Here is a 71,263-nt window from a genome sequence, read left to right on the forward strand (position 1 = left end):
TTCTCCAAACAAGTTCAGATTTAAAAGTCAAATGTGGCCCTGGTCGGTTTGGCTCAGAGGTTAAAGCTTTGGCCCACAGATCAAAGAGTCCCAGGTTCGATTCGGGCCAAGGGCACGCACCTTGTTTGTAGTTCATCCCTGGTCCTGGTTGTGCAGGAGGCAACCAATCAATATATCTCTCTCACACTGATGTTTCTTTCTCTCTCTCTGTGTCTCCCTCCCACTCTATCTGCAGATAAATGGAAAAATATCCTTGGGTGAGGATTAAATAAATAAAAGGTCAAATGTGAATTCCCTATACTATAATAGTTAAAATATGTAATATCTTACCATATTTTAACAAGAGGTTGATATGTATTAAAGTTGAAAAGTCTGTCCTGGCTGGGTGACTCGGTTGGAGCGTTGTCCCTACACCAAAAAAAGGTTGTAGGTTTGATTCCTGGTCAGGGCATATACCTAGGTTGTGGGTTTGATTCCTGGTCAGGGCATATACCTAGGTTGTGGGTTTGATTCCTGGTCAGGGCATATACCTAGGTTGTGGGTTTGATTCCTGGTCAGGGCATGTACCTAGGTTGTGGGTTTGATTCCTGGTCAGGGCATGTACCTAGGTTGTGGGTTTGATCCCTGGTCTAGGCATGCACAGGAGGCAATCAACTGATGTTTCTCTCTCATTTTGATATTTCTCTCTCTCCTCACCTTCCTCTCTAAAATCAATAAAAAATTCTTTTTTTTTAAATACAAGGCTTTTGTTGCATTTTTAAAATATCACAAACAAGTGTGACAAATCATTCGGCATCCTGCTGTTTGTACAGCTGGGCAACTTAGATCTTATTCATCAGCCTGTGGGACTGTTCCTTTTTCAGAAACATAGATACCATCCAAACATTTGTCTGATATCCTTGGTTTTAACTGTTGTGGCCTACTGAATCAAAATAGCTGAATTTGATACAAGTTCACTGTCTTTTCCTTGAAGAATCAACTCATCTTTCTGGGCTTGAGTTACTGAACAAGCGACACCTGACCTCATCCAAACTCTGCGGATGTTTTTCACCCAAGGAATCTGATTTCAGCAAGAGAACCATCTCCCGAGTGAAGGTGTGGATGGGGAAGTGAGCGTACGACCTCGTCTTGTAACGGAGCCCAGTGGAACACCCTCGATCCTGTTCTGCACGGGGCCGCAGACAGAACCGTGGCCAGCTCCTTTCTATTCCGCACCATTGTCAGCCCGGAGCCTCTTCCTTTCCTTTCCAAGGAGACAGAGTTCTACATCGATGTGGAACATCGCAGTCCCTCCTCAGGGTGCCTCTGGGCCTCTTCACAATAACTGGGCGTCCCTTCAGAGTGAGGTCCACATTTTCCGGGTGGACAGTCTGATTGCTCAGCACGGTCTTCATCCTCGCAGCAGACGAGACAAAGAGCAATAAAAAATTCTCGTGGTAACTAGTGCACCTTGGCATACCCGCCGAAAACCACTGCTATAGAGAAGGAAAGCTTAATGGTTGACATCACTGATATCTAACATTATTGGATATTTACTAAAAAATAAACAAAAAACCTACAAATTAGAAAGATTAAAGAAAAATATATTTGTTAGTTATATATAGCAATAATGGGAAGCTTGCAATTAAGCATAATTTTTGTTTTTAATCTTCACCGGAGGATATTTTCCCATTGATTTTTAGAGAGAGTGGAAGGAAGGGAGGGAGGGAAGAAGATAGAGAAACATCAATGTCAGAGAGACACATCAATTGACTGCCTCCTGCACAACCCCAGCTGGAGCCAGGGATCAAACCTGCACCCCAGATACGTGCCCTTGACCAGAAACTGAACAGGGACCCTTCTGTCTATGGGCTGATGCTCTAACCGCTGAGCAAAACCAACCAGAGCTAAGCATAATTCTCATAAGTTATAACTTCTAGATATTCTACTATTAAATAAATGAAGTATTTATGGTTCACTTATTATTAGTTTTATTATTTCAACATATTCGATTTGCCCAGTCCATTAGACAAAAAGACATGTTGATTATATTCGACATAATTTGCGTGGCCGGAGGGGCCTCCCATGTCATTACCTGATTGCGTGCACTGCTGAGGGGCTGTGAGGGTTTCACCGGTCCCAGGCTCCCTGCTGTGACTGTCCTTCCCTCCCTAAGGATCTCTTCAGTTCTATGGGTTCTTCTTCTTCTTCTTCTTCCATTAGCTTCCTTTCTTGGGATGATACACTTTCTGTGTATCTTCCATTGTATGGGGATCTTTTCGGGGAGTCTGTGTTCAGAAGTGACCTCTGTGAATGCGATGTGTTTTGTTCCTGGAATTCATAGCCCATCGGTGGGTCTCTCATCCCTCCAGAAGCACGTCCGTCCTCGGGTGGTCTGTCCTCCTTATGTTCATACATCGTCAGTCTCCTCTCAACCACCTCACGAATCAACACTGGAAAATTGTATGTACAGAAGTCACTGTGATGTCTTTGTATTTTAGCAGTTATAATTATAATACAGATTTACAGATGCGTATGAAACATTCACCAGACCTCGCCCCTTCCCCACATCACAACCTTCTACATAAAGTCAGGTGTGCTTACCTTCTGAGTCACTTAATGAATCAAATATGAGCTACTGTATATTCAATGCCCATTTTAACAACTTATACTTTATATAGTACAGAAGAACCGAAAACAATATTGAGGTTAAAAATCTGCACCTTGGTTAGTTAATATAATTGATATACTGAAAAATTAAGAACTAAAACTGTAAAATTAACATCCTTCCTCTATTTAGTCTTTCTACTGAAAAATCTTAGAGATGACGTTAAGACGAACTTACTGTCAAGCACTGTCCTCCCCACCGTGCTGTGTTCCATGGATTTTTCAACTTCATTCATCAGCCATGGAAGGAAGCCTAGCTCAATATCTATGATAAAAAAATGAATTCTAATTATTAAGTAAGTTTTATGAATCATTATAGATAGGAAGAATCTGTTTTCCCCCAATGTTACAATGTCAATATTATGAACATCATTTTCTTAATTCAAAATGTTAAACAGACTGACACAGCATTAGTTTGGCCATACTCTCTCTCTATTCTGGTCCGTTTCCTTTCTCTTGCAGTAGAAATAGTATTTCCCAAACTAGGAGCCTTCCTTGGAGCCACAGCCTTTAGAGCTGACTTTGCAGGTGCACCTGAGATGGATCAAGGAGGTGAGGGGGGTGGGGACGTGCACCTGGGCGCGGAAGTGCAATCTACATGCAGTGCCAACATGGCATTACATGGAGCAATGCCTGTGAAAACATGCCCCACCTGCCTGGGGCTAACAGCACCTGAAGACTCCGGATGCAGGTCAGAGGGCATCTGAGAAGAAGGCCCTCTAGAAACTAGGGGTCTCCATAGTGATAAAGCTGTTCATGCTGAAATGCCAATTTACTACTGTGTAAGCCTTTTAAAAACATGGTCCATTACAATGTACATTTTAATGTTCAAAAATAACATTTTTGAGGGTAGGCATCTAATTTTTATTTTTCAGTGGGGTGACAACAGTGTGATAGAATATTACATTCACCGCCATCAATAATTTAAAGCTAGGCATGAATCTATGTGCAAGCTTTTAAATGATTTATAACTGAGTTTTTCAGAAATTCCTGAGAGGAAGGAAGGCTGCTGGCCTGTGTGACTAGAACAGCGAGATGGTGGCAGCCTGGCGCCTGGCGCCCTGCACCCGGACTCAGGGCTGGGGTCAGCCTGAGCACGCATGCTTCCTGGGCGGGGGGCTGGGAGCAGGGAGCAGGGCAGTGGGCGTGAACGGGAACTGACCTGCCCTACCCACCCCACGGGGTTATTGGGAGCATCGCAACTATCTAAATTAGAAAGCATAATATAAATGTGAACTAGTAATATTGGTGTGTAATCTGACCTCTGGGTATTGAATTGAATATGTAATCAGTGAAAATGAACATTACCAACATCTGCCCCCAAACACTATTAGCCATTTGGAATAGGACCCGTGCACCCAGCACTGTGGATCTAGGTACCCTGCACCGAGGAAGCAGGTGACAGTGAGACCAGGCGCGCTGAGGGGAGGTGGCCCTGAGGGCACACTGACAAGTCTGGATTTTTTTTATCCTCACCTGAGGATATTTTTTTTATTTATCTTCAGATAGAGTGGGAGGGAGAGAGAGGAAAAGAGAGAGAGAGAGAAAAACATCAATGTGAGAGGGACACATCGACTGGCTGCTTCCTGCACAATCCTGACCAGGGCCAGGGAAGAACCCCAACTGGGGTACGTACCCTTGGCTGGAATCGAACCCGCGACTCATTGGTCCTCGGGCTGACACTCTAACTGCTGAGACAAACTGGCCAAGGCAGGTTTGGCTTTTTTATCTCCACACCTAACACAATGCCTGCGAGGTGCCAACACCTAACTCATAAACAAGTGACCTTAACTGCTGCCCCCAAAGGGTTTTTATTAAATAGGGAATCAGCTGAGAAGTTAATAACCACTTACACACACAGTGCTTCACAGCTTACAGAAGTTTCTTATATATTATGACCTTTAATTACTAAATAATCCTCATTTCACAGGAAAACTGAAGGTCATAAAGCTATTTAATGATGAGGCTGGGTCCCAACCTCAAACTTTTTCACATCAAGTCCATATATTTTTCCACTATCCAACGTTGTTTCTGAATAAAGACAAACTAGCCCAGCTGTTGTGGCTCAGTGGTTGAGGGTTGACCCTGCACCAAGAGGTTACCGGTTGGACTCCCGGTCAGGGCACATGCCTGGGTTGTGGGCCAGATCCACCGTGGGGGGCATGCAGGAGGCGGCCAATCGATGGTCTCTCTCTCTCTCTCTCCCTCCCTCCCTCTCTCTCTCTCCTTTCCTCTCTCTCAAATCAATAAAGAAAACAAATTAAAAAAAAAAAAGACAAACATCCTAAAATCAAGATCTTTATAATACACTTACTAGTAATAGCATTTACTTAAAACAATGATAACTGACTTTTTAATTTGCTTCAGAGATGCAAAGTCCAATTCAAAATAAAAATGGGCAGGATATACATTTGAACTGTTAAGATGATGTTTATTGTCAGCAGAGTTAATCTAATAAAAACGTCCACAAACCTCTTTCCACGGGGTCGAAGAAGTAGCCAGCCGTCCTGAGGCTGTCGAACACGGAGGGCAGCAGGTCGGACAGGTAGCGCTGCGAGAAGGCGCGCGAGGCGATCTTCTGCGACGTCTCCTTGTGCTTGTGCGTCACCTCCCACTGCTGCTGCTTCCGCCGCTCCTGCGCAGACAGAGCCGGTCAGTCCGCTGCCGTCCCCCCGAACCCCGACAGAGCCGGTCAGGTCCCCTGCCGTCCCCCCGAACCCCGGTGCTAGTGCCAGACAGAGCCGGTCAGGTCCGCTGCCGTCCCCCCGAACCCCGACAGAGCCAGTCAGGTCCCCTGCCGTCCCCCCGAACCCCGGTGCTAGTGCCAGACAGAGCCGGTCAGGTCCGCTGCCGTCCCCCCGAACCCCGGTGCTAGTGCCAGACAGAGCCGGTCAGGTCCCCTGCCGTCCCCCCGAACCCCAGTGCTAGTGCGCAGACAGAGCCGGTCAGGTCCCCTGCCGTCCCCCCAAACCCCAGTGCTAGTGCGCAGACAGACCCGGTCAGGTCCCCTGCCGTCCCCCCAAACCCCAGTGCTAGTGCGCAGACAGACCCGGTCAGGTCCCCTGCCGTCCCCCCGAACCCCGGTGCTAGTGCCAGACAGAGCCGGTCAGGTCCCCTGCCGTCCCCCCGAACCCCGGTGCTAGTGCCAGACAGAGCCGGTCAGGTCCCGCTGCCGTCCCCCCAAACCCCGGTGCTAGTGCCAGACAGAGCCGGTCAGGTCCCCTGCCGTCCCCCCAAACCCCAGTGCTAGTGCGCAGACAGAGCCGGTCAGGTCCCCTGCCGTCCCCCCGAACCCCGGTGCTAGTGCCAGACAGAGCCGGTCAGGTCCCCTGCCGTCCCCCCGAACCCCGGTGCTAGTGCGCAGACAGAGCCGGTCAGGTCCCGCTGCCGTCCCCCCGAACCCCGGTGCTAGTGCGCAGACAGAGCCGGTCAGGTCCCGCTGCCGTCCCCCCAAACCCCGGTGCTAGTGCGCAGACAGAGCCGGTCAGGTCCCGCTGCCGTCCCCCCAAACCCCGGTGCTAGTGCGCAGACAGAGCCGGTCAGGTCCCCTGCCGTCCCTCCAAACCCCGGTGCTAGTGCCAGACAGAGCCGGTCAGGTCCGCTGCCGTCCCTCCAAACCCCGGTGCTAGTGCCAGACAGAGCCGGTCAGGTCCCCTGCCGTCCCTCCAAACCCCGGTGCTAGTGCCAGACAGAGCCGGTCAGGTCCCCTGCCGTCCCTCCAAACCCCGGTGCTAGTGCCAGACAGAGCCGGTCAGGTCCCCTGCCGTCCCCCCAAACCCCGGTGCTAGTGCGCAGACAGAGCCGGTCAGGTCCCCTGCCGTCCCCCCAAACCCCCGTGCTAGTGCGCAGACAGACCCGGTCAGGTCCCCTGCCGTCCCCCCAAACCCCAGTGCTAGTGCGCAGACAGACCCGGTCAGGTCCCCTGCCGTCCCCCCGAACCCCGGTGCTAGTGCCAGACAGAGCCGGTCAGGTCCCCTGCAGTCCCCCCAAACCCCGGTGCTAGTGCCAGACAGAGCCGGTCAGGTCCCGCTGCCGTCCCCCCAAACCCCGGTGCTAGTGCCAGACAGAGCCGGTCAGGTCCCCTGCCGTCCCCCCAAACCCCGGTGCTAGTGCGCAGACAGAGCCGGTCAGGTCCCCTGCCGTCCCCCCGAACCCCGGTGCTAGTGCCAGACAGAGCCGGTCAGGTCCCCTGCCGTCCCCCCGAACCCCGGTGCTAGTGCGCAGACAGAGCCGGTCAGGTCCCGCTGCCGTCCCCCCGAACCCCGGTGCTAGTGCGCAGACAGAGCCGGTCAGGTCCCGCTGCCGTCCCCCCAAACCCCGGTGCTAGTGCGCAGACAGAGCCGGTCAGGTCCCGCTGCCGTCCCCCCAAACCCCGGTGCTAGTGCGCAGACAGAGCCGGTCAGGTCCCCTGCCGTCCCTCCAAACCCCGGTGCTAGTGCCAGACAGGGCCGGTCAGGTCCGCTGCCGTCCCTCCAAACCCCGGTGCTAGTGCCAGACAGAGCCGGTCAGGTCCCCTGCCGTCCCTCCAAACCCCGGTGCTAGTGCCAGACAGAGCCGGTCAGGTCCCCTGCCGTCCCTCCAAACCCCGGTGCTAGTGCCAGACAGAGCCGGTCAGGTCCCCTGCCGTCCCCCCAAACCCCGGTGCTAGTGCGCAGACAGACCCGGTCAGGTCCGCTGCCGTCCCCCCAAACCCCAGTGCTAGTGCGCAGACAGAGCCGGTCAGGTCCCCTGCCGTCCCCCCAAACCCCGGTGCTAGTGCGCAGACAGAGCCGGCCAGGTCCCGCTGCCGTCCCCCCAAACCCCAGTGCTAGTGCGCAGACAGACCCGGTCAGGTCCGCTGCCGTCCCCCCAAACTCCAGTGCTAGTGCCAGACAGAGCCGGTCAGGTCCGCTGCCGTCCCCCCAAACCCCGCCGCTCCTGCGCAGACAGAGCCGGTCACGGTTCCAGCGGCCCGTCCCCCCAAACCCTGGCGCTAGTGCAAGCAAGAATCTGGACTTGTATTTGTATCAGAACGATGGACAGCAAGGTGTGTGTCTATTAAAGATTCATATTTTCCATAAAAATTTTAATGAATTTCAACAGCTAGGAGGTACTAAACTCAGAAAAAAGAGGGAGCTTATGGTAAAATTCATCTCCTGTTCCACTTTTAAGTAAAAACAATTTCAAGATATACATGTTTGACTGTATAAATAATATCAAAGGATTATAATATATGTATTTTTATGTAGTAGTATCATAAGCATTACTGGTATGAAAATTATAGTTGCTGAGATGTCTTCAGTATAGAACTTGGCCAATGAACTGTCTCATTTGTAATGATTTTTTGGAGTCATAAAGTTCTAAAATGTATAAAACCTATTTTTGTTGTTGCTTTTTGTGGATCATACAATCTCTATAAAGCTAATGGGCTGTCTTCTCTACTCCCATGTACAAGTGGGAGCAATATATTTTCTAATTAAGTGTATTTTCAAAGTTTAAGCAAATATAAATCTAGATTATTTGTATTCTTGTTTTCATAATATATTTCCTAATAGTAAATAAACTAAAATATACATATTCTTTGATAGATTTCACTGCTTATTTCAACAAATCTAATTTTGTCAGTGTTCATTTTCTTTTCTTTTTTTTTTTTTTTTATCCTCACCCGAGGACATTTTTCGATATTTTGTTCAGATAGAGTGGGAGGGAGAGAGAGGAAGAGAGAGAGAGAGAGAAACATCGACGTGAAAGGGACACATCGAGTGGCTGCCACCCGCACGACCTGACCAGGGCCGGGGACAAACTGCAGCCGAAGTACATGCCCTTAGCGGGAACCGAACCCGGGTCTCTGTAGACCGCAGGCCAACCCTCTAACCGCTGAGCCAAACCGGCCAGGGCTGTCAGTGTTCATTTTCTATTTGTAAACAAAGTGTTTTGCATTTGCACAGTCTTTATCATAAGCCATTTGCTCTTTATAATTAATTATTCATTTTGGAGGGATATTCAAAGTCCATTTGATTAGGTATTGAGTAGAATATCCCAACAACTAAGCATTTCTGGGTAATAAGTGGGACTTTCGGGGAAATTAGTCTGAACTGTTTTGGGTATACAGGCGCTCCTTTGTAACTGATCCTTCCAGAGTAAAACATAAGGTGACCGTCACAGCCAGACACACGGAGCCTCATGTTTCCTAATTGGAGGTTAGTGGCACATTTTAAAAACTGGATTCCCAAATTTTCCTTATTAAAGGTTCTAAAAACCCATAATCTAAAAAATATTCTATAAGGACCCAAGTGATTCTGGTGTAATCCCTGAGGGTGTGTCTCGGGTATACTCCCTTCTCCTCCCACCTTTTCTGCCGCTAACTTTTGGCAAATCAATCTATTCCTTTCAGTAGGGCCCTTGACATTCAAGAGTGCCTTTCAGTCGGGACACATGTAATTTAAATTATTCCATTTAGGAATTTTGGGGAACTCTATTTAGGTATATTTATATATGCTGGAATTTAAAAAATGTAATTCAGCTCATGAAGAATCTTTGATCTACAGAACAGGAGAGACCTGAACAAATACTCCAGGTCTTTTCTAGCATATTTCCAAAGATCTTTCGTTCTATAACATATCACATTTCATTTTGAACATAATTTGTTATATAGCCAGAAGACTGTCTAAGAAAGAAAAATGCAAATCTCTACCTTTTCCTCTCGGTGTCTCCTCTCCTGCTCTTCAAGTCTCTGAACTTCCGCAAGTTCCATATTGCGCAGCTCTTCATATGCATGCTGACTGGCCTGCAGGTTGGCCAGCTCCTCCTCCTCCATCACTTCCAGGAGCGCCTGCTCAATGGTCTTTCCCACTAGAACTTCTAACATTGGTTTAACTTCAAGATCAAAGTCAAAGAGCTTAAATACACAAAACAAAGCAAACTTCAAGTTTTAATCATGAATCAAATGCTCACTGAAAAAAATATCCAGAACAGTAGCAACAACAAGATACTATATATTGAGTGCCTTCTGTGTGCCAGACACTGTGCTGGTGCTTTATTTAAGGTTTCCAACCCTCAAAACAGCCCTGCACGGCACATAGAAGAGCATTTTGTTTAAAGGCAAAATTAAGACGGTTATAAAAAGATCTATGCAGTCAGCCCAGCCAGGGTGGCTCAGTGGTTGAGCACTGACCCAGGCTGCCACAGTTCGACTCCCAGTCAGGGCACATGCCTAGGTTGTGGGCCCGATCCCCAGTATGGGGCATGCAGGAGGCGGCCGATCGATGTTCTCTCTCATCAACGTTTCTAACTCTCTCTCCCTTTCCCTTCCTCGCTCTCTAAAGTCAATAAAGAAAAAAAAAAGATCTATGCAGTCAAAATGAACCCTGATACTCAACAATTTTAAGAGCGAACTCTGAAATCCAAGAGAACTATCCTTGTCTTTCTTATCCCCTGTCTTTTCTACTCAATTTTTACTGGTTGTTTTTCAACCAAGGAACAAGGAAAATGGATATTATGGGGACTCATCTCTAGGATTTAGAGGCAAATATACTCTCCTATGTAGCTTATGACTTATTTTATTTCTCAATTTCAATGACAGTTCTTTCAAGTTCCTTCAAGCCTTAAACCTCATTTAAGTCATTGTGCACATAAGAATTGCCTTCTCTTCTTACAAGTCATCAGCTGGCCAATTGATACGTTCCATGTTGATATGAAAATGTAATTATTTTAGAACTCTGTAACATAGATTATCTTCATAAAAGTTATATAATCTATAAGCAACTAATAGTAGAATCTTTTATACCAGAAATACTATTTTTCCTTATTTGGTATAAATCTACTTATAGTCATATATTGAGCAAGTATGCAAACACATAAAAAATAAAAAACACTGCTAATGATTTTTATTTCTGATCAGCAGAGAGGGAAAATTAGAACATGGTATTTAAAAATATTTCTGGGTACTTCAGGATAAAATTATTAGAGATAAATTTGGAAAGAAATCCAGTAAATAGAACCTTTCTGACTGTGTTGTGGTTTGTATGCCTATGAAGATTTTAACTAAACCTAATTTTACCTATTTACAATGAAGACGGGGAAGTTCAAATAATGTACTATACCTCTCCTTCTAGTATTTCGGTGGCCACATCTCTGCCAGTTTTGGCAGGAATAAAGAGTGGTGTTGGTGGTCTGTCCAAAAATGCATCTGTTTGGCATTCCATGTCAACTTCTATTACGCGGTCAGCAATTTCTTCAAGGTATAATTCTAAGAGAATACCATATACACAGAGTTTGAATTTCTGGCCTGTTTCAAGCATATATCTGTACCTGAAACTTCACCTCCTTCAAAACAGAATGACATGGGTCAGAAAATGAGTCCTAGCAAGCGCTCAGACGGAGGCGCTCAGTTCGCATGCGCAGCGCTAGGCTTTCCCATGTCTGGAAGACCACAGAGTCAGTCGGGCTAGAGTATTTATTGAATAGCAAGAAAGCCTGAGTTCTGTATTTGAAATGAAACTAAAATCATAGATGTATATAAGATGCAAAGTACAATATGGGATGAAAAGTTAATAATCCATCTTTATAATTGAGTCCTAAGATAATAAACATAAAAATATTTGAACATTCCTGAATACTTAAAAATTATGCCCCATGTTCCTGTGTTACTTGATATTCTCTCTAGCCTATAAATTATAAGTAGATATATATATATAAAAACACATTTCACCTTAGGAAAAATTTATATGAGGCAAGGGCTGTAAGGTATCATACAAAGAACATGAGAACTGGAGTCAGATGTTGAACACAAACCTAGCCAAATGACATCCTCTCTGGGCCCCAGTTTTTGTCTGTAAAAGGGATCATAATTATCTATCACATGGAGTCTTTTAATAACAAAGAAGATGCTTAGGTAAAGGACCTGGTATAGTCTCTGAAATACAGGAAATACTCAACAAAAGGTGGCTACTACTGTATCAATATTCTGATGATATAAACCAAGACTAAAATTTCTCTCTCACAGAATTACAACTATACTGACTGATCGCAGACATGCTCATTCTAGACCTGGCCTCAAGGGAGAGAGAAAGCACGGAATGGTTCCTTCCTTCGGCCCTTACCACCAGGAATAACTGACGAACCCACTCACCATCTTGGCTGGGTGCAAGGTGCACCTTGAGTAGCTGCATGGTCCGTGGAAAATACCAACTATCGTCTGATTATCAAGATTCTGTCACAGCACAGCTGGACCCCCTAGGCCCAGGCAAGCCCCTGTAGCAGCAGTCGGACAAGCAGGAAAGCCTGGCACTGGCCTGGGAGCCGCGAGGGACAGGAGAGCAGGGCGGCCCTGTGGGAGGTGGAGCTCGGAGCTGAAGGGCTCACTCCCCTCTAAAGACAAACACAAGGCCGGAGCTGAACTCCACTGCTCTCCTCTCCTGCAAGTCCAACAGTGACTCATGTTGGGCTATAAAAAAAGTGAGAAATAATCCCAATTTGAAATTAAATATGTAAAAAGGACTAAGAGAGAATCTGGTCATAAAATTCTTTTTGTTGTTTTTTTTTTTAAAAAACATCTCATCTCACATTGCCATGTGTACCCGATGAAATAATAATACAAAATCTATGAATTTTATTTTTTTTAAAGTGTTTTTATTGATTTTTTAGAGAGAAAGGAAGGGAGAGAGAGACACATCGATGTGAGAGAGAAACATGGATCAGCTGCCTCCTGCACGCCCCCTACTGGGGATCAAGCCTGCCACCCAGGCATGTGCCCTGACCAGGAATCGAACCAGGACCTCTTGGTCCCTGGGACGATGCTCAACCACTGAGCCACAGCAGCTGGGCAGTCTATGAATTTTTTTAATGAACTGACTTCTACTAAGTGACTGGGGAAGTACTGGATAACACAACAGATACAGAAACAACAGAAAGGCCAAGCAAAAAAAGCACTGACTTAGAAAACAGAAACCAAGGCGCCGGCTGCCAGTGGCACGGTCACACACCTGTTTGCACGTCCACGTGCTTCCTGCCTTCTACGGGTTCCGGCGTGCGCGGTCTGAGCTGTTCCTGGGTTCGTTTTTTGGCAAGAGTCCTCTTCTTAGTCTGCTGATTTCTCTGGATGTATTCATCACTGTGCTGCCCGAGCTAAGAGTGACAGAAAAGGCATCTAGAGTTCAGAAAATATTTCTCAAAGCGCCCAGAACTGCCATGGCAAAGTGACTCCTGGAGAGTACAGAAGCACCTGTCACCTGCGGCTTCCTGACTATCAGGGACCTGGTGACTCGGTTTGATTTGAACTATGTCAGATAACTATTAAGGTGTCTGACAAAGCATAAAAGTAACTTGAAAGTACAACCGTTAAGTGGACTAAATGGTGCAGAATCTTATCTAATAAATTGCTTTTCCTTATTCAAGTATTTTTGCCATGATTTGTTCTCGTACCTAGTAACCTAGTATACCGGTATAACCATTCAGGAATAACACATTTTAACATACAGTTATGAAAATGAAAAGCACTAAGATCATTTTTATTTTTCAATTATAGTTGACATTCAATATTATTTTATATTAGTTTCAGGTGTACATCATAGTGGTTAGAAATTCATATAATTTATGAAGTGATGCCGCCGGTAAGTCTAGGAACTACCTGGCGCCGGACATAGTTATTACATTACTGATTCTTTTCCTTCGGTCCAAACAAAGCTTGTCCAAGTGCACAAAACAATACTAAGGGATTAAACTATAATTACAGTTAGCTCTGCACTATTTGGAGGGTCTTGATTTCATATCTGTATCTCATTTTGAAATTATACTCTAGTTAATCAGTCTTATCCCAAGGCAAAGATGAAAACAGTGGGAAAATAAAAAATTACTTTGCATGAAAAATTTTTAAAATTAGAATTCTAAGAACATTTTACCTGAATTGGCAATGTAATAACATTAAAGTTAAAAAACAAAACAAAAAACCTATAATCATATATCCTTAATACGATGGCTACTGTCATTTACATGCATAGTTTTTAGAAGCTGTGATGATACCATGTATCTCACATTGTTTTTCTAACATAACACTGTGTATCATGAACTTTCCCCACGTTTGCATTATATAGTGGAAGGAAGAGCATGGGCTCTAAAACTCAAATTCAACTCTTCAATTTATTTTATTTTATTTTTTTCTTTATTGATTTTAGAGAAAGAAGGGAGAGGGAGAGAGAGAAACATCGATGAGAGAGAACATTGAATGGCCCCCTCCTGCAAGCCCCTCTCTGGGGATTGGGCCTAGAACCTGAGCATGTGCCCTGACCGGGAATTGAACCGGCGACCTCTTAGTGCGTGGGTCAATGCTCAACCACTGAGCTACACCAGCCGGGCCCAACTCTTCAATTTATTAATTACTAGGATTAGTAAAGCTTGGACTAATAACCCAAGTTTTCAGATATTCAGTGTTCTCGTCTGTAAAATAACACCTTAAGGTTTTGGATGGGAGGGAGAAATAAAAAAATGATAATGTAAAAAGCCTAATATAATACCTAATATTGAACAGCTCTTCCCCTACATAGTTATCATATCCTCTTTTATAAAATAACCACCTTACTCTAGGCCCCCAAATCACCTATGACTCCATTTTTCTAACTACTACTAGCATTGTAGGATCATTTAATGAAGGCTTTATTCCTATGTGTATATATTCTACATTATTATAAATATCATACTTGATTTTTAACATTTTCTTAATGGAAAAGAATTATAGTCATGAGCTATAACAAAGTTTTGGTCAACAAAGGACCCCATACACAACAGAGGCCCAATAAGATTATAATGTTGCTGAAAAATTCCATCACCTAGTGACACTGTAGCCATTGCAACATTGTAGCACAACACAGCACTCAGTGTCCGTGGTGATGCTGGTGTAAATACACCTACTGCGCTGCCAACTGTATAAAATGTAGCACATACAATTATGTACAGTACACATGACTTGATAATAAGAAACAGCTGTTACTGGTTTATGTATTTATCACACTACACTTTTTATCATTATTTTAGAGTTTTTCTGTTTCTACTTATAAAAAAAGTCTGCCATAAAACAGATGCCATGTTATGCTGGCATCAATCAGCCTCATACATCTCATGCTTACCATCTCTCAATGGCATCGTTTTCTCTTGTGCTTCATTAAACTCATGTCGTTTTGTACAGTAGCATGCTGTACCGGCTTGTAGCCTAGAAGCACGAGGCGATACTGTATAGCCTAGGTGGTTGGTGGGCTATGCCACCCAGATTTGTGTAAGTGCACTCTATGATGTTTGCACAACAACAAAATCACATAACGACCCATTTTTCAGAATGCATCCCCTTTGTTAAGTGGGGCATGACCATATAAATGCCAACTCTTGAAAGATTTAGGGTCACATAAATGCAACAAGTTCATTTTAGAAACAATGCCCACTTAACCATTTTAGGATCTAGTTAAAATATATTATTTAGCCCTGACCAGTTTGTCTCAGTGGTTAGAGAGTCGGCTCGCCGACCAATGAGTCATGGGTTTGATTCTGGTCAAGGGCACGACCCCGGCCTGAGTCAGGGTCATGTGGGAGGCAATCAGTCGATGTGTCCCTCTCATGTCGATGTTTTTCTCTCTCTCTCTCCCTCCCTCCCACTCTATCTTTAGATAAATAGAAAAAAAAAATGCCCTCAGGTGAGGATTGAAAAAAATAAAAAAATAAATTTTTTTGCCCTGGCTGGTTTGGCTCAGTGGTTAGAGCGTCAGCCCGTGGACCAATGAGACCGGGGTTCAATTCTGGCCAAGGGCATATACCTCACTTGTGGTTTGTCCCCGGCCCTGGTTGGGGTTGCATGGGAGGCCACCACTCAATGTGTCTCTCTCACATCGATGTTTCTCTGTCTCTGTCTCCCTCTCCCTCCTTCCTACTCTGTCTAAAGATAAATGGAAAAATATACTCAGGTGATATTTTTTAAAGTTTTATTTTGAAATTATTTACAGGAGGTTACACAACTAGTAGATAGAGTACTGAACTGCGTACCCTTCACCCAGCTTTTTCCAGTGGTGGCTTTTTCCAAGGTATAGATATTTATATACTTGTCACATAACATCAAAATCAGGAAATTAACACTTGTAAAATATTAACAGATCTTCAGTTTTCATATTTTTTACATGCATTCATTCGTGTTTGTGTATATAGTTCTGTGCGATTTTATTCCAAATACAGATTTGTGCACACCACCAGTCTAAGATAGAGGCCTGTTTTATTACTGCGAAGGAGTTCCTCTAGGTATTCCTTAATATTTCTTCAAAGTCCCAATTTCATCTCTGTTCCCTGGCAACCACCAATGTATTCTCTATCTCTATAGTTTAGTTATGTCTTTTCGAGAATTTTACATACAAAGACTCATACAGTATGTCACCTTTTAAGACTGGCTTTTTTTCCACTAAGCAAAATGCCCTTGCGATCCATGCAGATTGTTACATGTATCAATAGTTTAATCCTTTTTGTTACTGAGTAGTACTTGATTGCATGGATGTACCAGGTTTGTTAAACCACTTACCTAATGAAAGACACTGGAATGTGTCTTCAGTTTTGGGCTATTATGAATAAATGCTATGAATGTTCATTCATGTTCAGGTTTATATGTGAATATAAGTTCCCATTTCTCCAGGATACATGTCTAAGAGTGCCACTGTACAGTGAAATGGTAAGTGCTTGTTAGTTTTCACTGAATAATTTTCTAGAGTGAATTTGCCATTTTACATTCCATCAGCAATGGACAAGAGTTCCAGATGCTCCATATCCTCACCAACACTTCTTATTATTACTATTTTAAATATTTTAGCTTTTCTAACAGGTGTATATTATGGTGCAACAGGTGTGTAGTTGTGGTTTTAATTTGTATTTCCCGAATGACTAATAATGTTGAGATATATATATATATATATATATATATATATATATATATATTTTATCCTCACCCGAGGATATTTTTCCATTTTTTGTACAGATAAAGTGGGAGGGATAGAGAGGAAGGGAGAGAGAGTGAGAAACATCGACGTGAAGGGACACATCGAGTGGCTGCCACCCGCACGACCAACCAGGGCCGGGGACAAACTGCAACCGAAGTACGTGCCCTTAGCGGGAACCGAACCCGGGTCTCTCCGGACCGCAGGCCAACGCTCTAACCGCTGAGCCAAACCGGCCAGGGCTTGATATTTTTTAATGTGCTTATTTGCCATCTAAATCTCTTCTTTGGTAAAATATCTGTTCATATCTTTTGACCATTTTCCAATTTGACTGTTTTTTTTTTTTAGTTTTGAGAGTTCTTTATATATTCCAAACATAAGACCTTTGTTGGATATGTGGCTTGCAGATATTTTCTTCCAGGTTGTAGCTTTTTGTCCTCTTAAAAGAATTTTCAAATCACAAAGTTTTTAATTTTGATAAAGTCCAATTTATCATGTTTTGTTCTCTGGACTGTGATTTGGGTATCCTATCTAAGAACTCTCTGCTTAGCCCTAGATTCTGAAGGTTTCTTTCCTAAAAGTTTTGTTTTACATTTAAATCCATGATCATTTCAATTAATTTTTGTTTATGGTATAAGGTTTAGGTTGTGGTTCACTTAATTCTTTTTTTTTGTCTATGTATGCCATTTGCTGAAAGGCTATCTTCTCTCCATTGAATTGTTTTTGTCCCTTTGTCAAAAATTTGTTGGGTGTATTGGTGCTGGTATATTTCTGAGTTTTCTATTCTGTTCCAATGGTCCATGTATCTATTCCTCTACCAGTACAATTACTGTTTTCATACAATTACTAATATCATATATGGTAAGTCTTAACATAGGGTAGAGTAATTCTTCCCATTTTATTCTTATTTTCAAAATGGTTTATTTTATTTCCTTTGCCTTTCCATAGAAATTTAGAATAAGCTTGTCTAGATCTACATAAATCTTGCTGGAATTTTAATAAAAACTGTGCTATACTTACAGATCAATTTGGGGAGAATTAATATCTTTACTATGGTGGTTCTTTCAATCCATGCACATGGATTGTACTCCCACTTCTTTAGACTGTCTTTCATTTCTTTCATCAGTATTTTGTGATTTTTATCTTACAGGTCCTGTGCATGTTGATTTATACCTAGGTATTCCAGGCTGTTGAAGTGCTTGTGAATGGTACTGTTTAAAATTTTGTTTTCACGTGTTCCTTTCTAGTATTCAAAAATATGACTGATCTTTGTGTGTTGACCTTGTACCTGTGATATTGCTCAACTCAATAATTAATTCTAGGTCTTTTTATAGATTCAGTGGGGTTTCTATGTAGACAATCGTGTCATCTGCAATTAGGGAGTTTTACTTCTTCCTTTCTGACCTGGATCTAGCACTGGCCAGAACTTCTAGCAGTATGCTGACCAAGAGTGGTGAGAGCAGACGTCCTTGCTTTGTTCCCAGTCTAAGGAGGAGAGCACTCATTTATTCACTTTTAATTATGATATTAGCTATATGTATTTTGTGGATGCTCTTCATCAACTTGAGGAAATTCCCCTTAATTCTTAATTTGTTGTGTTTATCGTGAACAAATGTTGAATTCTGTTGAATACTTTTTCTGCATCAATGAATAATCATAGGATATTTCTTTTTAATCTGTTGATATGGTGGATCATATTGATTCACAAATGCTGGAACATTTTTGTGTTCCTGGAATAAATCCCACTTGGTCACGGCATATAGCTCTTTTTATATATTGCTGCATTCTAGTTGCTAATATTTTGTTGAGGATTTTTGTATGTACATTCCCATGACAGTTACGACTCTCTGATTTTGTTTTTACTATCTTTGATTTTGGTATCAGGGCAATGCTGGCCTCATACAATAAACTGGGAAGCATTCCCTCCTCTTATTTTCTAGAAGAGATTGTGTAGAACTGATGCAAATTCTTTTTCACATGTTTGGTACAATTCTCCAGTAAAACCACCTGGGCCTAGAGATTTCTTTTGGAGAAACTTCTAAACTAGAGATGAAATTTCCTTAATAGTTATACGACTATTTATTTTTCTAGTAATCCACTTTTATTTTATAAGTGTTTTAGTCGGCAACAGATTAGAAATAAAACAAACAAACAAACAAACACATAAATTGGTCCTTCACCACATGTAGTGAAAAGCTCTATTCAAATTCTACTTACCGACGGATCTGCATGCAGAGAATAAGTGTTGCCTCGGATCACCCTTCTGTCATACATGATATTTCCATACGGCATAGGTTCATCAGCTCTGTAAAAGAGCAAATTCTAAGTAACTGCTGATATCTATGAAGTCAGCTCATTGTTAAGAAGACTTAGACTAAGATGAAAATATTTTAAGGAAACAGTTTTGTTTTAGCACAGTTCACGAACTAAGGAGACAAATGGCTACCACTTCCAGAATACTGATTACGTCAGGCCCTTCACATATGTTATTTTATTTATTGCTCATAATAAGCTTCAAGTTAGCCCTGGCTGGTTTGGCTTAGCAGTTAGAGTGCCAGCCTGCAGACTGAAACTGTGGGTTCGATTTGATCCCCGGTCAAGGGCATGTACGTGCCTGGGTTGTAGGTTCAATCTCCAGCCCCAGTTGGGGTCATGTGGGAGGCAACCAATTGATGTTTCTCTCTCTCTCCCTCTCACTCTCCCTCCCTTCTACTCTCTATAAAAATCAGTGGAAAAATACCCCCAGGTTGCCCTGGCCGGTTTGGCTCAGTGGTTAGAGCGTCGGCCTGCGGTCCTGAGAGACCCGGGTTCGGTTCCCGCTAAGGGCGCGTACCTCGGTTGCAGTTTGTCCCCAGCCCTGGTCGGTCGTGCGGGTGGCAGCTACTCGATGTGTTCCTTTCACGTCGATGTTTCTCTCTCTCTCTCCATTCCTCTCTCTCCCTCCCACTCTACCTGAGCAAAGAATGGAAAAATGTCCTCGGGTGAGGATAAAAAAACAAAAAACAAAAAAACCCCAGGTGAAGATGAACAAAAAACAAAAAAACAAACATAAAAAACTGAAAAGGGGACTGTCCTAAAGTACTGACAAAAGTTTGATTCAAGGACTGAAAAGTTACATTAATAGAATCAGGCTTAATAAAATAAGTTCAATTTCCAATTGGTCTTTAACTTCAAAAATCTTTTAAAATTATGTTTTAAATATTAATAAAATTTTAATTTGGGGCATAATGATCAATAGTAAAAAATACAGCTGATACTTTCATTCAACGTCTTTAAATGATATTCTACTTATGGTTATGAAACCAAGTATCGATCTATGCTAATACTAGTCTCTATCGGTCAGAAATGATTTTGAGAGGGTAGTAAGTTGCTTATTTATCATATATAGAAACCAGGACTGGATAACCTGACTTATGTTACTTAGAACCGGGCCTGTGGTACTGTCCATCTCACTTGACCTCCGGGCAGTGTTCCGCCAGCAGGCTGCTCCTTCGCGAAGCCCTCTCTTCCGAGCCTCTGTGATATAACCATGTCCCTCCAACTGCTTTTCTGCACCTTCTCCGACCTTTCCTCAGCCTATGTTGATGGCTCCTCCTGTCCTGGAGGGTTTCCTCAGGGCTCAGTCCTCTCTTGTCCTTAGTCGACCTCATCCATTCTCAGGGCTTCACTTATGATCTGTAAACCTAACACTCCCAACTACATGTTTAGCTCAGAACTCTCCTCAGAGCTCCAGGCACGTATATCCAACTGATATGTTCGATGACATCTCGTTAAGATGTCTCAAAAGGCAACCTTAAAATTTAACTAATAATCATTCTCCCACTCCGATTTGTTACTCCTTTAGTTGTTCCCTATTTCACTCAATGGTACCACTAACCACCCACTTGGCTTAATCTAGAAGCCTGGAAGTCATCACAATTTTTTCCTGTTCCCCAATCCCTACATCCAGCAAGTACTGTTGTTCTACACCCCAATCTTTCTCACATCTACCCACTGCTCACTCCTCCCACTGTCTTTTACCCGAACTATTTATTGCAAAGGGCGCTTAACTGTCTGGAATAACATTTCTCCCTCAATTTGTTCTATATATTTTAGCCAGTGATCTGTTAGAATGGAAAAAAATCCGACATAACTCTTACTTGCTTAAAGCCTCCCAGTACTAATTCATATAATAATGAGCCAAAACTTTGGTTTAGTTTTTATGCTATCAAAATTTAAAAAGAAAATAAAAATCCTTAATACCTACTGCTGGTGAGGAATCGGGAAAAAGGATATGTTCAAACATTCCTGGAGGAAAGGTATATTGTTCCACCTGTGTATGATAGCCTGGCAGGTGTGGCTCAGTGGATTGAGTGTTGTCCCACGGACTGAAAGTCCTGGCTTGATTCCCAGTCAGGGCACATGCACTGGTTGCGGGCTCAATCCCCAGTAGGGGGCATGCAGGAGGCAGCCGACTGATGTTTCTCTCTCACATAGATGTTTCTCTCTCTCTCTCCCTTCATCTCTTTCTAAAAAATCAACAAGAACATATTAAAAGATACATATATATTATATATATGTCTACACATATACATATATATAAATGTGTATATATATATGATCTAACAATCCTGGTTCATAAAAATAAAGAGGTCAGTACATAAAGTTGTTTATTGAAACCTTTGTGGTAAAAGCTTGAAGCAAACTGAATATCAATCAACAGTGGAAAATTTTAATAAGGGGCTACAATACTATTAAAAATAATTGGAGGGATGACCACAAAGAACTAAGTAAGAAAGGAAGATGTTGAGAATTGTGTATAATATGTTACATTGCTGTGAAGTAGACAAAGCCCTTGCATGTGCATCTCTGTATGCACGTATTCATGTATTTGTACATAAGCTGGTGAGAGCGGAGAAAGTACAGAAGCAGTCACACAGGTCAGGAACGTGATTTACTTCGAGGGCAGGAGAGGAAGAGCAGGTTTGCAAGGGAAGGTGGTGTGGCACCAAGAATTCACCCAAGCATGAATGATAGGCGATAACAATAAAATACATATTTATATAAAATTAAATATGTACGTGTAGGTATACATAACATTAGAAAGAAAAAAAAATAGAACCCTGGCAGGTGCGGCTTAGTTGGTTGGAATGGCATCCTGTACACAGAGAGGTTGTGGGTTCAGTCCTAAACAGGGCACATACCCAGGCTTTGGGTTTGATCCTTGGTCATGGTCCCTGCAGGAGGAACCGACTAATGTCTCTCTCTCTCCCTCCCCCTTCCTCTCTCTAAAATCAACATATCCTTTGGTGAAGATTAAAAGAAGAAATTAGAGCTTGTAAAAAAGAGGAAAAAGCCAACTGCAGATTAATATGTGTAGTATGATTCCATTTTGGAACTAAACTTTCTACATAAATGTACATATGCTCATATATATGTGTGTGTGTACAAGAAGGAGGTGTAGAATAGTAATATAAGATTGTTAAATTTGGTTATAACTGGGAAGTGGAGTAGACGTGGGAGGGAAATAATTAACATTGCCTATATTCATCCTTATTTTATATTTTTCATTTGTTTCAAAAAGCAAATATTTCTTTTGTAAATTGAAAATTACCAATAAGAATAATTTTAAACTGAAAAATTAAATATACATACATACACCACACTCCTTCCAATAGCTTGAATCAATGGGTTAGTTCAATATAAGCAAAGTTCTGCAACTTTATCAACTAACTTTATATATTTAAAAAATCTCCCTAATGAACCACTGATGATTCATCTTTCATCTGTTGGTCAGATTTAATAGTAATGATTTATAAGCAACTACTTCCAGAAAGTATTTTTGAAAAAAATATCTTTTGAAATTGAATCCTTTTATAATATAAATAATCCCTAAGTTTAAATTTTCTATTTTGGTTTTCTTAAAAGTGATAGCTATTTATTAAAAAATGTCTTTGTCATCCAGCCGGTGTGGCTCAGTGGTTGAGCATCGACCCATGCACCAGGAGGTTGTGGGTTCCAATCCTTGTCAGGACACATACCCAGGTTGTGGGCCCAGTCCCTGGTGTGGGGCATGCAAGAGGTGGCCAATCGATGTTCTCTCTCATTGATGTTTCTATCTCTCTCTCCCTCTCACTTCCTCTCTCTCTAAAATCAATAAAGGAAAAAAGAAAATTTAAAAAAATGTCTTTGCCAGAATAAGATAATTATGAATTTGGACTCAGTTTTTGAAATAAGTATCGAGTTACATCGCTGATGTTCAATCATTAATTCAGCAATTCGTGTTGTGTGCTTTTTATGTCTCAGGCATGGTCCTGGTTGAGCAAAAGACACAAAGGTTCCTGTTTCCATGGCCTTCATTCTTGGGAAGTTCTGCTGATGCCAAAATTTGAGGCTTAAGGAAAACACTTCAAGAGAACCATAACGGTCCTTTCTACGGATATTGAATACTTGCAAATAATGATTAATGTAAAAATACAATTTTGGGTCCAGAATGAAAGGATGACCTGATTCTTGACCCAAGACTAATGCGGCTCTCATTTTAGACGTACGATCATTGTATGTGACACTTCTGTAACCGTTTCCTTATTGCACAACGGAGTTATAAAACCAACTTCACAGCCCTGTGGCCTCAGTAAGAAAATGTACGCAAATGCTCCTAGTAAGGTGCCTCATGGCTGGCCAACAATACACACTAGATGACTCAAACTTTGTGAAATAAGGGAGGCCACCCATGCCTCTGCCTTCATTCCTCCACACCACGCGAGGGTTCTCAGGGGAGGAATTTTTCTTGGGCAGCGTGCGGAGGAGGGAAAGCAGCCAAGGCGGGCTTTACGCGGGCCGAGGGCCAGGATGCGGGTTAGGCGGACACACAGGGCCGGCGGGCTCACTCACGGCTGCAACACCTGGTCCCGATAACGGCGGCGCTGGCAGGGCGGGGCCCGCGGCCGGCTGGTGTAGGTGTAGGTGAAGGTGCCCATGGTCCGAGAGGCGCGGTCAGTCAGCGTGGACACCACGTCTGGGCTCGAAGCACTTCGTTTTCGATGGAACTTGGCTTGGAAGCAGGTGGGCGCTAAGGCGTCGCGGGAGCCGGAGAGGTTTACGTGGTGCCAAGGGCAGGGACTGCAGGACACAAGGAGACGCGGCAAGAAAGGAAGCGGGCGGGAAGGGAAGTCGCCAGGGCAAGAGGTGGGAGCTGCACTCGGGTTGCTCCAGGGAGCGCAGAGCCCGCCGGCGGCGCCCGCACCGGTTGCCCAGCAACCGCGAGTTCCGCCGGGGGCGGGACCTCCAGGCAGCTCGGAGGGGCGGGATTCGTGGGAAGGCTGCGGCACGACCGGCTCTTGACTCCGCCTACCCGCGCCTCCGGGCCGGTGCGCCTGCGCGTGAGCAGCTCTCCGAGCAGGGAGGTGGGCGTGGCGCCCTCTGCGGCGTCCTTCGGGAGTCGTGGCGGCGGTCCCCAGCCGCGCTTTTCAATGTGGCTTTCAGGGCTGGTGTTGGCGCCTTTCCCCGTCGTGCTCCCGCTCCATAGGGGGTCTTCCTGGTTGTTTGTCCTGCTGCCCTCCCGCTGCGTCGCTGTCCCAGACTGTCCACGTACGATCTATTGCACACACGTGGCTCCCGGGCTCCCAGCTCTGTTAACGTGCCAGGGCCGGGCAAGGGCGTCCCTGGCGTCTCCCGGCACCGCCACGTCTCCCGCTGCAGGGCGGGCTGCCGCGGCGCTTTGCAGCCTGGCCTACTTTTCCCGCCTTTCTTTTGTACTTACTGCGCTGTTGCTGGCCCCTCGGAGGACCCTCGGTCCACGCAGCGACAAGGGCCGCCCCACAGACATCATTTTGGAAGTAGGGTGGGCGCGTTGTTGAGTCTTTCTTTTAGGTTCCTATACCTTAAGTGTCAGGCCCCAGGCTCTGAAGAGTTATATATCATGGGGTGGGTCTGCGCTTAAATCGCAGAAGCTTTGGTTTCATATTAGCAATGGTACAAATATTGTCGTTTGTGTAAGTGACGTGTATGTTTCCCTGAGAGATCTAATTATGACCATAGATTTCCCCCCCCAGAAGTGTAGGTGTTGTCTTCACTACTTAGTGAAGTGCATAAGGCCTTTGGACCAGTCTTTCAACTGAAAATGGGTTGATAGTAGCACTTGAATTTATAAGTTTTTGCCACAAGGTGGCACTAATTCTTTGTTAGCTTTCAGTAAGTAAAATAATTGCAGCACGAGTATACCTTGCATTAAGGAAATACTATTTTAAAAAATCACATTTACAAGTAGACCAATTAGAAGGTAGATTTACATTGTGGAAAGGTTTCCTTTCAAGGACCAGTCTCCAGAATACTTGACACGTGTACATAGGTGTAAAGGGAGCCTTGGGCACTAGGTCAGGAATCAGCAGACCAGCAGTGTGCATTTAGAGCGCTGAATTTGGAGTCAGGGGCTGGAGTTGAACTATAGTTTTGCACTTGTTAGTTGTGTGATCGCAGGCAAAATTTAAATGATTCTTTGTTTTATTCACAAAGACAACATTTATGTTGTTATTTTTTTAAATCTTCACCTGAGGATATCTTTCCATTCATCTTCAGATAGAGTATGAGGGAGAGAGAGAGAGAGAGAGAGAGAGAAAGAGAGAAACATCTATGTGAGAGAGACACATTGACTGGTTGCCTCCCACATGACCCTGACCAGGACCAGTACTGAACTGCAAATGAGGTATGTGCCGGTAATCGAACCCTCGACTCTTTGGTCCTCAGGCCGATGCCCTAACCTCTGAGCCAGACCTGCCAGGGATTTTGTTGTTATTTTAAAATTACAGATAATATATACTGCTTTACCAGTATTACCCAATTGTTTTTGCATATCAAAAGAGATAATGTGTCTAAGAATTTAGAAAATTGTGTAGTATTATGTAAATACAAGATTTTAAACAATTTTTATAAAAATTATGCCTAACTTCATAGCTTTGTAATATTAAACAGTTATACTGTTGAAGACTCAGTTGCAAATGGTAGAAATGCACCAGAACTTCTTGGCAAGAAGAGGATGTTTTGAAGTGTATCCGGGTAGTTCATGTGACTTCAGGAATGGCAGTGTTGTGGGGACAGGAAGCTACAGCACCACTGGAATCAGGATGTGAATGACACCAGTGTGGGCACCCCCAACTTTCTTCTTTGCTTCTGTCTGAGGCCTTATTCTCTTAGGCTCCAGCTTGCTTTCTCCATGTAATAGGGGACATTCTGATATTACGAAGGTGGCAGGACATCCACATGACAATGAGAAGGTGAGGAGCTCGAGCTGGAAAAGTAAATGTTATAAAATTACCTTGATTTTGGTGAGGAAAATACTCATTTGGAATGTATAAAAGCCATTGTCAGTTAATACTAACTTTCAAAGTAAAAAAATAAAACCCAAATGTTCTGAAATGATCTAATATTCTTGTGTCTTCATGTCTTTATTTAAAAATAAATTAGATAGTACTACATTACTATCTTTTTATTCAATAAATTGATATTGTAAAGAGTTAAGACAAAGGGATAGATATACCTAATTTAAAGAAATCAAAGATTTAAAAAATGAAAATTTACCATAAAATACATGGGTACAAGTTTTTAAATAATCTTCATTTAAAACATTCACATGGTATTCTTTTAAAATTCATCTGGTCTGAAATATATGCTCATTTTTAAACCTTTTTTTACATAACTCTTCAGGAAGTATGTATCACAAAATTGTGAGGTGCACGTGGCAGTTATATATGGTCTGTTTAACTTCTCTGAAACCCCAACAAATATGTTAATTGCTTTTTACAAAAGGACCTTAAATAGTACCATTACTGATTTTTTTTTTCTGCATCTGCATTAATCAACCATAAGTCACTTTAGTTATCTGTGAGATCTTATCTGAAAAGAAATTATCCTGACCTGAATTCCCTTAGCAGGAAGCAGATGCAAGTTTTTAAAAAATAAACTTTCTTGTATTGAACGAATGGAAACTCTTCCCAGCCCTGAGATTATATTGAAATCCAGTAGATGGCGACACCTGCGGTTGGTTTTCTGGCAGCCCCTCCTCTCCACCAGCTTACTTGGTGTTTGAAAACACTGCACTGTTGGCCGACTTGTGCTTTATTGTATATGAGCCTCAGCTGTTTAATAGACCTTAAATATTTAGGTCTCTTTGATGAGAAACTAATATAATATATAGGACATCAGCAGGGCTTCTAAAGTGTGTTCAAGGATTCTTTCCAAAATTATCTAAATGTCTTTGTCCCTGAGATTTGTTTAAAAAGACAGGGTCAGAGAATCTTGGTTTAAAATGGCATCGACTGTGTTGGGAATTTCTTCCAACTTCGAACTAAATACCCACAGTAGCAGGGGGAAGGTATGTCCCCTGGCTTCTAGAAGTGCGCGATAGATGTAGACAAGGGGGAAGGGGACAGGAGTCATGCGTAGCAGTCTGTTTTAGCTTGAGAAGATTTAAAATGCAGCCCGGTAGACAAAGAGTGAGGCAAAGAGCAATTACGATGCTGCGTTTATTAGCAGACACCAGGTCTGGATTTATTTCTCTTGTTGGAGGATGAGGGTGAGAAGGAAGGAGAAGAGGAGGAAGAGAAACATGGCGTCTATGAAAAAATGATGTCAAACACGAGAAAGGGAGTATGCATTTGAACATTCAGAGGAAGAGAGATCTCTAGAAGTGAAACTGGCATCCCTAAACCACCCGCCATGAATAAAAGCAGAAGAATTTTTTTTATTAATTTGTTTTTGTTACAGATGTTTCTCCTTTTCCCTGAAGACACCCTCCTCCCCCACCCGTCCCCAAGCATTGTTGTCTATGTCCATTGGTTATGCATACATGCATATAAGTTCTGTGGTTTATCTCATCCCCCCCACCCCATGCCACCCCTCTCCTCTGAGGTCTGTCAGTCTGAACCATACTCTTTTCCATCTCTCCGGATCTGTTTTGTTCATCAGCTTTTTTTGTACATTATGTTTCACAAATAAGTGAGATCATATGGTATTTGTCTTTCTCTGATTGGCTTATTTCGCTTAGAATAATACTCTCCAGGTCCCTGCATGTAGTCTCAAAGGATAAGAGATCTCTCTTTCTTACAGCTGCATAGTACTCCATTGTGTATATGTACCACAGCCTTTTAATCCACTCATCTATTGATGGACACTTGGGCTGTTTCCAGATCTTAGCAATTGTAAATAGTGCTGCTATGAACATAGGGGTGCGTATATTCTTTCTGATTGGTGTTTCAGGCTTCTTAGGATATATAGCAGAAGAATTCTTGAGAGTAAAAATGACAATTAGGTGTGATAGGAAGGGAGTGATATTATAGGCAAAAAATACTTTTGAGTGTCAGGAATTGTGCTAGGGTCTGAGAATACAGAGATGAATAAAGTCACCATGGTTCTTGCCCTCAGGAGCCTAGTGGGGCAGCCAGACAGGGGAACAGGCACTTACAACCCCGTGTGATCTGTGTGATAACAGATGCGGTGGAACAGGCAGGCGCAGCAGATGCAGGAGGACCCCTATCCCACCCCGGGAGCAGTGGCCAGCTTCCCGTGTGAAAGGGTGCTGAAGCTCAAGTCCCGGGAAATTGTAGGCATCTGCCAGACGAAGTGAGGGGGAACGTGTTCTGGGGAAAAGAACAGTGCGTGTGAAGCCCTTGAGGTGAGGGAATGGCCGGAATTTTGAGGAGTTTAGAGCTCAGTGTGTCTGAGTCAGAATTTGAGGCAGGGAGAATCAAGAAATGAGGGATTAAAAGGTTGAAGATGCAACAATGGAATTCAAATCCATATTCTAGAGAATGCTGCCGAATGTCAAGTCAGTGACTGATTTAAAGAACCATCCTGAGAAATGCTCCCAGAACCCCGACCAGCGGGAGGGATGGACAGCATTGGCCCGGCATGAGAGATGGGAGACAGGAGAGGGGATAAAATGAAATCTAAGACTCATGCGCCTGTGGAAATAAAGACTCAACAGCTGAAGACTTGCTTTAGCAAGTGTTTCCAGAGGTGAATAAGTGCTTGAATACACAGATCAAAAGGGTTACTACATCCCAAGAAAAACGAATGGCAACATTTTTCTATTGCAGGGAGGTAGAGAACAGATCTTATGAGCATTAAGGCAAAAAAAAAAAAAGCGAGTTACCCTGCAAGAATAAAAGCCCACTGCTTTAGGCTTCTCTGCAACACCCAGGATCAGAAGGTAGTTGGACAGCGAATCGTGTTTTCAGGAGGGAGGGCTGGAAACAACCGCATACTAAACCGAGTCAGCTGTCTTCCAAGGCCAGGCCGTCCTGTCCCTCACGAAAAAGTACTTGAAGACTTCTGCTCCCCAAGAAAGCAGTCATAATGGAAAACTCCGTCACGAGGAATTTATGCTCCACAAGGATTTTTAAGACCAACCTATCACTTTGGACCAAAATGCAGGTATTTGATTGGCCTGGAGAACTTCCCTGAACTGTTTCTCCAGAGGCTACTGCCAAATCCAGAAAATGGATTTCTTGCCTCGCACGCTCTACCCCATGTTTCAGAAGACACGTCATGTTTGATGACCGCTTAAGACCGATTTGGTTCCAGTATCTGTTAATATTGGCTTCACTATTGACCTGGCTGAAATACGATGCCCAGAAAAACCAACCCCGCCCCCTTTCCCATGGCTGAGGGTGCAGTGTACCGATCCTTTTCATCTGCAGGGGTGTCACCTATTCTCTGCATCTTTAAAACTCTGATGGTTGCCTGACTTGAGGTGCTTTTAGCTGGGTGAGACCAGTGAACTGTGTATCAGTCCGTAAGCTTCACTTTATCTTCCTTCCCCGGGACTGTGATTGTCCCCAGGTTACCTTTGGAGGAGGAACAGTATTTCATTATGTTCGTATGATGCCAGTGTTTAGGAATGTTGCTGACCTGTTGTTTTTCTGTCCCTGAAAGAAAATCTCAAAATCTCAGCTACACCATTTATCATTTCCTCTTGATCTAAGAAGGTAGTGACTCATTTCAGCAAGAAATATATTCTTAAAGGCACAGAAAAAAAGATGTACTAAGAATCATAACACTTCTAGTTACCATTTCTGTGTAACTAGTTCCCCCAGAAATGAGTGGCTTGAACAGTAACCATTTCCTTAGCTCCCAGGTTCTGTGAGTCGGGAATTTGGAACAGGACGCAATGGGGATGGTTTGTCTTTGCTCCGTGAGGCTTGGGAAGGACTCAACTGGTAGGACTCAAACTGGGGTTGACTTGAGAGTTGTGGGCTGGAAACATCTGGAAGCTCTTTCTCTGGCCTGTCTGCTGCCTGGGCTGGGATGACTTGAATAGCAGGACCCCAGCAGAGCAGTTGCCAACTTGCCCAGACTCAAGGAAAGAAGACAGACACAGATCTCACTTTCAATGGGAGGGGTGTCCGAAGAGTTTGTGGCCATATTGTCAAAAACTACCTACTTGTAAATGGCTAACATTGGTCTTCGTTGGCTTGTAGGTTTTGGAATGGTGTTATGCATCGAATTGTATTCTCTCCAAATTCATCCGTTGAAGACCTACCCCTCAGTATCTCAGAATGTGACCTTATTTGAAGATACGGTCTTTGCAGATGCAATTAGTTAAATTAGAATGAGGTCATATTCTAATATGGAGGGAAGTGGACCCCTGATCCCACAGGCCCGGTGTCCTTTCAAGAAGGAGAAGTGTGGAACAGATGCTCACACGAGGAGAATGCCCTGTGAAGAGAGATCGATATGATGCCTGTAAGCCCAGGGACAGTAGAGGTGGTCCGAGAGCCCCTGGCAGGTGGGAGAGAGCACGGAACTTCCTCCCACACAGCCCTCAGCAGGAGCCGACCTGACTCACACCTGGATCTCGGATGTCTAGACTTCACAACTAGGAGACAATGAATTTCTGTTCCTTAAGCCACTCATTTTGTGGTGTTTCGTTACGGTAGCCCTGGAAAACTAATACAGATGGTGTTTAGTTTCTTTCTTTTTATTTTTATTTTCAAATCCTCACCCGAGGATATTTTTCCATCTATTTTCAGACAGTGGGAGGGAGAGAGAGAGAAAAACATCGATGTGAGAGGGACACATTGACTGGCTGCCTCCCACTCGACCCTGACCGGGGCCGAGGACTGAACGGCAGCCGAGGCACGTGCCCTTGGCTGGAATCGAACCCGTGGCTCTTCGGTCTGTGGGCCGACACTCTAACTACGGAGCCAAACCAGCCAGGGGGTATTTAGTTTCTTTATACTTTTCAATATATTTTAAAAAATATTTTTGACAATCAACATGTTTCTTTAAAAATAAGGAAAAACAGGTTTATTTAATGTCACAATTTCAATGTCTATGTTCCATAAAACATGGAAATATACTAAAATCATACTATAGTTATGTCTAGGAAGTGTGATTATTGGTAACTTTTTTAAAAATTCTATTTCTGTATACTTAAAACGTTTCTCCAATGAGTATGTGTTACTTTGGGGACAAAAGGTGTCGGAGCAGCCATCGAAGTGGAAAGGGAGGGCTTCGGGGTTCTGCTCTGCCGCTTAGAAACCCTGAGCTCGCTCCCAGTCTGAATGTGGGGGCATATTTCTCAGTGTTACTGTGATGAGAAACAAGTGAAAATACAAAACCACCTACCCCATTGCCTGGCATCTGGAATCACAGAACTCTGCCTCCACCCTCCAGTGTATTTGACAACCTCCGTGACTGCTGGGGGGCGTGGGGGTGGAAATGGAGCACTATAGGAGCTCAGGCATGGTTTGTCCCTAGTGACTGTTAGTGGGAGACTGAGGACCGAAAAACCTAGGGAGCCCAGAGTGGCTTTTACCGTGGAGCAAAGGCAGCTTGAGCTGAGGGCCTCTTACCCAGGTCCCCCCTAAGGCTTTGGGAAGGGTCAAGGTCAAAAATGGATTCACAGCCCGATCCGTGTGGCTCAGTGGCTGAGCATCGACCCATGCACCAACAGATCACCGGTTTGATCCCCACTTCAGGGCACATGCCCAGGTTGTGGGTCTGATCCCCAGAGGGGGCATGCAGGAGGCGGCCAGTTGATGTTCTCTCTCATCGATGTTTCTGTCTCTCTCTCTCCCCCCCTTCCTCTCTCTCTAAAATCAATAAAGAAAAAAAAAATGGATTCACAAGGCCTTGTGGCTTTGTAAAATCTGCAAAAGGTATTTTAACTATAATGTTAAGACTCTTTCTACCCTGAACCCTGCCCCCACCCCCTTGGAGTGGCCATGGGGATTTTGGGACTGGGCTAAGGGAAAGTTGACTATGGATCTGTGAATTTGGGCTCAGTGAGATTTATTTGTGTGGCTTTCAGTCATTTCCTGGAATAGGTGAGCTATTAATAGCTGTGGGAGGGGCTTCCAGAGAGATCCCCACTGGCTGTTCTGTCCGGCTGCCCTGAGTGGAGGACACTTACAAGAACGCTTTTACAGAACTCGCACGGAGAGCATGTGGGTAGCGGAGGGGAAACCAGATTTGAAATATATGAAGCCAGAAGGTCGTCTGTGGAAACGTTTTTCTAGATTTTACAGCTCTTATAAGAAAGAGACTCAATCGCAATTTCTCTAAATTTGACAACAATCTTAGAAATGTATATGACATTACAATAACGAATTTAGAAGCTGAAATAAATTATTCTAAACTATTGATGTTGACGAGAACCTCAAATTTTAATCAAGTAAGCTAAGATGAAGAATTAACTTTTATTCTCTCTGCAGAAAATACTATAAAATCTTTATTTATAGGAGAAATGTCTAAAAAGGGCATGCAGCCAAAAACTGTAGAAAAAGGAGCATTATTGAACTGCATCAGGAGGGTGTTAATAAAAATGTTATATGATTTTGCCCTGGCTGGTTTTCTCAGTGGTTAGAGGTGCAGGCCCGAGGACCAAGGAGTCACGAGTTCCATCCCTGGCCCTGGTCAGGGTCATGCAGGAGGCAACCAATCGATGTGTCCCTCTCACATCGATATTTCTCTCTCTTTATCTCCCTCCCTCCCTTCCAGTCTATCTAAAAATCAATGAAAAAATGTGAGGATAGAAAAGAAAATTATGAGATTTTGAGGAGGACTTTTGGTATTAAAAAAAACAAAAAACTACAGCTTCATTAAATTTATAATGTGTGATTTTGTTTCTTGCTCTACATAAATATTTGTGTTCATTCTTATATTTGTATTGGTAATTTTGCGTTATCTTTCTTATAGGAGGTCCCTCAAAACCAGGGTCTGACCGGAAGGAGCCTGAGTTCCAGATCCATCCTGTTCTGCGGGGTTGTTGTGGAATCTGAGGCTGATGTTCAGATCCTGTCTCCACTTCCTCCAGAGGACTCCGTGCGAGGTGCTTCCCGCCCACGTCCTTCGGGTGGAAGATGCTTCCGTGGCTCTACCTGTCACGGGAGGCGCTGCTCACAGTCAGAGTAAAACCGTGACTCAGTGTGAGAACAGGGCACACAACTTCCTGGGAACTTTTCAATACAAACACACGCTGGGCTTTTGAAGAAAAAGTAAAATTTAAAGCCAGTGGATGGAAATTTCTTGTAAGGAGATATGAAAACCCCCTAACTCTTCCTATTCTTAAAAATAAGAGTTGTTTTTGTCAGAGGCTCTGAGCCTTGAATACATTTCTTTGAGCTGAAATCGGCAGAGGTGCTGAGACCCGGGAGTCTGTGATCTCATTCCTGGGGGGCATCCCCTCAGCTCCCCTCCTCTGCACTCACTGGGCTTGGGTGTCTTGCAGTTTCAAAACACAGGAAAAACAAACTCGGGTAATGACACTGCTCTCAAATCGATGTGGTTTTAATGCGAAGCCAGGAGGTTCTTCGTCTTTATCTCTGATCAGAGATAAACGTCTCCCACTTTGGTGGAACGACTCTGTGGTGTTAAAACTATAGATTTATTACAGAAAGAACATAAAACCAGTCTCGAATATATGCCCCCTTTCCTGAATGCTAGGACGGAGACAAAGAGCTGGTCTTCGGAATATGGTGGCGCCAATGCCCCCTTTACCTCTCGGCGTGTGACCATGGGCAAGTCACATGATTTTCTCATCGATACAAACTGGGTATTAATATTCACCTCATGAAGTTGTGAGAATTAAATGATAGCAGTGAATTCACAACAAAATGAAACGAAGAACTCTCCATCTAGTTATGGCAGCCGACATCAATACAGAGCTCAGTAAATGCTTAACGTGAGAAAAAATAAATAAATAAAAAAAAAAAAAAAAATTTATGTGTATATGAAATGCCTTAAATCTCCCGCCAAAGAGTTTGGAATCTAGGATACAGCGGAAAGGAAGGATCGAAGGGAAAGCGTGCGATCGCGGGGCCTTTGAAGCTGAACGGCGGAGGAAGTGGTGGAGAGTAGCTTGGAAAAACTCTAATTCAGAGAAAGTTTTCTATGAAGCTGAGGTGTCAGCGGATGAATTACGTACAGGGAACCTCTGTCATATTTTTCTGATTGAATTAAACTCTACACGTGTATTTATATGTATTGTTCTTTCATTGACTCAACACGTAAAGGAACATTTCACACAGAGCATGCAGTGTTTGGGGACTGGGGACTACAGAAAGAAACGCGACCCACTTTTGCCCTGAGAGAAGTTCTAGTCCGCTAGAGGGAGGAACACGTGGAGAGACAAGGACGCTGGGATGCGGGGTGCAGAGAGGAGGTGGCCTCAGTGGGTCCTCCCGGGAGGAGGGCAGGAGGTGAGGCGTGTGGACCATTGCAGGCAGAGGAAACGGAACGAACCAGGGCACAGATGGGGTCAGCTTTGCACTCGCGTGGGCGCTGAGGGGAGGGGAGCACCCGGGGCAGTGGTTGGAGAAGTCGGCGGGTCAGATGATGGGGGCCATGCTTCTGCGGCAGGTCTCTGAGAGGCCACATCTGGAGTGATGACAGTGGGCTCCTGGCTTATGTCCCAATCATTGTTTGCTGGATCAGTTGCCTGGGGAAACCAACTGAGACAAGAACATGGAAGAAGATATTTTTCAAGCCAGGGCATTTAATATATGAGCTTGGGCCAGTAGATTGTAGTTTAAATTTTGCCTTTCTACTTCCAGATTCTTCAATCTCTAGGAATGTCTGGAAGCTTTGAAAGCTACCATCTCTGCTATGGGATGGGTAGTCAGACGCCAGTGTTCACAAGTTAGACTTGAAACCTGACTCAAACACTTGTTTAAAACTGATGTGACAAGTGACTTCCGGTCAAGACGGCGGCAGAGGGAAACCGGTATCACCTCCTCCCACACCACATCAAAATTACAACCACACTACAGACCAACCATCGTTCAAAATCACCTGAAATCAAGCTGAAGGGAAGTCCTACAGCTACGGAATTAAAGCGGCAGCCGCATCGAGACTGGTAGGAGGGTGGAGGGGACGGGCTGGTCCCACACCCACGTGTGGTGGATAAAAATCAGGAGGACACCTCGGCTGGGAAGGTCCTCCCTGAGGACTGTGGGGTCCCCGTCCCACACCAGGCACCCAGCTCAGGGTTCCAGTGTCAGGAAGAGAGTCCCCATCACTTCTGGCTGGAGAAACCAGTGGGAACTGAGGCTGAGGGAGGCTGCAGCTTCTGGAGCCCCAGGCAGCTCCTTAAAGGGCCCGCGCACGGACTTACTCAGGACTCGCTCCCTCCAGGCTCCAGCATTGGGGAGGCAGCTCAAGGGGCAGCAGAGACACACAGGGAAGAACTGAGTGTTTGGCATCAGAGCGAGAGCTGGAGAGGGGGCTTTCTCCTGGACAGACGTGCTGGTTGAGGCCGTTGTTCCTTTGGTGAGCCCTTCCCCCACGGGATTGGCAGATGGCCTCCGTATCTGGGACTCCAGCAACTTGGCTCACACTGTTTGCCCCGCCCTGATGATTCCCTGAGGCCCTGCCTAACCCAACTTTTGGGCCTGCCCAAGCTGTTTCCAGTGGCTTTACCATAGGAATGGCCTGTCTGAGCTCATGCTTCATATTTTCCTAAAATCTCTCAAACAAGCAGCATCTGGCCTTCGTGAGTCCCATACCTCTTGCTAAGTGTCCCCAGGCCTGGCACTAGAAGCAGCCAGCCTTGGTTCACAGCTTGGTTTTGCCTGGGCACCTTCAAGCTCAGCACAAGAAGCAGCCATCTGCAGATAGCTTTGTAGCCTATGTCTGGTGGCCTCGGAGAGAACACAGGCAGTGGCTGACCTTGCCCCAGAGCCAGCACACCCAGGGGACAGCTTTAGAGCACATTGAAATACCACTACTCAACCACTTCCACAAGTGGCATCCTCAAGGTGCGGGCTCAGTGGGTACCAGAGCCCTGCTGAAGTAAGTCTTGCTCTGTCTGGTGGGCCCCTACATAGCTGATCCTCCAGATGGTCAGAGGTCAGAGGTCAGTGGTCACAGTCAGTCCTTGCAGCTGACCAGCCTGAATAAATCTCTCCCATTGACATGAGAATAGTAATCAAGACTCAATTACAACTGAAGGGTGTACAGTCCACACAGGGGGGTATACCCTTACCGACTCTCTTGGACTGCCAGGGGTCGTCACAATGCAATGAACCACAAGCAGTGGTTGGAGTGAGGGGAAGCATCGCAAGATTTCTAGATGCAGCCCAATTTGTTTGCAAAGTGGTTCCCAGGTTACATGGTGTTTTAGGTAATTGTTTCCTTGAGATGGCATCTCTGCTGACCATACAGCCAAGCCCAGTATATTACTTGTCTCTCACTTTTTTCAGTGGAAAAACATCAAAGGAGATACATCAAAACAAATTCATTCATGCCTGAACATATTGCCCATTGTTTCTTTCTGGGGTAGCAGGGCAGCGGGCAGCAGTCAGGGGGCAGCAGTCCAACCCGTTGACATGCAAACCTTATCTACTCACACATATTCAATACATTCAGTTCAGACAGGGTGGCATTCCAACCCTCCAGGTGAACCTTATATATTGACAGACATACTTTGATCCTTGGCTGGCCAGGTCGAGAGAATGCTTATCTCAAGGTTAAATTTTGTTCATCCACCAAACCCCCAACCTTACACACCTTGATTGCCCAGCTGGGGTGATCAGGGAGGCTGTGCCACCCACCAGACCCGACAGGACACCTACTACAAGAGGCCACTCTACCAAGACTAGGAGATGTAGCAGTTTTACCTAAAACATAGAAACAAACACAGGGAGGCAGCCAAAATGAGGAAACAAAGAAACATGTCCCAAATGAAAGAACAAAACAAAACTCCAGGAAAAGAACTAAACAAAATGAAGATAAGCAATCTAACAGACACAGAGTTCAAAACACTGGTTATAAGGATGCTCAAGGAACTTGGTGAGGACCTCAAGAGCATAAAAAGGGACCAGTCAGAAATGAAAGATGTGCAAACTGAAATAAAGAATAATTTACAGGGAATCAATAATAGAGTAGGTGAAGCTAAGAAGCAAACAAACAATTTGGAATATAAGGAAACAAAATACACCTAATCAGAACAGCAAAAGGAAAAAGAATCCAAAGAAATGAAGATAGGGTAAGGAGCCTCTGGGACAACTTCAAGTGTACCAGCATTCACACCATTGGAGTGCCAGAAGGAGAAGCGAGAGAACAAGAAATTGAAAACCTATTTGAAAAAATGACAGAAAACTTCTCTAACTTGGTGAAGGAAACAGACATACAAGTCCAGAAAGCACAGAGAGCCCAAACAAGATGAACCCAAAGAGGCCCACACCAAGACACATCATAATTAAAATGCAAAAGGTTAAAGACAAAGAGAGAATCTTAAAAGCAGCAAGAAAAATGCAGTTATTTTCCTACAAGGGAGCTCCCATAAGACTGTCAGCTGATTTCTCAACAGAAACTTTGCACATGAGAAGGGAGTGGCAAAAAATGTTCAAAGTTATGAAAAGCAAGGACCTACAACCAAGAGTACTCTATCCTGCAAAGCTATCACTTAGAATCAATGAACATATAACTATCTTCCCAGACAAGAAAAAGCTAAAGGAGTTCAATGTAAGGTGTCTCGTCGAGGAAGAAAGAGAAATGGAGCCGCAAAAGCGGGCAAGAAAGTTTTATTGAAGCATTCCCGGGCGAGGTTCACTGGTCCATGTGGCGGGGGTCAGGGAAGTCACACTGTAATGGCCACCCAGGGAAGTTTTATAGGGGAGGTTGAGGAACAAAGAGGGGAGGTACTTGATTCTGCAAAACAAAGAGGGGAGGTATTTGATTGGTGGTTTCGATTTCTCCTCAGGCCATCCATTTCCCCAGTCATGTGACTCCCTGGTCATGTGACTCCCCGGAGCCTGCTGACCTTACATTCATCACCACCAAATCAGTTTTTTTTTTCTTTATCCTCACCTGAGGACATTTTTCCATTTTTGTTCAGGTAGAGTGGGAAGGAGTGAGAGGAAGAGAGAGAGAGAAACATTGATGTGAAAGGGACACATCGAGTGGTCACCACCCGCACGACCCCAACAGGGGCCAGGGACAAACCCCAACCAAGGTATGTGCCCCTAGCGGAAACCAAACCCGGGTCTCTCCGGACCGCAGGCCAACACTCTAACCGCTGAGCCAAACCGGCCGGGGCCCAAACCAGTATTATATGAAATATTGAAGGGTCTTCTTGAAGAAGAAGATAAAAAAATATGAACAATAAAAGGACAATAAATACGTACCTATTGACGATTGAATCTACAAACAAAATGACCCTGCAGAACAGAAACAGACTCATAGATACAGAGAACTTTTTGTTGGTTGCCAGATGGGAGGGGGGTTGGAGGGATAGGCAATAAAGGTGAAGGGATTAAGAAGTACAAATTGGCTGTTAGACTGATATGTTGTGATGAGCCAGCAAGACAACCAGAGATGCACAGCCGAGTTGTAACGGGGCACTTACTCCCTGGGCCGCAGGGAATAGTCTCTCCAAATACTGGGCCGCAGGGAATAGTCTCTCCAAATCACAGCCCCAAGCCTTCTTTGTTCCTTGCTTATAGAGGCACAAACTACAAAACAACTACATTCTCTTGGCACTGCTTTTTGGTGCCAGGGCTGATACGAGCTGCTATAGAGGCGAGGGAGGAATTTGTTGCAGGGGACGAGAGGAGCCTGTTACAGAGGTCAGGGCCATCATTAATCTCTTTTTAATGGTCTCTCCGAGTTTCCCAAGGCCATCATTAACCTTTTATCTGTATGGTTCCTCTGGGTGTCAGTCCCAGGGTTTTTTAGAAAACTGCTCGGAAAACTGCAGGAATAACGGATCAGAATGGAGTTTAATTTTAAGTCAAGTAGCCCAGCTCAGATGAACCTCAGAGGGAATGGGGTAGGAGGGGTGGAAAGAAAGAAACCAAAGAACTTGTATGCATGTGTGCATAATCAATGGACGCAGACAACAGTGTGGGGAAAGGCAGGAGGGGGACGGGAGTGGGGAGGAGGGGTCAGTGGAGGAAGGAGGACATCTGTAATACTTTCAACATTAAAAATAAATGTTAAAAAACTGATGTAATAGAGGGAATTTTACACATGCAAATGAACACCTGTGAAAATTCTTGGGCAAGAAGTGCTAGATTTAGTGAAACCAGTTTAGTAATTTAAGAGGGGCTATCTTTTGTGGCTAAATGCCTAATTTTACAGATTGTTTTGCTGCTTGGACCTGCAGTGATGTTCATTGAACACACAAGAAACTCCTGTCTTTAAAGGAGTTATTGAACTTTCTTTGTAATTAAAACTCTTGAAAAGAATGAATATAGGGTGTGTGCATCTCAGTGTGCTCTGAGGCCTGGGGCGTGTGCAGCTCCTCAAAGCTCTAGGTTTAGACATCTAAGCCTTGCTACATAAAATTTTTCTTAGGAACTAAGAACGCGCTATTCAAATATCATACCACCTACACATTTGCCAGAAAGCAAGCTACACTTTTTCTGATTTCCAATCACAATAAAAACATCATCACTTTTTTTTTTTTTTTTTGCAATAGAGTCACAGATAAAATAATTGAAGTCGTGAATGAAATGTCTGGATGGCTTCCCTATTACTCTTCCATAAGTTCCCATTTGATATATTTCTGGTTCCTTAAGACTTTTTTCTTAACATTTGCCTGAAACCATTTGCCACATTTGCATCTTTGAAAACTGATCAGTGTCTACATATGTCTAAATGCCTCGTTATATACTTGATAGTACTTTTAACATGCCAAAAGAATTTTCCAAGATATGGCCACATTTTATCTTTTATAAGCCTGTTGGGGGTTGGGGACACCAGTCCAGGGCTGAGAGCTCTTTACTAGCTTTTCTTATACAGTTTGAAGAACACACATACGCGGTGGTATAGTGGGCTCCTAATAGACCAATCCTCCCACAAACTGCAGCTATAAACTCTAGACAAACTGCGAAAAGACAATGACCTAAGGGATCTGGAGAGTGAACAAAAGCAGGCAGAGGGGAGCTGAATCTTGGAGGAGGGTGTGAGTTTGCTGGTATTTAGCTTTGGCCAGAGGACAGGCCATGGTTGCAAAGAGGAGTGTGTGTATGTGTGTGTGTGTGTGTGTGTGTGTGCACGCACGCGAGTGTTTAAAACTCCAATGGAAAGCCCGTCATATTTTTGGCCTAAGGAATCAGAGGACGGAGTCTGGACTATCGTGAGAACGAGTGGGTGAGGGATCACCCAAAGAAGGGGTGATCTAAATTCCGTGTTTGAACTCCGCCCAAGTCTCTGGCTGACCCACTAACCACACATGCACAAGGCAGACTCAAAGCAGCTGTCAGCTGAGGTTAAGGGTAGTGGGACTGAGATTTGAATTGCCACCCACCACAGGTGAGATAGTTTGCAGTTTGAGTCTAACCAAGTCGACTGCCTGTTAAAATGAAGTATCAACAATGGCATCAAGGCAACAGAAGTCAGAGTTTTGACTACATAACATTCACAATGTCCAGGTTACAATCCAAAACTATTTAAAATGTGAAGAACCAGAAAATTGTGGCTTATTTTCAAGAGAAAAGACAATCAAAATAAGTCAACCTGAGATGACTAAAACAATTTAAAGCAGATACTGTAACTATGCTCAGTGGAATAAAAAAAAAAAGTGCTCTAATAAATGAGAAGCCAGGACATTTTAGAAGAGAAATTGAAAATATTAGACAGTAAATGAAGATAGTGCTGACCTGCCTTTTTCTTGACTTCAGTGGGAGTCTCTAGTATTTCCTCATTACATCCCATACTGCCTTTTGGTCAGAGATTGACATCTTTTTTAGAAAATTATATTTATTGATTTCTGTTTCATTAAAGATTAAAACATTTAGTACTGGAGATTGAATTTTTTTTTTTTTTTTTAATCCCCACCTGAGGACATTTTTCCATTTTTTGTTCAGGTAGAGTGGGACGGAGAGAGAGGAACAGAGAGAGAGAGAGAAACATCGATGCGAAAGGAACACATCGAGTGGCTGCCACCCGCACAACCGACCAGGGCCGGGGACAAACTGCAACCGAGGTACGTGCCCTTAGCGGGAACTGAACTGGGTCTCTCAGGACCGCAGGCCGACCCTCTAACCGCTGAGCCAAACCGGCCAGGGCTGGAGATTGAATTTTGACAGGTGCCCTTTAGGATCTGTGGGGCTGATTATATTTTCCCTACGACTTACTAAAATGATGACTTGTGTTAGTAAATTTTCTATGTTGGATCACACTTGCCTTCCTGTGCTGATGCCAGTCAGTCTTCATATATTCTATCTGCTGGGGTTTTATTTAGGATTTTTTTCATTGCTATTCACAAGATTGAGCTGTAATTTTATTTTTTTTGCGTGGAATTGTTGCTGTGTTTTGGTAGTACTGTTATACTTGCCTTTAAAATGTAATTTAAAAGTTTTCCTTTGGTCTAGAGAGTTTAAATTGCATTGGAATGGTTTGTTCTTTAAAGATTTGGGAGACATCCCTGTGAAACCACTTGGTGATCTGGGGAGGGGCTAGCCAAGTCTTTGACAACTTGCTCTGTTTCTCACATGAAATATATCTGTTTAGGTTTTTTTCTTCTGGAATTAGGTTGGTAAATTATATTTTTCTAAAACCACTTGGTGATCTGGGGAGGGGCTAGCCAAGTCTTTGACAACTTGCTCTGTTTCTCACATGAAATATATCTGTTTAGGTTTTTTTCTTCTGGAATTAGGTTGGTAAATTATATTTTTCTAGAAAAATGATAATCTCATTCACATTTTCAAGTGCATTTGCATGGAGTTCAGCAAAGGAGTCCTTTAATTTTGCAGTTTCTGTGATCATTTCTCATGTGTGTTTTTGATTTCTCTCTTTGCCTTGTTAGATTAGGCAGAAGTTTGTTTTCAGAGAGGCAGCTTTGATTTTATTGATCAGGTCTACTTTTTTCTCTGTTCTTCAATCATTAATTTCAACTTTATTTTTATTATTCCTTTTCTAACTTCGTGAATGGAATGCTAAATTCATTCACTTTTATTTATTAATATATAATTATATAATGCAGTGATTTTCAATTTTTTTCATCTCATAGCACACATAAACTAATTACTAAAATTCGGTGGCATACCAAAATATATATTATATTTCATATTATTTTAATATAATATATATTTTAAATATATTATATTATATATCATATTATATTATAGTTTTTGACAATCTGACAAAAAGATAGGTATAATTTTGATTCATTCACACTGGATGGTTATTGTTGTGTTGGCTGTTGTTATTTTTTTATTTCACAATCTAAGGGAAAAGAGGTCAGTGCCTCTGACTAAATAGTCAGGTATTACATGTCTTAAAAATTCTTGGGGCACACCAATTGAAAATCGTTTATATAAGGACATGAATTTTCCTCTGAACACCGCTTTAGCTATATCTCAAGTTCTGAAAGGCAGTGTATGTACATATTAGCTATTATTATCATTATTATGTATGCTAGAAAGCCACTTGAGAGTTAAGGAAAGAAATAAGTTTGGCTACCTAGGATGGGACTAGATTAAGGTGGCCCTTGAATGGTAGGTGGAAGGCAGAGGATTTTAGACTTGATAAAAATAGCATTAAGAAGCCATGGAGATCTTTGGTAAGGAAAGTAACAAGATGTAAGTGTTGTTTTGAAAAGAGAAACATTCCATATATTAGTAGTTATTTTATCTAATATTTTGTATTCTCCAAGACACTTTTGTATAGGAAATACCTTTTTCAGCCAAGATAGGGGGAAAAAGTTTATTTCCTTCTCAAAGATAATATGGTTCAATCAAATAAGTAAATGCTTACCTGGAACCTCTCATGACCACTTCAAATACCTTGCGTTTGGTTGAACTCTTTCATTATTGACTTTGGGATTTCATATAGAAGCTCCTTTAAATTTGAAACATTTCCTAAATTTAATTAGACCACAAAGAAATCATTTCTACTGTTCTCTTTATGTTGTTATCACTCATTTGGAACTTACCTTTGCCTTCAAGGGTGTCTTATTTACTAGATTATAAATTCCTTGTGCAAGTACAGTATCTTTTATATTGTAGGAGGTCAAGTAATTTGTTAATTGATTTTACTTAAAACTACTCTTTTATAATTATACAATTTTCACAGTGTGCATATGAATAATTGAAATACTTTGAGATTATCTGCCTTATTTTTATATTATCCCATATCATATTCAACACATCGTCTGTGTTTTATCCTGCTTTCTACGATTAAAGGAACTACCTTGGTATATGTTGTACCATATCCGTGATCTCTCTTTTTTTTTAAATCCTCACCTGAGGATATTTTTTCATTTATCTTCAGATGGAGAGAGAGAGAGAGAGAGAGAGAGAGAGAGAGAGAGAGAGAGACATCGATGTGAGAGAGGCACATCGATTGGTTGCCTCCTGCATGACCCCGACCAGGGCCAGGGACAGAACTATAACTGAAGTACATGCCCTTGACTGGAATTGAACCCTAGGCTCTTTGGTCCACAGGCCGATGCTCTAACCGCTGAGCCAAACTGACCAGGGCCATGATCTCTTTTATTTGATTTTTGTGCCAAAGGCTAATAGTCCTCCTCCCCATTTTCCCCTTTCTTCTTACTGATTTTGTTGGGGGGAGGCAATGTGTCTGTGAGAAAACTGTATTTCCCAGCCTCTTCGACAGGTAGGAGTAGCCATGTGACTGAGTCTGGCCACTGGGATGGAGGTAGAAGTTACTGATCAAGAGAATTCCTGCCTGGAGTTGGAGGGCCAGGCTGGAGGAGGATCTAACTCACAGAAAGGATGGGGACAAGAAGACTAGATAGCGTGAACGAGATTAGTTACATAATGTGTAGGGGGCAGCACAGAATGAATATGTGTTGTGACAGTGGAGTATCAACTCCAACACTGGGCCCTTGGAAGCGTGGGTTGCTCACCCACGAGGCTGGCCCTGGTCATGAAGAAGCAAGGGCCCGAGGATGTCAGGGAGGCACAGTGCCAGCCCTCAGCTGCCTGACCTCTTAATAGAGAGCACAACCCCCTTCTTGCACAAACTTCTGTCGTCTGGGTTTTCTGTTACACTCATTCCACTCTGGTGCAGCGCTATGAGCTTCCCATCTTCTGGACATGGAGCTGTGGCCCAGTTTGTACCGGGGCCGAGGTAGCGCATTTAGGGTGTGGACTCAGGTTCTGGGGACTTGGGTCTCACTCCTCCTTGAGCCAACACACTGACTTCCTTTTCCTAGAGATGTTACAGGGCCGTGTTTCCTTTCTGCATTCCATGGGTGTGTCTCTGGTAACACCTCCTCTTTGTGACCTGTCACGGGGGGAGGCAGCCCTTCATCTGGTGGTCTTTCCTCCTTCACGCGTAATTTGTACTTGGGAGTGGACACGTGCAGAGTCTTCTTCTATAGTTAAAATATTGCCAGGAGGTGATCTGTTTCTACCTCTAATGAAATATTTGCACTCTGATTCCTCAATAATTTGCCCTTTGCAGATAGAGTTCAAATCTTACATAATTCAATTAAAATACTCAGAATACGTGCGATCCTATCTGATGTGGGTTTCTGGCTACTCGACCCCTCAGGAAGAGGGCAGGTACGGGCAGTCCTTGCGGTGAGACCACAGTCAGGGAAATTCAGCCAGAACATGTCTTTTCAGTGGCGCCTTAAGGTCAAGTGTTCATGGTGCTTTGGGCGTTCTACGCCGTGGGGGGCACCGTGGCATGAACCATGGTCTGTTTTATTCGCACTACAAGCCATGGCTGCCACTTCAACTGCCCAGGGGACCCGTGTCACACTTGTGTTGTATTTGCTTTGGGCTCTGGTGCGACTGCAGTTTTGCTCAGCTCTGGTGCACACACCCCAAGTCAACATTTCTGGACCAAGTCGTAGGTAGTGCTGGGGTGGGGTGGGCACAGAGTGTCATCACAGGTGGTCCAGGTGTCACAGTGTATCATGTGGGAAGCTGGCCATGGCATGGGGCCACCTACCCCTCCCCCCCTGTATAGGAGGAGAGAAAACGTCCTACCTTCCCCAAGGGGAGATCTAGTCTGTGCTGTCAGATTCCAGGACACTGATGCTGGGTGTTCGCCAGTGGGCACAGTAACTGACCGTGCCTCCCGTCCCTCAGTTGGTAAGACGGCCGGGCTCCTCCGAAGCGAGGTGGGCCCGGCAGGTAGAGCAGGAGGACGGGGAGGCCCAGAGGCTCGGAGGCTGGGGAGCAGACCTGGATTTAGGTCGCTTGGGCCTTGACTTCCAACCTGGTTTTACCATACACCTGGCATTGGGTGTCAGGTCCGTTTGTGATGGTTCCATTTGGACTAATGGCCCTGAGGAGGCCCCAGGGGACCGAAGCGTCGTTCTAATATCACTTACATTTCACTGTCAGTGTGGGCCGTTTACGGGGAAGTGACGGGTTGTTGGTGTGACCAAGGCGTCGGTCAGTCTCTGCCGTGAAACGGGCTGTTGTGGGTGCCCGCCCTTCCCCCCACCCTGCAAATGTATCTGTTGAAGTCCTAACTCCGAGTAGCTCAGAATGGGACTTTGAAGAGGTAAAATGAGGTCATTAGAGAGGACCCTAACCCAATATGACTGGTGTCCCTAGAAGAAAGGGAAATTTGGGGACAGAGACACAGAGAGACAGCCATCCACAGCCAAGGAGACAGGCTCGGGACAGCTCCTCCCACGGCCCTCAGAGGAACCGGCCCTGCCGACACCGTGATTTCAGTTCCAGCCTCTGCAGCGGGGACGGCACAGTTCTGCTGTCTGAGACACCTGCCCGCGGCGGCCTTGCGGGCTCATCTGCTCAGCCCAGGCCGGGCGGCCGTTGGAAAGGCCCGGGGCTCTGTGGAGGGGAGTGGGGCCACCTCTGCAGCACTGGGAACCATCCCGACCTGTCTCCCTGTCCGGAGACTGTCCCAACAATGACATTTGCTCGACTGCAAGAAACTCACGGACGTCTGTCAGCAACCGGACTCCTCACACGTCACAGGTAGAAGGCTTCTGGTCTACTCCTGCTTTCTCGAAATGAGGAAATCTGGGGTGGGGTTTGCGTGGTCTGAGTAGGTCGCGTGGAGGTCAGATCAGCGGTAAAGTGGAATAGATTGGAGGCTTCCTAGCTTACGGTCTTGCTCATCAACTGATGGGAATGCTCTGATTCTCAAAAAGAGGATGCTAAAAACATGATGGAAAAAACCTCTTCAGTCCTGAAATACTTAGCACAGTGCTGGCCACATGGTAGATGCTAAAAATTGTAACTATTACTGTTATTGTCCAACTCTGGGAAAGGGTTGCTTTTCTTAACTTAGCTCAGAGGCGGGAGTCTGCCCTGAGAACTATTCAGTGGTGCTTAACAAAGTATTCCTAATGATGTTACTGGGTCTGAACTGCTGCTTTGCAACCCGAGATACAAGTTTGAACTTTGTTACATTAGTAACAAACCGCCCCGGAGAAAGCGGACCCTCGCCCTCGCAGTCAGCCAACGCAGAGCTGTGTCTTTAACAATAAAAAATGCAGTTTTATGAGAAAATCAAGCAAAGTACCCAAAAGTGTCATGCACAGAAAACCAGGAAATATTATGTTTGCTATATTCCCGTTTTGCATAGTAAGTTTTCTGGCCTCTGAGTGACCATATGCTGAAGGGGACGGTTTTATGGTTTTGCCAATGACTGGAGGACAGGGATTGTCTCTTTCCCCAAACACAAGATCCCCAGCTTTGCCCATGGGTCAAACTAATAAATACATGTTCAGTAGAGGCCTGCTGAGTGGATCACTGTGTGAATGACTTTCCTGGGGTCTGAGAACAGAGGGCAAGGAAGCAGCATGTCAGTGGAGAAGGAACACTTTACTCTGAAAAAGGCAGGCGGTTTGCTGTAGTGAGATTATACTGAAGTTTTATACATGACTCCAATGCATATAAAGTGACACCCTCCACACTACTGGCGAAGGCACCCCTGAACCACAAGGAAACTCAAAGTGCTGTAAATCCATTAACACGGACGTAATGCATTTTCACTGACCTACCGATTAAAAGTCAGACGATTGGAAGGACGCGTGGAAGTATTTCCTTTCCCTGGTGATGACCCTGACAGTTCCCATCGCGATGACCCTGACAGTCCCCAGCGCGATGACCCTGACGGTCCCCAGCGCGATGACCCATCGCGATGACCCTGACGGTTCCCATCGCGATGACCCTGACGGTCCCCAACGCGATGACCCTGACGGTCCCCAGCGCGATGACCCTGACGGTCCCCAACGCGATGACCCTGACGGTCCCCAGCGCGATGACCCTGACGGTCCCCACGTGGACCCTGGCAGCTTGCAGTCTGCAGCTCCCTTCTGTCATTCCACTGCTGCTAGGGAACTTCTGACAGATTTAAACATTTTCCCTTAAATGGAGCTTGTGGAAAATGCGGAAATTGGCATGACATGAGGCAACATTAAAAAACATTATTCTTAGACACTGACTGGTAGAAAAGAGCCCGGAGGCGGAGAAGAGCAACGCGTGTACCCCGAGTGCACAGACACGTATTTACATGGACTTGACGCCTTGTCCGGAACACTGTCCATTCGCGCTCTGTGCACAGCTCCAGGGACACGAGACGGCACCGAGGCCACGTGCGGCTGTCCTCTCTGAGGAGGTCTCTGTACAATGTCTCGAAAGGAGCTTATTCTTGACTTTTCCAGAACAGTCTGGAAGCAGCTGCTGACGCAGCCACGCGCTGCGGAGCTGCCGTGCCGGGCGCCTGGCCGCCTTCCTAAATGTAGGACTCCTTGGCATACTGGAGCTGCTCGGCCTCGAAGACCGGCTGGCTGCATCGCCTCACCGGGCCGTCCCACTTGCTCCTCTGCTTGGACTCGGACACAGTTCGCAGCCGGTGCAGCTCGGGTCTCCCAATGACAGTCACTTGTCTTATCGTTTCCACAGGAGCACAGACAGCCCCGCTCTGTTTCCAGCTCTCAGTCCTGGGAGCGAGCCTGTGCCCGTCACGTGGCTCTTGGCTGCACATGTTTGGGTCCCCTCCGTGGTGAAAAGGCAGACGTGGCGGCAGCCCGGTGTCCAGGCTGAGCATTCTGGCCCGCATGCTGCCAACTGTTTGGCTCCGGTGGGCAGTGAGCTCCTGGCACCGCATGGCCTCTTGGTAAGAGGGCGGGCTGCCGGGCCTTCTCTGGTCCACCAGGCGGAACACGTCCTCCGCCGACATGGCACAGGGTCTGGAGCTCAAGTCTAGGGCTCCTTGGCCGGGGGTTTCAGGGAAGTTTTCCTGCACTATTCGTCCAGCAAGTTGGCTTTCTTTTTTCATTCCTTTCCTTACTTGGTCTCTGGCAAAGGCTTTGGACTTCACAGACATCAAGCTGGGGGTTTTGGTCAGCGCTCTTTTGTGAGAGGCAAAGGAGAACGACATGGAATGCTTTTTAATTTCTCTGTTGGACTTACTTTTATCAGTCTTTGTAAAAGACTGATGTCTGGTGAAGAAGTTTCTCTTGGGACTGGAGGGAGAAGCCACCGGTGAGCTGTCAGAGGAGGTGTCCAGAGAGCCACTGGAGCAGGCTTTGGGCACCGATCCCCACAGTGACGCCAAACCCTGGGTCGAGTTCTGCACCTTCAGGTCCTGAGGCCTCCGGGTTTTGCCCTCAACTGCAGGAAACACCTCCTCTGCAAAGGGGTCCTCAGCTTCCCCACTTTCAAAGTGGGAGGCTGGTTGGGCCCTAGTGAAGTCATCCTCACTGCGTGTTAGTTTTTGGTTCGTTTTCCGGCTCTCTGGGCATTCTTGGGAGGATGACATGCTGGGTTCTGAGTATCGCCTGTCCGGTTCACAGAGGGAGCTTTTCAGTCTGGCCACAGTGCTGGCGATGGGCTCCCGGCTTAAGTTCCAAGCACACGGCAGGTTGCTGGGCTCCACGCCGGCTGCTGTCTCCGCGGGCGCGGGGGGCAGCCTGCCCGGAGAGCTGATGGCACTGCTGGAGTCCGCGTCTGGATCATTGCTGTCGTAGGCCGAGTCGTTCTGCAGGGTTGACGTTTCTGCAGAAATGAAAGGACAGTTGAGCTTTATGTTCAGGTTCTAAGAAATAAACTCTGGTACAGTTCATCCCACTTATATTAAGGATGACCCTAGGTAAGTTGGTGAAGCTACTTTGGGGTTTGAAACAAATGATATTTGCAACACTAAATTTTTAAATCTACTCTATCGAGGTAGAGATGGGCATGAAAAAAGAGAAAAGGTAGCATTTCGCTAAAAATTTTATTAATCTTAAATTTAAACAGCCTTTTAATGGCTCTTTTCTCGGGCCATTTCCATTTTAAAGGACCCATATTTCATTTGTGGAAATGAAAGTTTATAAACAAAAGTTTAGAACAGGCAGGGACGTTCCAGGCTCCACCCAATGAGTCTGCAGCCTAAGGAGACAGTGCAGGAAGATTCGAGAGCAAAGTCTGCAGGTATAAACATGGTGGAAGCGAGCGGTGGGACGCGGTGGAAGCGAGGGGTGGGATTGGTGGAAGCGTGGGACGCGGTGGAAGCGAGGGGTGGGATTGGTGGAAGCGAGGGGTGGGACGCAGTGGAAGCGAGGGGTGGGACGCGGTGGAGGTGAGGGGTGGGATGTGGTGGAAGTTAGCGGTGGGATCGGTGGAAGCGAGGGGTGGGATTGGTGGAAGCGAGGGGTGGGATTGGTGGAAGCGAGGGGTGGGATGCGGTGGAAGCGAGGGGTGGGATTGGTGGAAGCGAGAGGTGGGACGCGGTGGAAGCGAGGGGTGGGATTGGTGGAAGCGTGGGACGCGGTGGAAGCGAGGGGTGGGATTGGTGGAAGCGAGGGGTGGGACGCGGTGGAAGCGAGGGGTGGGATTGGTGGAAGCGAGGGGTGGACGCGGTGGAAGTGACCGACAACGCGTTGTGCACCTGAGCTGTCAGTGTGTTCCAGGGAGTCGTCGGAAGCAGTACTGGAATGCGCCGGAATGTTCTCCCCAAATATTTCCAAGCAGTTATCGATGAGGAATTCCACCAAAGTCTTAACCTGTGAGGACAAATGAGCAGATTGTTAGCTTCAAGTCATCTTTATTTTTTTTAAAGGGAGGGAGACACAGCAAGGTCAACTGTTAGGGAGGTGCCCAAATGAGCCAAGAGATTTTATGTGTCTGGGAAGAGCATCCAGAAAATTTGGTAACAATCATCTATATTACAGTTAGTTTTGAGACAGGCATTTTTTTTGGAGAATAAAAAAAACTTTTACTTTAAAGGAACTGAGTCGTTCACTTTAAGGAGTTTCTCATTGTGGGGCTGGACGGAGTGTGGCGGGCAGAGGACAGCAATGAACGGGCCTTTCTGTCCTGGAGGGTGGTGAGGTGGAAGTCAGAAGCACTAAGCTCCGTCTTCTAGGCGACACAGCACAGGGCCTAGGCTCAGTCAGCTTCACTGAACGGACACGTCTGAAGCGGAGCTGTGGCGAGTGTGCTGCGTGTCCCACTTCACTGCGACCGCGACCAGTCAGACACTCAGAAGCATTTCATCGCTTGGTTTGCGGACAGACGGTGAGATCATAAAGGGAGAGTTCCTCAGAAACAGCCGGGACCAACCTTATGGTTCAAGTCTTTCTGGGCTTCGAACGACAGGTTTTGGTCATTCTCCCGGGTCAGCATGTTGGGCCCGACGCAGATGGCCAGGTTGCTGGCGTCCATCTTGTTGACCTCGGAGTTCCTGCTGATCAGGTAGAGCACGGAGACCAGGTGCTTGAGCAGCAGCAGGTTGGGCCGAGGCAGTTTATCTGCAACCCTGGGACAGAGTTCAGGGGACATGGTTTCAGAGGAGGCTGATGGTCTTTCTAGCTTTAGGAGAACAGGCTGAAACTTTCTGGCTAACCCGGACTTCTTTTAAAATGAGGAAGGTGCTGCTTTCACAAGCAACGTTATGAAATCCTCATTCAGACACTTCCAGGGCAACTGACATGGGAGGAAACTGGTCAGCCAGACATCGTGACAGCCTAAGAAGCCGATCTTTATGGTTAGGGCACCAACAACATAACCCATTATTATTTATATAGATCTTAGGTTAGGAAGCTTTAACTCCTACAATAAATATCATGGGTTAATGTTTTAAAAATAATTTTTTTGATAAATCATTTAGCCATGTAGAATGTCTGTTTCTAATACTGCAAGACTATTTTTTTAAACACAATCATTTGCCTTTTTCTGAGCTGTGATCATGGAACAAAAATGAGATATTTTTGTACCATTCTGAGAAATCTTTACAGAGAAGAAATCAGTGTGTAAGGCATGTTCATAACCATGATCAAGGCATCATTCAAACAGCAACATCACTACTAAACAAATAATAAATTAGATTTTCAAAGCATCTCTTTTTCAAGAAATGAAATGGTGACTCTAATATATGCGTCATTTTCATACGAAGTTATTGTTCTGAAAGAGCTATCTGTCTTTAAGTCAAAACTGATTCTCATTTTGGGACAAACACTCTAATGTCTTGAATTCTATTGAAAATAGAACAATCATAATACATAGGCACACTTTCATAGGATTTGGCAAAAGTACTGATATTTTAAAGTTAGGCACTGAAGATTCTCTAGTTACTAACAGGTCATATTCTCATTTACAAATGTAATTATTTCCGCTGTCACTGGAATTTGTTCTTATATGGCTTTCATTTTGGTTACCTAGGAGAGTGTGAGATATGTTATGGAATTTTCTGAATAAAATAATCCTTCCAGATTTGTTCTACATTAAGGGACATTTTACGGGACAATGGTCGCCTTGCAGAACTTCAGTCTGGGTTAAAGAAAACCCCGATTCCTAGCGCTGGCTGGGTAGCCTGTCTGAAGCTGTTACCTGGGATTCCGTCTCATACTTTCCTGGACGACTTATATATTTAGACACCCCCCACCTTTTGTGATTTGTGCTGAAGTTCATGCTCTAGTTTTTGGAAAAGGAACTACTTTCATTTGGCTGAAACACTTTTTGTAAATGTCCAGGGTAACTCCTGATTTTTATTCTGAGCGCAGACAAACAACTCCATTCTGATCCCCTAATTATCACAATTTTCACGAAATCTCTGACCGCTGCGTACTGAACGCAAAGGCGGAGTCCATGGGGCCAGTCCTCCGGTGACTCTCCGGACTTACTGTTTCAGGGCCTCAATCCTGTCCTCCTCGTTCTGCTTCTCCAGGGCACCCATCCACTCCTCAAACAGGTCGCAGGACAGCAGCTTCAGGGGGATACTTCGGAGGAAGTCCTGGGGGAGAGGAAAGGGCGGGCCTGTCTGTGCGGCTGAACTGCTGCTTCTGTCTTCACTTGGTTCCGCCCCAGGGAACCCATGCTGTCCCGCCGCGGTTCTGCCCCCTCCTTCCTGCATTTGCTCAGCCTGGCGGGAAATCGCTCTCTTGAGCTGTCTCTCAGCAACTTCCTCACGGCCAGCACAGTACGGTCACTGTCGTGGGGCCCCCAGATTCCGGGGTATGGACTTGGCCAAGGGAAAACCCAAGTGTCTTTCTCCTCAAAATTTTGGGGACATTTAATGCCTCACTTTCTGCTGGAATCTGGGATCAATGAAACACAGATGTTTCTATAAGTAAATAAAAGTCTTAACTAAAACAAACTCCAAGATCAGTTCACTTTGAGTTGTAGGGAGAAGGGCCCGTGTCCTGTGTCCTGAAGGTAACGTGTCAGAGCCCACAGGCAGGCCCTGAGGCGCCGGGCTGGGGACTCACCTTCAGGACCACCGCCAGGAGGTGCACCGGGAGCCCGCTCAGATCCACCACGCTGCCCGAGTTGAGCTCCTCCTTGAGCTCCTTGCGGGCTTTCTCATTGGCCGCTTTCCTGAATATCCCTTCGGTGGAAGGGCCTTTGAGGCACAGAAGAGTGAGAATGTCCTACAGGACAGAGGCGGAGGAGAGGAAACAGTTACCCTTGCTTTGAAGACACAGTTTGCTACCAGTACACTAAGACTCTCTAAGTGGGAGAAAGAGAATTAAAAGAGTGCATGTGAATAGTAGCTAACTTGACCTGTCATGAAATGTCCTCTCCATAAAAGTTAGTTCTGCGTGATAACAAGTTAGTCTTAACGAACAAGTGACTACGGAAGCCAGTTTTCCTTTTCAGTCCAGCTGCTGTCAACTCCTCCTCAACCCTGCCAGTTTTCTAAGAGGAGGTAAACTGTGAAAGCTCCAGTTCTGAACACTCTAAAATTACTTCCGGCCTCCCTCCTCGTGGGCCATTCCGTATAAACACTGGGTTTCTGATCATCTGCTCTGCCGCATCTCTGCTGACTTTCCAGAAGTCACGCATTTTCAGCCTCCTCAGCTCTATGGAGCCAAGGACAGAGCGGCCATCCACCTGAGCTAATTAGCACACAACCACCTTCTAGAACGTAGGCGGCCAGGCACTGTCCTGACACACTCGAAGGCGGGAACACCATTTCTAAAGATAGAAAACACTGAAGACTGGCCTCTGCGAATTTAGGTGAGGATGACATTCTGCTTGCCCAAGGACTTCACCCCTGGCAGCAGCTTGAAGCGGGTCACAGGGGAAGGCGTGCCTACCTGGATGGGCCTGGGGAGTGTGTCATCGTCACCACAGATGATTGACAAGGGCTGATCAAACAATGACGCTTTCAATTCTGGCTCCGAAGCCCCAGGAAAATCTGATGAAGGAGAAATCTTTCTCATGAGAAAGGGCCAGGACAGCACCTTCTTTCTTTTCTTGATTTCTACGGTCAAGAAAACAAGGCGAAGTGAAAGTTTAGATTAAAACACTAACAAACAAAGGTCCGTGTCAGACCACGGGTATTGTCAGCCACATAATGTCATCTCTGGTATCAGGTGGGGTGAATATTTTTGAAAAAACTGAGAAAGCAAAGGGTATGGATCTTAATCTCAAAAAACCAACCCAGAAAACAACCACAATGTTACCAGGGCAACCAGCCTCTAAACATCAACACCGAGGCTCTTCACAGTCCCCACCTTTCCTGTTTTTATCCTTCGCTCGCTGTTTGTTGCAGAAAACTAACTGTGCAGGTCATAAACAACCATCTTCACATATTGACTTTAATAACTGTGGCGGACATTTGTGCTGTTAAATATATTATTTTAATGTGCTCCTTTGAAGAAAACGAAACTTGTAAGGAGAGGAAGTGACTTGCTCAACAAGATCATTTTGAAGACACTTAGCTGGGCTGGCTGTTAAACCTCTGCAGCCACGCGAGCACCAACCAGCCACTAGAGGGAGCTACACCACTCAGCCTGTCTGCAGTCACTGCCACCATTAGGGTTTCAGAGGTAGCGGCTTTAGGACAGGGAGAGCACGCGTCGCTGCAGGGAGGCCTGAGCCAACACCTGGCAAGTGGGAATTAACAGAGAACATTACCAAGATCTCCTCTCCTTGCAGAATCCTGGAGATGTGTGTGCAATGGGCAATGCCTCTCACAAGTTTCCTTCTTCTTCTCTCCTTCCTTCTCCTTTCCCCCTCCCCATTACAGAAGCCATATATTCTAAATGCATTGGCGTATGTTTCTATACATTTTATACTGGCAAGTGGAAGAGGATGGATAGAAGTAGCTTGTCCTCAAAGTTCGGGAGAACCGGGGCAGGGTTACGTTATACTGTAATGCACTATGAAAAAATGAACAGCGAACCCTGTGTTCTTCGGAATTTGACATCAGCAGTGATTGCTACATGGGCTCTTTGATTCACTTTTCATTACAGAAGGAGGGAAGTGGAAAAGGCATTGTGTGTTTCTCCTATGTATGCAAGCTTTAATTGTCAAACCATAAATGGCCAGGAGATCTGTAGCCCCACTAAGAACCTGTGGAGAGCTGGCTACAGCTCTACAGCTTTTCTGTCCCAGTGCCCTGGTGCCCCTGCAGCTGGAGCCTGCCTGCCATTTAAGGGTTAATGTTCTGCGGTCTTTCAAAGAACACTTATAAAAAATTCCTAGTAGAGTAACAGTACTGTGGTTTTGCAAACCAAGAACATTTGTTGTTACATAAAAGACCAATATGTTTTTAAAACTCACCAATTAGCTGGCAAATACTATCTTCACTCTCACATGATGCCAACAGAGGATGTTCCTTGATATCACCCTAAAAATATATTTACTTCAATTAAAAATAATAACTGAAGAAACCTACCCAGGCTTTCTTCACAAAATACATACATAACATATTATTCGTATTAAAAATTAGTCAACAGAGCCCACTGATTTCTTCCTAGCTTCTAGAATCAACAGCAAAGTCTTGGTTGGTTCATATAAGATCCTTATTAATGTGTTTAACATATTGCATTTATGATATTAATTTTTTACTCTAATAATTAAATAAGCCAAACAATATTGCATTAAAACAGAAAGTGTTCCCTGTTCTCATAGTGCAGATAAAAACTTTAAAAAATTGCTTTCTTACCTCTGATTGACATTCAATCAATGTCTCCATATTATTGGCATTTAGTGTTTTTGACTAGAAGAGAGAAAAAAATCGAGTTAGGTAAACATTTGACTCGACTCTGGAACATCTGATGAATGAAGCTAAGAGGCGTACACACAGCATTGCAGCCGCTTGTCAGCTTCATCAGAATCTTGCCCGGCTGGCCCGTGATGCCTGCTCCCGAGTGGCGGCTCTGCCTACGGAGGAATCACATGGCAAAGAATCAGGAGGGACAGATGTGACAAGCTGGCCCATTTCAGTGCCACTTTGCCAGAGCACAAAGTCAGAAACTATTAGGTCGTAAAGTGTTCATTTAAAGTCTAGTTGTCTGTGACCAGATGTCTTCTACTATTAAGAACAGCATCTGAACACACATTTCTAAATTAGTTAAACCTGATGATCGTCACCGTGACACATTTTGTTATGCATTTATGACATTCCCATCAAGAGATAATCTGAATAAGTACAGTGACAACTCACTACGTGCCAGGTATTATCTTAAGAGCTTCGCATACATTTGCTCATCCAACCCGAAAAGGAAAAAGTTCACTCCCGGGATGCGACATATGGAAGAGTTAAAACAAAGAGAACATTTACAGAATTCCTGTAGGAACATTACAGAACACCCTAAAAGCACAGGCTTCCCCTTGACACACCGCTTCCCGTGCTCGGGATCTTTGTAACACTGTTGCCTCCTCTGCGGGGCGGCTGTTTGTGTGGCTGTTTGTGTTCCCGTCTTGTGAATGGATGACACTTACCCTCGGTGGGCCTCCCGCCGGGCTCCTTCGCCTCCGGGGAGCTGTGGCGAATGGGAGAAACGAAACGGCGTGACACCCCGGCTAATCCACAGGCAGACAGGACTGCTCTGCCCTCACCGTCCTGCCTTATAAGCGAGGGGCGGGCAGGTGGAAATTCAGAACGTACGGGACCGGAAAGAACATCACGGGCTGTCACACTGTCGAGCCACACGCTGGAGAGCACCAACTGCTTCCTCATTCCTTTTAGGGCAGCTCTGGGTTTTTTTTTTTTTTTTTTTTATTCCTTCCACTTAAAAGTAAAAAAAAAAATCTGTAAACTACTAGGCGTGGAAAAGATGACATATGGCCCTAGGTGAAGGCTCTGATTAATGTCACAGGTGGGATGTGTGACTAGAAGTGTGTTATTCTGTACGTAAACATCATTTTATTTTCTGAAGTGGTAATTTCAGGTGCCCTTTTTTGATATCCTGTTTGAGGGCTGGCGCCCCGCCCACCCACCATCCGCTGTGTCCACGAGTCACCGTACCCTGCTGGGCATCCTCTGAGTCCAGGAAGCCCGGCGTGCCACGGGAGGTGGCACCACCAAAGCCGGGTCAGTTTTCTTTGCAAGTAGGAAGAGTCCACTGGAGCAGCTGTCGTCATAGTCCTCTCTCCTCTTTCCCCAAGTGCTAGTCAGAATGATTACTGCTTCATTCATAAGTCAGCTCCAACCCCGACGTGGAAGGGAAACAGCCCGACTTCCAGGAGAGGAGACGATGACCTTCCTCCGTGGCGCCCTCCTGCTGGACAACAGAGCATCTCTGGTTTTCTGTGGCTGAAATGGCTCAAAAACCCCGACAGTGGAATGAATACATAAATCGTGACGTGCGTATTTCACGCAGTGGGCTGTATGTAGCACTGAGGATGTATAGTCTAAAAATACATTCCATACCCTGGCTGGTTTGGCTCGGCAGTTGGCGAGTCAGTTCGCAGACTGAAGGGTGTCAGGTTCGATTCCCGGTCAAGGGCACGTTCCTGGGTTGCAGGTTCGATTGCTGGCCCCAGTCAGGGTCATGTGGGAGACAGCCAGTCGATGTGTCTCTCTCACATTGATGTTTTTCTCTCTCTCCACTCTATCTAAAAAAGCAACAGGAAAATGTCCTCGAGTGAGGATTAACAACAAAAGACATTCAACAATATGGTTGGGTCTCACAGAATAATACTGGGCAAAAGAAGTCAGATCCAAAGAGCACCTGTGGCGTGCAACGCACAGAAACGCGAAAGCGACCATGCGGGCCGAGCCCGGGTCCAGGCACATGGTAGGTTTTCGATGAATCATTTCTGAATCAATACACTGATTTATAAATATTACTATATATACTGTTATAATATATATTCTTTGCTAATATGTATTTCGTGGACTTTTTTTCATTTGACATGCTTTTTGGGTTCTTATAAAAAACTTAAAGTTTCTGCTGCTATTACAACGAAAGCGTCAATCCTCAATGGAAACATCTCCTTTTAAAAAATTAAGACTACGTTTTCTCTAATCTCTAATCCTCGGGAGTTTTTCTCTCTGTCATGCACTATCCCCCATAACACACATCCTAAAAATGGTGCCCCCTCCATGGAGTTCTATATTCAAAGAAAGATGACATATCTAGAATCCTGTTAAATAAAATATGGGAAAAAAAGTAGATGTTCTCGAGTGGGTGAAGGGTGGGAGCATCAGGGGCCTGCCTGTCCCTTTTGCCTCTTCTCCTGACAAACTCAAGCTGGGGGCCTTTCAAGAAACTCTCAAGCCCTGGCCGGTTTGGCTCAGCGGTAGAGCGTCAGCCCGCGGACCAATGAGTTGCGGGTTCGATTCGGGCCAAGGGCACGTACTTTGGTTGCAGTTAGTCCCCAGCTCTGGTCAGGGTCATGCAGAGGCAAGTCTGTGTGTCCCCCTCACAACGATGTTTCTCTCTCTCTCCCTTTCACTCCCTCCCACTCCATCTGCAGATAAACAGGAAAACTATATATATATAATATATATATATATATATATTATATATATATATATATAAATAAAGGATGCTGATCTTTATATCAGACTCAGTAGAAATGGGAGAGATTCAAATCCTGTCTTAAGAAAAGCATCTGTTAAAAAAAAAAAGGAAACTCTCAAAATCTCCTAGCTTTCGTCTACGTCAGCAGTCCCCAGAGCGCATCCGGAGCCTGAGGCCCTTTCAGGAGGGTCCGCAGAGTCTGACTACTGGAGTGATACTACTAAGATGCCCTGGGCCTTTCGAAACTCTATTTTCACAAGAGAATACAGCAGAGTTTTCCAGGGGCCACTGACGTGGGCCGTTCGGATACGATGGGAATGCTGACGTGTGCCTTCTTGTGTGTTAGACGCTCTGGCGTTTAATTTCTCCTGAGGCACACGCTGGGAGCTGTAACTTGCACACACTAAAGCTCTTCAGAGTTGTCCATAACTTTGTGAAATGGGTTCTTGAAACCAAAACGTTTGAGAACTGTGATCAACACCACATCTTTGCCTGTGAGAAAATTCTACACGTGTCGTGTACCATTTCCCTGTTGTTTTCTGCCGTATCGTCACAGCCATTTTCTTTTAAATTTTTTTTTCCTTTATTGATTTTAGAGAGAGAGGAAGGAGAGGGAGAGAGAGAGAGAGACATTGATGAGAGAGAACATCAACTGGCCGCCTCCTGCATGCCCCCCACTGGGGATTGGGCCCATAAACCAGGCATGTGTCCTGACCGGGAATTGAACTGGCGACCTCTTGGTGCAGGGTCAACTCTCAACCACTGAGCCACACCAGCCGGGCACGGCCATTTTCAAAGTAAACTACTTTCAAGGTGTAAGGTCTGGCAACCCATCCTTCCTCACTGCATGCTGCTTGAGAACAGTGTGGTGAGTCTGGGAGTGAAGGAGGGAGTCTTTCCCGCTCACTTGTCCATGGCCCTGTGACTGCCCTGTCCCAGGCGGCCTGCCGCTGTGCCCGGGGCTCCTCAGCCCTCCGCTCACTTCTGAGTCCCGTGTACCTCGTGGTGGTCACCTCGCCTCTCGGTTCCTCTAAGGAGCACACCCCTTACTATAAACTCAGCCACCAGCATGTGGCAACGAGGGATGAGGAAGTCCGTCAGATACAAGAAAAGCACCATTTCCCTGTGGACGTGCAATTTAAAACATTGTGAACTTCTAAGTGAGATTTAATTGTCGTCAGGGGTTATATTTTTTCTCATGTAGAGGATCATGTCTTCACATTTATTATGAAATAGAATAAGAAATAGACATGTAAATGTAAATCATTTCAGTAACAACTCTTTTGAAAAGTAGAATAATAGGCTATATGTTTGTTAATGACGTGGTAACTTTGGATATCTTAAAAAAAAAAGAAATAATTAAAATGCTATTAATTATATTGAATTAAAAATTCCTTCTAATCTAGTTTTTTTCCCCTCTCTTTTTTTTTGGACACTCAGAGTCAAATTTAGGGCATGGTGGTGAAACTTGAAAACCTCCTGTCAGTCCTGGCCGTTTTGCCTAGCGGTCAGAGCATCGGCCCCCGGATAGAAGGGTCACGGGTTCGATTCCCGTTCAAAGGCATGTATCTAGGTTGCATGTTTGATTCCCAGCCCCAGTCAGGATCATATGGAAGGCCCAGTTCATGTATCTATCTCACATTGATATTTCTCTCTCTTCTTCCTCCTCCCCTTCCACTCTGTCTAAAAAAAAATCAATGGAGCCCTGGCTGGTTTGGCTCAGCAGTTGGAGCGTTGGCCTGCGGTCCAGAGAGACCCGGGTTCGGTTCCCGCTAAGGGCACGTACCTTGGTTGCAGTTTGTTCCCGGCCCTGGTTGGTCGTGCGGGTGGCAGCCACTCGATGTGTCCCTTCACATCGATGTTTCTCTCTCTCTCTCTCCTTCCCACTCTATCTGAACAAAAAATGGAAAAATGTCCTTGGGTGAGGATTAAAAAAAGAAAAATCAATGGAAAAATATCTTCGGGTGAGAATTAACAACAAAAAAATCTCCTGTGAGTTGCATTAATAACAATAAATAGAATACAATTTACATCTTTAAAAAATACAGAGAACAGCCCAGCCAGTGTGGCTCAGTGGTTTAGCATCGACCCATGCACCAGGAGGTCGCCGGTTTGATTCCTGGTCAGGGCACATGCCCAGGTTGTGGGCCTGATCCCCAGTGGGGGGCATGCAGGAGGCAGCCAGTCGATGTTCTCTCTCATCAATGTTTCTATCTCTTTCTCCCTCTCCCTTCGTCTCTCTCTGAGATCAATAAAGAAAAAATAATACAGAGAACACAGGTTTGTGACCTGCAGAAACTGTTACGGGGACAGATGAGCATTTTTCCTGGTGTGGAGTTCTTCCATCTACCTACCATGCCCTACGTTAGCGAGGACGGGAGGTGCTGAGCTGTCTAGGATGGGAAGTTGTTAGGAAATACAACAGAAAAGAGTGCGTTTTTTAAAAGCCGCAATGTCTTTGGGCTGTTCTCACAGACTGCACTGTGGAGGGAAGGCCGAGAGAGAGCTGCCCTCTGGGAGAGTTCGGCAGGCGTCCTCTAGTTAACAGGATGTTTTGTAATTGCTGGGAGGCCACCATCAGCAGCTGTCCTGGTGGCCAACTGAGGAGACGGTCCCCATCCATCCTTAGTGCTGGGTGCCCGGCGTGTGGCTCCCATTGTGAAGACAGTGTGGGGATAGGGCCTGCTTCTGAAGATGTCAGAGTGAGCTGGAGTGCAGTCTCCTAACAACAGCAGGGCATCTGTAACCACAGTGTGAGACTGGCAAACAGGCATGTGTAGGCCCATTGGGATGAGACTGATGGAGGGAGGACCCCCATCCCTGCCAGGCTTGCCCACTGACTTGTGTAGGCCCATTGGGATGGGACTGATGGAGGGAGGACCCCCATCCCTGCCAGGCTTGCCCACTGACTTACGTTAATGCCAGTGCTTTAGAATTAGGCCCTTGGACTTTCCAGTTCTGCGGAAGCAAGGAGGCCTCACCCGAGACAGGCCTGAGCCAACAGGTCTCAGCATCCTGAGTCCTGGACAGCGACTTCTGTCAGTGACCTGGAGCCTCACCCACAACTGACTGCCCCCTGCCCCTCCATGGCCCAAAGCCTCACCTTCTTCACAGAGGGGGAAGTCCCTGATGGTACCATCCTATGTCCTCTAGCTCCATCGGCCTCCAGGTTGGGACTGTCCCGTGTCCACACTGAGTGGCCTAGACACCAGGGCTTAGAATAAAGGACCGAGGGGGCAGGGGAGTCAATGATGGCCCATGGCCTGGCCCCTCTCTGCCACGAACTCACTGCTCTCCTGACCAGTCCCCCAGCCAGATGGAGCCTAGTTCTGTCTTTAAATGAGGGCAAGGGCTCAATGACCTGCCACGTCCTTTTTCACAGTGACACTGGTTACAGTGAACTAGCAGTGAAGCTCCCCGCTTGCCTCTTCTCCTAGAAACGTCGAGGAGGGTCTGTGGGTGTGCGTGAGGCTGGGGGGACATCAACCTCCCCCAGCCCAGGGCTCACGGGCTGCACCCGGCGGAGGGCAGGTGGGGACTTGGTCTGAGCGGGTTAGTCTAGTCCACGTCCTTTACGGTAACTTCTTTTCTTTAAAAAAAAATTTTTTTTTACACTTATGTTCAGATAGAGAGGGAGAAAGAGAGAGAGAAACATCAATGTGAGAGAGACGACCGGCTGCCACCCACACGACTCCAACTGGGGCTGGCGATGAACCGCAACTGAGGTACGTGCCCCCTTGGCTGGAATCAAACCTGGGACTCTTTGGTCCGCAGGCTGATGCTCTAACCTCTGAGCCAAACCAGCCAGGGCTAAGGTCATTTCTCTTTTGCTGGCAGGAAAGGGGCTGTCCGAACTCTAGCCCACGGCATGCACGAGCGTTACCTGAACTTCTCCAGGGTTTGCCGAAACCATGGCATCCCTGAGACAGTGCAGTGTCCCTGTGTCCCGCAGGGTGAGTATTCCTGCACCCACAAATGCCTGCATTTCCGCAGTGGATGCTCACATAGTAAATCTGCCTCTCAGATCTTCAAGAGAATTAATTTATCTTTGCATTGAAATATAAAATAGCCCTTGCATTCAATAATATTTGAAGAACTCTATGTTTGCAGAGAGCTGGCTTGAATATTAGAAAGGTTAGGACAAAATGTTCTTTTTAAGCAGTCTTCCCCACTTACTGAGATCAAGACAAAGGATTAGAAATAAAACATCCTCAGATTAGGTGATTAGAATCTGTAAATTGATGATAAACTACCACAGTGTCATGGGCAATGGTCCAACCTACTTAAACACATCACTTTAAGAACTAAAGAATCCTTCCTTTCTAATGACATTTTGACTGAAAATATTGCACGTGTGCACGTGCACACACACACACACACACACCCTTCAATGTCCAGAAGGAACCCAGCAATTATAACGTAATTCAGCAGATTTTTTTAAAGAAGAGAAATTTAGCCCTGGCCGGTTTGGCTCAGCGGTTGGAGCGTCCACCTGCAGTCCGGAGAGACCCGGGTTCGGTTCCCGCTAAGGGCATGTACCTCGGTTGCAGTTTGTCCCCGGCCCTGGTTGGTCGTGCGGGTGGCAGCCACTCGATGTGGCCCTTTCACATCGATGTTTCCCTCTCTCTCTCTTCCTCTCTCTCCCTCCCACTCTATCTGTACAAAAAATGGAAAAATGTCCTTGGGTGAGGATTAAAAAAAAGAGAAATTTATGAAAGCGGAGGTTCTGTTAGCAGTCTACAAAATTCATGCTCAGTGCTTGTAAACATTTCGAACAACAAAAGTAGAAACTATGGAAAAATGTTAGCCTCATGCATTTTAAATGCCTTTTAAAGAGATATTTCCTCCGGTTTACTTTGACTTTTTAATTTTACTTAGTGCTTTTCTCATTTATCATACGAAAAAATTATGCAGGGCTCTCACCTCCCAGTTTGTTTCAGAAGAGAAAAGCATTTGTCATTTTGCATGTGTGTGGTCCCCGCCTCAGACGCTGGGCCTTATTTGGTGTCTCCTGAAAAAATGTCCTTGGCTAGGCCTCTGAAGGGGCCCTGGCGAGTGGGCGTGGCGTGGCGGGTGGTGTGGCCATAGACAGGCAGCGTGGCCAGCGACCAGGCAGCTCCCACAGAGAGAAGGGACAGGGAGCCTCCATCCAAACTGCAGCCTGACCTGAACCGGCTCGCCGGTGCCTGGGCACTGGGCTCATGGGGGCCCGATCGCACCGGCACTGAGTTCAGGTTCGGCTACCGACCGGAGCACGTTCCGCACCCCTCCGTGGCTGGTACTGTGCAGTGATTCCTTTTCTTGGTAATGAGAGCTTTTCTGAGGCACCAGTCCAGACGGTTCTGGTTGAGACCCCAGGCCCAATCCTGGGCTGTGGCGTGAAGTTTCTGCAGTCTTCCACGTGGAAAGACTGGATGAGAGGGCAAGGTCTAGAGATGATTCTGGAAGCCAGTGCAGCCTCCTATGGAGAAAACGAAGGAGTGAAAATGAGCCGAGAGAGTGAGGACAAATGTATGCAACACGCTAGGAATTATGAGACACACCCATTAAAAATTCTTGTTCCTTTCCTAAATGTTACATCTGTTGACCGCAAAACTGTGCTCAAAGGCCATCTCCCCGAGAAGCATGCTTTGTGAGCTCTTTAGTAAATCTCACAGGGCAACCACGTGCCCATGGGTAGTCCAGGGTGCTCGGCAGCCTCACCTGGAGGCTACCTGAACCCAGATGTGAGCCTCACCCCAGAGCTCCAAGGTGTAGGGAGAGGCCGAGACCGGTGCAGTGCAGGCCGTGCCGACAGCTGCTCTGGGCCTGCGCTCAGAAAGACTTCTCTGAAGTGCCCCGGAGAAGTACAGAGTAAATGCATCTCACTGCAGCGCCCTGGGCTTGGAGGGGTTCGCAGTGACACCTTCATAATCGCCAGGTCAGTCCACAACGCCAGCCCTGCGCTGGCTTCCACGCGTATGTCTTGCCCCTGAAACCAGCCTGCAGCCCTGACAATGGAGAAGTTCACGCTGACACCCGAGACAAGCCCCCGAGCCTCAGCAGGAAGTTCACTACTGCTCGTTTTAAGAATGAGTAAAACGACAGGCCCCCTAGTGAGAGGCTCTGCTCCCACTTTTATCAGGTACCTGGATGCACCTCTCCTGACTGCTCTGCTCGAGGCTGTGTCTGGGTAGGAGGCTGGGGCTACTCCCAAGGCTCGGGCGTTCAGCGAGTCCCAGCGCCTCTCCCGGGCGGCCCACGAGCTATAAGGGAGGCACCGTTTGACTCACTTAGCTAGACTCCCAAGATCTAACGAGACAGATTGCTAATTTTATTCTACTTCTTTTTCAAATGAGTGTGGTATTCCCCTGCTGGTGACTCACTTCCAGTGGCCCTGGGTTGAAGAAACCAACTGGACCACAAGTCACACCAGCTGGTTCTGCACCATGGAGTTGGCTGTTTGCCCGCAGGGTGTCTATTCCTCATTCAGAATTTGTTCTCCACAAACGACACTACTGCAAATCCCTACACACTGAAGGCAATGTTTCTTTATCATCGTCTACCAGAACATGCCGTGTGTGTCCGTGTGTGCATGCACGCGTGGTGCATAACATTATCCTTTCACTAACACGTCACAAATGACAGAACAAGTCAGTGCTAGTGCAATCTCTCTTGCCTAATGAGAAAAGGCGGTTTCAAGGATAAACACCGGTCCTTTGCACACTCCGGTGCGTATCAGAACCCCCGGGGAGCTTTTAAAAAGTCCCAGTACCCAGGCCACATCCTATACTAGTGAAGTGGTCATTTCTGGAGATGCAGTCCAGACACTAGCATGTTTTAAAACTCCGCGGAGAACTTCACTCGGCAGCCAGACTTGAGAACCAGTGATCTCAGCAATAGTTTTCTGGGCAGACATCCATTAATTCTACAGCTGCAGCCCCCGGGCCGTCTGAGAGGTAGCAGGTGCATTCTGCGGGGGGAGGCTGGGCCCCACTTCCCTCCGCGGGGAGCTCCAGCTCTGGCACCTCACCGACTTCCACAGAAAGTCAGAGAGCTGGGGTGAGGCTAAATCTGCTGCAATCTTGTGGTTGGTTAAGCGGGGCCAGACATTCTTTGCTCTCACTGAGAGATGGAATCCACTTCCCCACTTTTTGAAGCTGGGCTGATTTCATAACTTGCTTTGACCAGTAGAATGTAGCAAAAGGGATGTGGTGTGAGCTCTGGGGCCTGGGCCTCCGGTGGCCTAAAGCTTCTGCCTCCGCTCCCTTGAATGCAGCCTGAGAGGCTGAGGCACATGGAGGAGAGGCCAGTGCCTGCTCCCAGACCCAGCCACACCCCAGCTAAGGCTTACCCTGAGTGAGCCCACCAAACCAGCAGAGGAGCTGCTCAGGCAGCGGAACCAGGGGAATCAGAAATGCTTTTGTTTCATGAGCCTGAGTTTTGGGCTGGTTGTTACTCAGGAGCAGGTGCCCGAAACAAGTAGTGGTCCCATACTTGCTCCCACGACTTCGCGTAGGTGCCACGAGGGCAGCCTGGCGCTGCAAGGACCTTTTTTTTTCAATCCTCACCTGAGGATACTTTTCCATCGATTTTCAGACAGAGTGGGAGAGGGAGAGGGAGAGTGAGAGAGAGATACATCAATGCAAGAGAGCCACATCCCGCACAACCTGACCAGGGCCAGGGACGAACCGCAACTGAGGTACGTGCCCTTGACCAGAATCAAACCTGCAACTCTGTGGTCTGGGGGCCGATGCTCCAACCACTGAGCCAAACCAGTCAGGGAAAGTACTGAAATTTTTAAGAGCACTGATTTAATCTCTTTCTCAGTTGGAGTCTTTATTTCAAAGCAGCTTCCTGAGCTACTGATACAGTGTTTCTCAGCGAGACCTGATGCCTTTTTTCAGTGTGTTCACGACAGTGAAGTTTAGACTGTGGAGATGCCAAATAAAAACCAATCCGTGGTAGATGCTTTAAAACATCATCACCCGTGGATACAAATTCCATACAAAGAAACTTTCAGATGCAAAATTGAAGGATAGAGTATCCAAGACTTGGAGTAGGACATTTACAAATTCTAGAAAATATGGCTGTGTCTGAGGGCTCCAGGAGTTGAACTGGAGTACTCCTGTACATTAGTTCTGATACTGTTCATTCTCACTCAGTCGATGAATAATTTCTGAGCCCCTACAATAGGAAAGGTGCTTTCCTGGGTGTTGAGAGACTAGAAAAAGGACATGGTTCCCCAGTCAAGGAGCCTGTGCCACGTTCCCATCCTGTCCCTCACTTTTCCAAGTTATTTAGCTGCTGACAACATGCACATCTCAACCCTAACAGCGGGAATTCAAATCGAGCTCTTGCGCAACATTCTCCGGAGCAAAGGTGGGGAGGCAATGTTCCCATGAGGGTTCTAGGGGTCAAAGAATGGATTAGGGAGGAGTGGACACTTTGACCCAACAACCTTGACAATGGCTTCTCTGGAGCAATATATTCATTCATTCAGCATCTAGAAGTAATTAAATGAGAAGGCTTTGCCTTGCCACTAACCACTCAAATTTGATCACCTTCTCATATTACACACACACACACACACACACACACATTTACTAAGGCTACCATAACACAATACCGCCAACTGGATGGCTTAAGCAACAGAAAAAAATTTTCTTTTGCTGTTCTAGAGGCTACAAGTCCAGGATGAAGGTGTCTGAAGGGCTGTTTCTCCTGTGGCCTCTCCTTGGCTTGCAGATGCCACCTTCTCCCTGTGTCCTCACAGGGCCTTTCCTCTGGATGCGAGAATCCCTTGTGCCCCTCTGTGTGTCCTAATCTATTCCTCTTATGAGGACACCAGTCCTATTGACTTAGAGCCCATCCTAATGGCTTTATTTTAACTTAATCACCTGGACAGGGCCTCTCAAAATACAGTCACATCCTTTTAAAACAAAATACTTTTATTCCCTTTATTGATTTCAGAGAGAGAGGAAGGGAGAGGAAGAGAGAGATAGAAACATCGATGAGAGAGAACGTCAGTTGGCTGCCTCCTATTTGCCCCCCACTGGGATCGCCCACAACCTGGGCTTGTGTCCTGACCAGGAATTGAACCGGTGATCTCTTGGTGCATGGGTGGACGCTCAACCACTGAGCCACATCGGCCGGGCAAATATAGCCACATGCTAAGGTACTGTGAAATAGTTATTTTAATGTGCATATATACTTTTATTTTCCACTGCCAGGAAGTATGTGTGCATCTGTTTCTCTGTCAAGGGTTAGTCTCACTCTGTGTCTTATGTCAAAACCTCCAGAGACAGCGCGGGAGGGGAGGGCGGGTGGCCTGAAGCGGCAGGTGCTCAGGTCTGAATCACTGGAGGCGGAGGCCGGAGAGTGGCAGAAGTCTGGAGGGCTGGCTGGGTGCGTCTGCCCCGCTGGGCTCCTCCCTGCCCGCCGGGCACTGTGGCACAGGCCGCAGTTCATGCCCCTCGGAGCAAGTTCTCTGAGACACAAACGCCACCTTCTTGAGTGAGTTTGCTTAAGTTCCGATTCAGAAATAATTGTCAGGAGGAAATTACACTGTTTGGGGCGGCTTTTTGCTTCCTTCTCATTTGAAAACTCTCCTTAACGTGACAGGCAGATGGGCTTCCTTAGCATCACTTGGTTCCGCTTTCTCTAGCTGGAGGCATTTCAAATAAAAAGCCAGGTTGCAAGGAACACACGGGACACATCTCAGCTGAAGGGGAATTCTGCAGATAACCGGGAAATCCGAGAGCACGGCCGACTGAGGGTGTGTTTGCTCCGCTCCAACATCGTGCATTAGTTACAGACTCCGCACGGCTGCGGGTGTTCACTCCCATCCAACAGCGTGCATCAGTTACAGATTCCCCACGGCTGCGGGTGTTCACTCCCATCCAACAGCGTGCATCAGTTACAGATTCCCCACGGCTGCGGGTGTTCACTCCCATCCAACAGCGTGCATCAGTTACAGATTCCCCACGGCTGCGGGTGTTCACTCCCATCCAACAGCGTGCCTTAGTTACAGACTCTGCATGGCTGCGGGTGTTCACTCCCATCCAACAGTGTGCCTTAGTTACAGACTCCGCTGGGCTGCGGGTGTTCACTCCCATCCAACAGCGTGCCTTAGTTACAGACTCTGCATGGCTGCGGGTGTTCACTCCCATCCAACAGTGTGCCTTAGTTACAGACTCCGCTGGGCTGCGGGTGTTCACTCCCATCCAACAGCGTGCATCAGTTACAGACTCCACATGGCTGCGGGTGTTCACTCCCATCCAACAGCGTGCATTAGATACAGACTCCACACGGCTGCGGGTGTTCACGCCCATCCAACAGCGTGCATCAGTTACAGGCTCCGCACGGCTGCGGGTGTTCGCTCTCATCCAACAGCGTGCATCAGTTACAGGCTCCGCACGGCTGCGGGTGTTCGCTCTCATCCAACAGCGTGCATCAGTTACAGACTCCACACAGCTGCGGGTGTTCGCTCCCATCTAACAGTGTGCCTTAGTTACAGACTCCACACGGCTGCGGGTGTTTGCTCCCATCTAACAGTGTGCCTTAGTTACAGACTCCGCATGGCTGCGGGTGTTCACTCCCATCCAACATCGTGCATTAGTTACAGACTCCACAGACTTTGTCAGAGAATCTACCCAATACCGTGTCTGAGGAACCTTTTCCCAGACGAGTCCATCAGACCTTTGCTACTTCCACGGTGCAGCTCTTTGGGGGCCTGCCAGAGGACACACCTCCCACAGGCCTGGAGGGAGAAGACAGGGTTTCAAAAAGGAACTATTAAAAGCCTATCCAAGAGTCTGGCTGGTGTGGCTCAGTGGCTGAGCCGTGGACCCATGTGCTGAGAGGTCCCTGGTTCGAATCCCAGTCAGGGCACATGCACAGGTTGTGGGCCCGGTTCCCAGTGGGGGGCGTGCTGGAGGCGGCCAATCCACGTTCTCTCTCATCGATGTTTTTATCTCTCCCCCCTCCCTTCCTCTAAAATCAATAAAGGCCAAAAAAAAAAAATCCTACCCAGGAACAAAAGTGAGACAATGTTACATCTCACTCCTAAACTTGGAATTGTCAACAACAAAGGCCAGGTGAACACTCAGGTCCGGCAGACACTGAGTCCCCGGGGCAGAAGTCCCGAGGGGCGGGGCGAAGGCTGCCCATGCGCACGGGAGTCCCAAACGTGGGGTTAATTCTGTAGGGTGTTTGCTGTCCCGCACACTTCCCTTGTTTGACGTTTTAGCCACGACCGGGCTGAAAAGCAGCGTGCAAGAGGGAAGGCCCAGAGCTTGCACAGTATGTCAGCAAGGACACAGGGCACAGTACACATTTCATCCGGAGCTCATTAAATGAGTAAAATATGTGTTTCCTGTACTGCTTTTTCTCAGTGGAGGAACTATTTTTCTCCCCCAAAGCAGCACAGAAACCCGTTTCCTCCGTGGCAACACAGGGCGGACCTGTGTGGCGTGTGCAGGATGTCTTCCCAGGGAGCCCCCGGGCCCCTCGGCTGCTCTCTGGTGCTCTGTGCTAAACATAAGAATGGAGGCTTCTCCTGACTCACACATTTAAGATGAGGGTTACAACCTGCTTAGTTTTAAGCCCCCCATTTGTTACAAATTTGCCACTAATACTTGTCCATAGTGGATTCTACTCTGTGATGCTATTTGATTTGGTACAAAATTTTGTAGTTATTTTACAACCAACACACTTATGCTTCATGGTGATCACAACCCTCCCCTGACTCCCAGGCCCCGACGCTCACACAGGCCAGAGCGAGGCCTGGGAAGTCTGCTCTCTGTCTCCATGGGGGCAGGGCTGTGTCTTCTGAAAATGGATATTCTTTCCACACTGGCTGGCACGCAGGGGACATCCAGGTGTCACTGTGGACGAAAAGAATTCCCGTAGGGGCCACTGAGAAGCGCAAAGCCACAACTTTGCAGCTGATGGTGACCGAGGGTGGTCACATCACAGCGCATTCACTGGTTGGGCTCCTCCAGGTATTAGCTCAGGGTCAGGAGGGCAGAGGAAGCCAGTCATGCTCCAGTTTGGGGGGCTGAGTGGGTGGGGAGAAGGCATTTCCAATGTTTCTGTCCTGCAAGCCACAGTAACAGTGACCAGAGGGCAGAAGTCTATCTATCCCAGCTGCCCCACTAGAGGAACTGTTAAGAAAACTTTTATTTATTTATTTATTTATTTATCCTCACTCGAGGACATCTGGCATCCATCTTCAGATAGAGTAGGAGGGGGAGAGAGAGGGGAAGAGAGAGAGAGAGAAACATCGATGTGAGAGAGACATATAGGCTGGTCGCCACCCACATGACCCTAACCGGGGCCGGGTACAAACTGCAACCGAGGTACGTGCCCTTAGCAGGAACCAAACCCAGGACTCTCTGGTCCATGGGCTGATGCTCTAACCGCTGAGCCAAACCAGCCAGGGCTGTTAAGAAAATTTTACAAGAGCTCAGGAGGAGACCCTAAACAGTGGCCAGAGCCAAGAAAACACCTGGTCTCCCGGGTCTCTCTCTCGTTCCCTGATGCCCACAAGCAAGAAGAGAAATGCCTGGTCTGAGTTGGACAGGGGGATTCCTTGCTATTGGTGACAGTGAGGAGCCCATCTCTGCCCAGCAACAGCCCATGACTACGAGTGACACTTGACTAGTTGTGAGGGGCGGTATAGAGGCTTTTGAGTTCAAGTTCCTTCACGTCTTTCTCAGAACTGGATGTTTCTCATAGTAACAAAAATAACTATTTCCCCCTCTACAGGAAAGAAAGGATCCCAAGGTAAGAATTAGTTTCCCCTTCTGCAGTCTCCAGCTCGCTGCACACTTTTCTGAGTCTGGAGATCGGGTGGCTGTGTCCTAGGACAGCAGTGTCCAGAGCTGCCTGCACGCCAGAACGCCAGGCGCTCAGAACTCCCAGGACCGGCCGTCTCTCAAACACCTGGGTTCGGGCTTCCGTATTCTTTAAAGCCTTCGGGAGTTCAATGTGAAGCCAATGCTAAGAACCAGTGCTCAGACTAGAGTATACCATAGTTCTCAAATGCAAGGTTTTGATTAAAAAAAAAAAAATAGAAAAGGCCAAAGATTTCTTTTAATTGGAAAAAGTATATATTTTTTCATAATCTCATAAC

General features: G+C 45.8%; 2 protein-coding genes across 3 annotated transcripts; both read right to left on the reverse strand.

Annotated features, from left to right (window-relative positions):
• Window positions 1–2,080: 2,080 nt before the first annotated feature.
• RSPH3 (radial spoke head 3) lies at window positions 2,081–24,390 on the reverse strand. Its single transcript, XM_036247787.1, has 9 exons — window positions 24,322–24,390; window positions 23,454–23,881; window positions 18,798–18,885; window positions 12,609–12,750; window positions 10,728–10,873; window positions 9,320–9,523; window positions 5,119–5,281; window positions 2,825–2,911; window positions 2,081–2,432 (listed from the first exon to the last, which is right to left on the reverse strand). The coding sequence occupies exons 1-9, from the start codon at window positions 24,388–24,390 to the stop codon at window positions 2,110–2,112; spliced, it is 1,650 nt and encodes a 549-aa protein (XP_036103680.1). The 3' UTR covers window positions 2,081–2,109.
• Window positions 24,391–45,753: 21,363 nt separating this feature from the next.
• On the reverse strand, window positions 45,754–56,226 carry LOC118621500 (T cell activation RhoGTPase activating protein). 2 transcript variants are annotated; one of them, XM_036248814.1, is made up of 10 exons: window positions 56,120–56,138; window positions 55,476–55,558; window positions 55,341–55,394; window positions 54,956–55,022; window positions 53,485–53,651; window positions 52,654–52,815; window positions 52,069–52,178; window positions 50,510–50,705; window positions 49,836–49,950; window positions 45,754–48,961 (listed from the first exon to the last, which is right to left on the reverse strand). In XM_036248814.1, the coding sequence occupies exons 2-10, from the start codon at window positions 55,482–55,484 to the stop codon at window positions 47,697–47,699; spliced, it is 2,145 nt and encodes a 714-aa protein (XP_036104707.1). In that variant the 5' UTR covers window positions 55,485–55,558; window positions 56,120–56,138; the 3' UTR covers window positions 45,754–47,696. The 2 variants fall into 2 exon arrangements, with proteins under 2 accessions (XP_036104707.1, XP_036104706.1); XM_036248813.1 differs by having other exon boundaries at window positions 45,755–48,961; window positions 55,480–55,558; window positions 56,120–56,226.
• Window positions 56,227–71,263: the final 15,037 nt, after the last annotated feature.

Source organism: Molossus molossus, unplaced genomic scaffold (assembly GCF_014108415.1).
Source record: "Molossus molossus isolate mMolMol1 unplaced genomic scaffold, mMolMol1.p scaffold_m16_p_8, whole genome shotgun sequence".
In the NCBI taxonomy this organism is placed as follows: Eukaryota; Metazoa; Chordata; class Mammalia; order Chiroptera; family Molossidae; genus Molossus; species Molossus molossus.

Coding starts and splice junctions, on each gene's coding strand:
- RSPH3 (XM_036247787.1), bottom strand. CDS start 24,390: ATGATGTCTGTGGGGCGGCCCTTGTCGCTGCGTGGACCGAGGGTCCTC. Junction 18,886..23,453: donor CGGGACCAGGTGTTGCAGCC/GTGAGTGAGCCC, acceptor GCTCTTTTACAG/AGCTGATGAACCTATGCCGT. Junction 9,524..10,727: donor CCGAAATACTAGAAGGAGAG/GTATAGTACATT, acceptor TGTGTATTTAAG/CTCTTTGACTTTGATCTTGA.
- LOC118621500 (XM_036248813.1), bottom strand. CDS start 55,506: ATGAAGCTGACAAGCGGCTGCAATGCT. Junction 52,179..52,653: donor TCCTGGCGGTGGTCCTGAAG/GTGAGTCCCCAG, acceptor CCTCTCCCCCAG/GACTTCCTCCGAAGTATCCC. Junction 49,951..50,509: donor AGAAAGACTTGAACCATAAG/GTTGGTCCCGGC, acceptor TTGTCCTCACAG/GTTAAGACTTTGGTGGAATT.